At 45.5% G+C, this 56413-nt stretch overlaps 2 protein-coding genes across 21 annotated transcripts; one reads left to right on the top strand and one right to left on the bottom strand.

The window, feature by feature from the left end:
- Positions 1-4651: 4651 nt before the first annotated feature.
- map7b (microtubule-associated protein 7b) lies at positions 4652-41363 on the bottom strand. 20 transcript variants are annotated; one of them, XM_072702576.1, is made up of 21 exons: positions 41223-41363; positions 20191-20292; positions 19755-19832; positions 18457-18620; positions 17741-17855; positions 17441-17545; positions 17082-17144; positions 16266-16376; positions 14684-14770; positions 13711-13827; positions 11802-11944; positions 10633-10769; positions 9625-9911; positions 9364-9544; positions 9101-9272; positions 8786-8887; positions 7873-7923; positions 7733-7787; positions 7334-7445; positions 6393-6601; positions 4652-6300 (listed from the first exon to the last, which is right to left on the bottom strand). In XM_072702576.1, exons 1-21 carry the CDS (start codon positions 41257-41259, stop codon positions 6287-6289), a joined length of 2442 nt encoding a protein of 813 aa, XP_072558677.1. In that variant the 5' UTR covers positions 41260-41363; the 3' UTR covers positions 4652-6286. The 20 variants fall into 20 exon arrangements, with proteins under 20 accessions (XP_072558677.1, XP_072558678.1, XP_072558671.1 ...); XM_072702577.1 differs by having other exon boundaries at positions 19755-19829; XM_072702570.1 differs by lacking the exon at positions 41223-41363 and adding an exon at positions 37852-38424.
- A 5353-nt stretch (positions 41364-46716) lies between these two features.
- Positions 46717-56193, top strand: ppp1r14c (protein phosphatase 1, regulatory (inhibitor) subunit 14C). Its single transcript, XM_023806634.2, has 4 exons — positions 46717-47008; positions 52912-52995; positions 53261-53293; positions 54481-56193. Exons 1-4 carry the CDS (start codon positions 46775-46777, stop codon positions 54553-54555), a joined length of 426 nt encoding a protein of 141 aa, XP_023662402.1. The 5' UTR covers positions 46717-46774; the 3' UTR covers positions 54556-56193.
- The last annotated feature ends 220 nt before the right edge of the window (positions 56194-56413 follow it).

Genomic DNA, 56413 nt, shown 5'->3' with positions numbered 1-56413 from the left:
GTTTCCTGTTAATACAGCTGGTGGTTGCTCACACCGTATTTGCTTAGTGATATTTCATCATTTCAAATGTATGTTTAAATCTGGTAAAATGAGGGTCCAGGGGCGGATCTGGGGAGGGGGCAGTGCCCTCTTGACCACATGCATGGCTCTCCCTGTGGCCCCCCTAAATATGTATGCTGCTTGTGTCTGAAATAAATGTATTATTATTATTATTATTTACCTGACTATTTACATTATATACATTGGTAAAAAGCAAAATTAACATCAGAAAAAAAGTAATCAAGTTTGTGGGAGCAAGAAATCAGATTGAGTTACAAATTTGTAAAAACTATAAAATGTAACTGCAAAGCATTACATCAATACCACCTGTTTTCAGAAATGTACTTTGCTTGTAGATACTGGCAATCTAGTGTAAGTAACACTTGGAGGACATTAAGGTCAAATGTATCTGCCCCCCCTAACAGCACAACTGACCCCAGTCTGACCCCCCAGTTGAAATGGTCTCGATCCGTCACTAAGTCCATTCGCTTTTCAAAGCAGGTAAGAGCTTCACAGGCAGCACCAGCTCCAAGGCACGGCAGCAATTAAAGCATTTAGAGATGCCAATAATTGCTGTCCTTTTCTTTATTTGACTTCCTCTGCTGCCCCCGGGAGGATGGGCTCCCCCTTCCAATCTGGTTCCTCCGAAGGATTCTTCTTGTTACCTCTGGCTTGCTCACTGGAGGCTTTGGGCAGGGATAAAGTAAAGTGTATATCATCCACACGACACAGCCTGCCTCTGAAATCATCATTATGGAAGGTCCTACTTGCCTGACTTGAGAGGATTTCCGGAGCTTTGGTTTGCGCAGGGACATGGAATTAAATGTAAGCAGAGAAATTCCGTAATCCCAATGCATATGACAAGTAATTGAGATTACTTATTTTATGTTTGTTAATCACTAAATTAAAATAAAACTGTTTCCTAATTGATTTTTATCCTTTTAATGCCTGCCTGAGGTTTATGCATGGGTATGGTGCAGCTGTGTTTGGGTAAGGTTGTTTTATATCTGTATAATAAATGCATATGAACTGCAAGTAATTATCATAATATTTTGACCATTGTAGGGGAAAGATGTGTACATTGAGGATATGTACATTGTGCCAACATGAAAGAATGTGCAGACAGACCAATTTGTTGGCTTTCCTGTGAGTTTGCCTTATGTCACACATAGAACAAAAAAGAAAAATTAACGGACTTTACCTGTAATTTTTAATTTATGAGAATGATTTGCATTTGAAGGATGCTGTTGTATGTTCTCCCCATGGGGTTTCCTCCAGGTGCTCCCCTGTGTGCGTGTGCGTGTGCGTGTGCGTGTGCGTGTGCCCTGTGATGGGTTGGTGCCCCATTCTGGATTGTTCTGGAACCCTGAATAGAACAAGCGGTTTCAGAATATGGATGGATGGATGGATGGATGGAAGCCGTTGTCTTCCCAGCATGGAGTGGTATGAGTGGATCTGAGTGCTATTTTTTTATGTGTAAGTTTTTTTACAGTTCACATTTTAAGGGCCCTTTCACACTAGAAGTGTTTGGTTTGTAATACTGTGAAACATTTATTCATTTGTGGTAGTATACACTCACCTAAAGGATTATTAGGAACACCTGTTCAATGTCTCATTAATGCAATTATCTAATCAACCAATCACATGGCAATTGCTTCAATGCATTTAGGGGTGTGGTCCTGGTCAAGACAATCTCCTGAACTCCAAACTGAATGTCAGAATGGGAAAGAAAGGTGATTTAAGCAATTTTGAGCGTGGCATGGTTGTTGGTGCCAGACGGGCCGGTCTGAGTATTTCACAATCTGCTCAGTTACTGGGATTCTCACGCACAACCATTTCTAGGGTTTACAAAGAATGGTGTGCAAAGGGGAAAACATCCAGTATGCGGCAGTCCTGTGGGTGAAAATGCCTTGTTGAGGTCAGAGGAGAATGGGCCGACTGATTCAAGCTGATAGAAGAGCAACTTTGACTGAAATAACCACTGGTTACAACCGAGGTATGCAGCAAAGCATTTGTGAAGCCACAACACGCACAACCTTGAGGCGGATGGGCTACAACAGCAGAAGACCCCACCGGGTACCACTCATCTCCACTACAAATAGGAAAAAGAGGCTACAATTTGCACGAGCTCACCAAAATTGGACAGTTGAAGACTGGAAAAATGTTGCCTGGTCTGATGAGTCTCGATTTCTGTTGAGACATTCAAATGGTAGAGTCAGAATTTGGCGTAAACAGAATGAGAACATGGATCCATCATGCCTTGTTACCACTGTGCAGGCTGGTGGTGGTGGTGTAATGGTGTGGGGGATGTTTTCTTGGCACACTTTAGGCCCCTTAGTGCCAATTGGGCATCGTTTAAATGCCACGGCCTACCTGAGCATTGTTTCTGATCGTGTCCGTCCCTTTATGACCACCATGTACCCATCCTCTGATGGCTACTTCCAGCAGGATAATGCACCATGTCACAAAGCTCGAATCATTTCAAATTGGTTTCTTGAACATGACAATGAGTTCACTGTACTAAAATGGCCCCCACAGTCACCAGATCTCAACCCAATAGAGCATCTTTGGGATGTGGTGGAACGGGAGCTTCGTGCCCTGGATGTGCATCCCACAAATCTCCATCAACTGCAAGATGCTATCCTATCAATATGGGCCAACATTTCTAAAGAATGCTTTCAGCACCTTGTTGAATCAATGCCACGCAGAATTAAGGCAGTTCTGAAGGCGAAGGGGGTCAAACACCGTATTAGTATGGTGTTCCTAATAATCCTTTAGGTGAGTGTACACTACAAATAATGCCATGAAAAACAGGCAAAAAATAGCGTGTGCATTGGGATAATGCATTGGGTATAAGAAATGCACATTATAGATGAAATATATAAAATTAGTATTATTATTCATAATACAACAAACACTCCCCAGGTTCTGGCGGTCGGTGTTACAATATTTAAACTTCACAATGGGTATGATCATTCAATAAATTACATGAGATATTCAACACTTTATTATAAAATAGTCTTTACTTTCAGTTTTGAATACATTTGACATATTGGGTATTTTGTTCAAATTTATTTCTACTCAGTAGCTGTTTTTATGTATATATAGTTATTTTTTATTGTTTGTTTACTTCTTTTTTGTAAAAATATAAATTACAGTGGTACCTCAGTTCTCAAACTCATTAGAACTCGAATTTCTTAAGAGTCGAACCAACCAGTTTGAAAAAAAATTACCTAGAACTCGATCTGAATCTCAGAAGTCAAACCGTGAACGCCGACCTAAGATAACTTGTACGCGCGGGGAAATTAGTCACGTGGCCTGTCTCTCAGCGGAAACAAAGGGTAAAGCTTCAGTCTCAGCCTCGCATTCGCTGTGATAGCACCGTGCATGTTTACACTAACTGAATACATATATTTAGACAGTAAAAATACATTTAGACAATTATAGACAATAATAAACCATTAATACATTTAATTATAATAATATTGTCGTGCCCAGCGGGAACGGAACGGAGACAAAGGCGCAGACGTCAGGGTATCAGGGAATACAGGGTTTAATTACAGGTAAGGCAGGCAAAACGCAGACGGACAATACAATGACTGGGCTGGGGAAGCAAACTGAAACGCGGACATGGGGTTAACGAGGGGGGGTGGCACACGGAAGGAGCGGACGATCGGGGCAGGATGCATTGTTTTTTTTAACTTTACACATTGTTTGGATACATTTATTTTCTTACTTTACAAATTACTGTTTTGATAAATGTGTTTAATACAGTATATGCTCTTCTTGTTTTATCCGGTTCATTTTGTGTTTAAATGCTAAAAAACAAAAACATATTTAGGTGTAATGTTGGCTTTGCAAAAACTGTATAAATGGTCTTCATGTAACGATATAGCTTCAGTACGGTTTCATTCCTGATGAAAATTAATTTCATGTATCCAGAATAACGCAAAAGATAATGAGATAATGTTAAACGAAATTAATATCCAGAATGCTTCAGATTTTGAAATATCAATATCAAATTATCAATACATATTCTGAATCGCCTAAAGAGATATCACACCTCTGACCCCGACAGCCCCCCCCCTCCCAGCAATGGGACGTCAGGTCTTCTGGGATGTGAAGTCGTTTTTGTCCGTCGCTCCAGCAGGCAGCCAATGTCTCATAAGATTCCTGTGTTGTGCATTGATACATCAACATACATAATGTAATATAGTTGTTTTTGATATTTTCTTTTAGATTGTTCAGTTCAATGACCCAATGCCAATAACTGACCTAATCCTACTGAATAAGGTCAACACATAAAGGAAAGTTACATTTTAATGTTTATCATCCATCTGTTTTATATATCTGCTTATGCTATTCTTCAATGATCAAAAGTTAAATGCTGAGTGAGACCAAGTCATAATGAAAGTCAGCTGGTAAACCATGTATGAGCCTTGGGAGAAGAATCATAAATACTAAACAGGCTGGCCAGCCTCAGTGGAGCCAGGTTTGTCCATAGAATGATCTGATTTCCAGATTTCTGCGTAATTTTTTAAAAAAGTCGGGATTTTCATTGGCTGACTTTGAATCAAATGCAGTTTCAAATAAGCCCAGTCATGCGTCCCTGTGACACAGCAGTCATTGTTTCACAAATAATATTTATTGTTTTTTTTTGTTTTTTTTTTTACATGCCATACAGATTGAATAATGGAAAACTATTAGAGTTTTGACAGAGGTATCATTAAATCAAGCATCTATGAACATGGACTAGTGTGGAGTGGACTGTGTGAAAACAGGACACAAAATCAAATCAGGAAATCCCAAATCAGAACTAAAACCATTTAATGACTATCACAGACCTCCAAATGATCAGTAAATGCATTTGCTGGTTATTCTGTTTTCAAAGCTTTGTTATCTATTTTAACAAAATATACATCTTGGAAGTATATTTCTCTGTATATAGACATATAATATTTAACTTTTTTTTTTTTTTTTTTTACATAATAAATGATCCCTGGCTTTAATATCAAATCAAATAGAGAGCGTACCGGGGACCTAGCCCGCCAGTACAACTCAAATCGTACAAAGAAATTTCATTATTCCTGAAACAATTCTCGTTAGAATCGTGCAGAAGTGCAAAGCTTTGAGAACGAGTGCTTACAGAGTGGAACATGGAAATTAACATCCCAAAAAAAAAAACAACCCAAACCTAAAGACTCAAACTGCATGAAAGTCACATTCCAGGAATGCAGTTTTTTTTTTTAAATTCGATGTCTTCTAAGCACTTTGCTCTGAAACGAACAATTACTTTCAAAGACCGTTCAAATCTCATAGTCAAAATCTGATACGGCAAAAGATAGAGTCCATGACTAGCAGCATCGATCTGTAAGGTATTACTGACAGATGGTTAGGTGACTGGATCATCCCATTTCGAATCCACATTTTGGTATGCTCGCCTACTGCATCATCTGGCAGTCTTGCCAAAACACAAATGAGTCTCCCAACAGTTCCTAAGGTTTTTTATACTGCAAGGTGCATCTTATCTGACAAGTGAAATCACTAGTACCAGAACCTAAACAAAAGGGTATTCTGCAGTCTAGACACATGACAGCGTCTATATATTTTGCATTTTGTCCTTTAGTTGACATTTGAAATTATTAATTACTGGTTCTTTGGTTTTGGGGTTTAAGCTTTAATAACTTAGAAACTTTAATAACTAAGAAACCTTAGTGAATGGAACGAAACGGTTAAAGCCGAGAGCTTTACAAAAATAATAATAATTTCACATTAAAGCAATTAAAATAGGTTAAGTGGTGTGCAGCCTATTCTTAGTTTTCTCAGAGAAAGCAGGATGTCCTTTATCCCAAGATAGCACTCCATTCATACTGTATCTGCCCTCTTGTTTAAACGCCCGGTGTCTTTAACTTGACTTCAAACGCCGTTATTCCTACAGCAAATAGTTCTTCAAGTATTAGACGACATTACATCTGGTTTCAATGTACAGTAATTAGTATGGCCTGGATTCTAATGGCCCGTCACTCTATCGGATGCGGGTCAGTCGAGTGCAGAGCACACAAAGCAGGGTCACCCCAAGAGAGACGGAGGTCCAGCAGGAAAATGGCTTCAAGCTTCAAACTAACCCAGGCAGCTGTACCGTCCAGGGGTTCTCTTGATGTGCCAGTCTGGGAGAACAACTGCATTCTTCTTCAGGATAACCATGGCAGAGTGGCAAGCTAGTGCTGCCCACCCTGTGCCCAACCAGTCATAGCAAATCTACTGAGAGCAGAGGAGCATAATGAGTGTCTGGGTGACAGGTGTCAATTACACCATCAGCCAGGGGGTGCATGTATATGTTGGGGGGGTCTCACCTGTTGCCTGATGAACCTGGACCTCATCTGTACCAGCCAGTGGCCTCAGAGACCCGTTCTCCCTGAAGGCGACAACAGGAATCACCCCATTCTCTCCGTCCATGTCCAACCTGGTCATCTTAGTTCCGACTGACAAGTTGATGACTTCCTCAAAGACAGATGGTACAGGAATTCCATTCTCTTTTGACAGAGAGTCTCTTTCCGAGGAACTGTGGACGAAATGCACACAAAAGCAAGAAAATATCAACACTAAGCAGCTATAAAAATCCTTCTGTGAGCCTTTAGCATCTAATTCTGTTGTTGTTGACTATCAAAGAGCATTTGTTGTTACACTGTTATTCCATTGGAGTATCACAATTAGTCAAAAGTCTGGACACACCTACTGAAAATAATTTGTTTTTCAACTAGATAATGACAAACCTCGAGATTATGTAAATACTGTATTATCTATGAATTTGGAAAGAGATGGAATACCTTGACAGACGACCTGGCCCCCCAAACCCCCCAACCAAAACCCTATAGAGCTGCTTTGGGATGAGTTGGATCAAAGAGTAAGAGCAAGGTGGCCAACTTATGCCCAGAACTTCTGGAAACTGCTTCAGCACTGTTGGAGAAGCATTCCAGGTGGCTATAACTGGAAGCTGGTTGAAAAAATTTTGTCATCGAAGCAAAAAAGGGCTGTTTTGGATTGTTTGAATTTTGCGATGGTGAACACTTATTTTGGTTGTTGCAACATTTGAATTACATCGAGGTCTTTTACTATAAGGTGAATAACATAGCTTAAATGTGAGATAGAGTACCAGTCAAAAGTCTGGACACAAAGAAATCAGTTAATTGGGAGTTATGCAAATCATTTCTGTTTCTGTGTTGTTAAGCATTTGATGTGAAAATGTGAAATATGTAAAAGATGCTTTTGCTATTCATAAAAGCACCATTCTCACCATTCAGCAGCTGTAGTGAGCTCAGGCATGCTCTGGTCTCTATGCTCCAGGTCTGGTGCCCCCTCTGGGTGTGACTGAATAACTGCAGGTGCTTCAAGTTCCAGGGTGGGTCCTACATGCAGATGCAACGTGTTTAAAAACAAACAGTCTCGACGGTCCACAATGAATTTCACGACACTGCCCATAAATAAAACATTGCAACACGTTTCCAAGGTGGAGAATTGGTAAGATTATGGTATGTTTCACTAAGCAATAATGCCAAAATTATGTGCAGGGTTGTGGTGTAAGCCTCGAGACTATTGCAGGAAGCACAGGATGCAAGGAAGGGAAGCACACTGGACTGGATGCTAGTCTATCACAGTAAACCCAAAATATTTAAACTACAAAACAGGCCCATACCCATTTCACTGGTGCTCTGCTGAGAGACATCTCCATTTCTCTGAGAAGTAGATTTCTGAAATGTGAAGAGATTAAGGTGCATCAGTCTAGCCACAGGCCACAGACAAAACTGTAATTCACCAGCGCCCGACCCACAGTACCTTCTCCGGAGAATCCGACTTGCGGGTTCTCTTCATGATCTCCTCCAGTCGCTGGGGGAGATGATCGACATGCAAACCTCATGTTTATTAGCACATTTTCAAGTAAATTATCACAATGCAAAAAAATTGACAACTCCCTCAAGTAATAATCCTGTAAAAATGTAACTGTACTAATCACAAGTGATGATTACATTGTATTGGTGTAAAAAGCAGATTGTAAGCTAGTGTTCTACAGTTTCTTGGCTGGTAAATACCAGTTGTTAATTAATCCAGTCTCTGATGGCATAGAGTAGTTTCTCTCTACCCAGTCCTCAGGGAACCCTCAGATAGTCCATATTTTTGCTCATAGGAATTTTACTTACACAAAAATGTTCCAAGGGCAGAATGAAAAATGATTGGTCCAGGGAGAAAACCAATCAGATTGCAGAGGTGGTGGGTCCAAGCAACTAGAGGAGGCGGGACCAATCTTGGTCTCACCTCCTCTGAAATCTGATTGGATATGTTTCTGAACCAATAATTTTTCTTTCTGCCCCCAGAACATTTTTGTACAAAACTCCCATAAGCCATATTTTTGCTCTCTCCCAGCTCCCAGCCAATGAAGAGCACTGAATTCCTGGTTCAGTGCGCTGGGAGCTGGGAGGGAGAAAAAATGTGCACTGACTGAGGGTCCCCGAAAACTGGGTCGAGGGATCACTGACTTGACAATCACATTTGAGTTTGAGGTCAGCGATAAACTTAACAGCCCATAATACAACTTGCGTGTTGACACAATGTAAAAGCCTGCTTCCTTCAAACCATAACTAGAACTTTGGCATTTCAGCTAAACACTAAAGTATTTCTGTCACTTCTGTTCAGTTCTCTTGCTAGAGTGCTTTCTTACATCACACGACACTTGTTAATGAACCGGTCCCACCTTCTTCCTCTGCATGCGTTCAGCCTCCTCCTTCTGGAAGTGTCGCTCTCTCTCCAGCCTCTGCTCCGCAGCCACCCTCTGACGGGCCTCCTCTTCCTCTTTCTGAAAAAAAATCACACACGGGGTAATAGAGTATCTTACACACGCAGGCAGGAGATGGACACACCTGGCAGGATGTCACATGGAACAGTGACAAGTCAATGTGAGGCTGACATTTCTCAGAAGCGCTGCCCCATCCGACCTGAAACCCGGCACCTTAGCCAATGGGAGAGCAGGAAGGTGCCCTCAGCTGACAGGAAGTAGAAGCGCTCTCACTTGTTTCTGAAGACGCTCTGCTTCCTCCCTCTCCCTCTGGGCTCTCTCTTCCTCGGCGTGCTTCGCCTCCTCTTCCTCCCTCTTCTTCCTCTCTTCTTGCCGCGCGCGCTCCTCTTCCTCTCGCCTGGCCCGCTCCTCTGCCTTCCTGCGAGCCATCTCCTCCCTGCTACGCCTGTGTGGGACAAACCCACCCCCAAAACACAATAGTCAGGGCATTGTGGCAGAGGGTCTGGCCTGTGCGCGACTCCCAAGCATAAACCCACCTCTCGGCCTCTTCCTCCCGCCTACGCTCCTCTTCCTCCCGGTCCCGCTGCTCGCGGGCTTGACGCCGTTTCTCCGCCAGCAGCCGGGATGCCTCCTCAGGGTCCATGGTCCCGGCCATGGGCTTGGTGGAGGGCGAGGCTATGGGGATAGCTGGGGCAGGGGTCCCCTGCTGTGTCTCTTCTGGGGAAGGGAGGCAGTATGATCCCACTATTAGTGTTCGGCCCAGCGCTGGGGTCACCGCTAATACTGTACTAGCTTACCGATGTCAGACTCATCTCTAGGCGCCATGTCCTCTAAGGGCTCTGGGTCCATTTCAGCAGCTGGCTTTGTCACAGATACTGCTTCAGCTGCCAGTTCTGTTTCGGTCGCTGGTTCCGATCCATCCTCTGATTCTGCCACAGGTGCTGGTAGCTCTGGATTTGCTGGGAGCTTTGGCAGTGACTTGGATGGTCGCAGGTTTCCAGGGAACAGGGGCAGGCTGGGAAGGGTCCTGGAGGACTTCATCAGGGAGGGGTGCTGTGCCGGCCTGCTGGGTGCACTGGGTGCACTGGAGGGCAGACGACATGCTTATCATCAACTAACCACTGAATATTCGCTGCTTCACAGATATTTTTTTGTAATATCCAGTCGCATGTCATATGAGAAGCATATAAAATTGATACTTGCATGTTAAGTAGTCAGAAGAGAATTACAATTAGCACAAAATACATGGAGTCCCAGGTTACGAACAAGATCTGTCTTCAAGTCCAATTTGTAGGCAAGATGGAAAAATAACTCAGTACATAATAAAAAGAATTATAAAGTAATACAAGTAATTACATACAGTACTGTACTGTACCTCGAACCGATGAAGCTGCGAGATGTTTTCATGAGCGTCACAAAGCAGTCAGTGCATTCGTTTTTACGGACCATTGTATCGAACACAAATTTTTAATATAACTGACTTTATGGAAATCCATTCGAAAGTACGAGTTGTCCGTAAGTCAGATGTTCGTAACCTGGGGACTGTCTGTATAGTGAAAGCATGTGAGAGTCATACTAACACACCTGTAGTAATCTACTTAATGTTAAAGATTTCTGTGGTACGAAAATAAAATCCCAGATCAGCCCCCTAACATAAAAGATCTAAGAGTGACTGCTGAGGCCTAAACGATCTGTCCTGAGCTCTGTAGCTGCTGCCTGTTCCCATACTCACCCACACCAACATCAAATGTAAATAAGATGTAAATAACCATACGAAGCAGAGTGCCCACTGCAATTGCTCTTACCGAACTGGTGAGGGCGCTGGCACTCTATGCTTCTGGTTTCCAGGCGACCGTGACCTTTTGATGACAGCAGGTGTGGGAACAGAGAGGTTGCTCCAAGACTTCCTTACATAGTCTTTGTCCTTCGCTGGCTTAGCCACCTTAACAAAATACAAACTTTGTAGGAAGAGGACTATTTACACAACACAATGTGTACATGGGTGTTGCCATTAGAGTAACACAGTATAACGACACACCTTTAAAATATACTGGCTAGAGCCATTCATGAATACTACTCAAACAACACCATCAGTACTCAAAGAAAAACAACTATATCCACTTTTCTTGTGATTCTTTTTAGTCAAATGCAAACACAATAAAACATTTGGTGCACTACTGGAACTGGGAGCCAAGCCAGGGGCCTTAATCTGCTTTAAATTTAGTCAAGGCCTCAATGTACACAACCCACTCCAGCATGCTGAGACCAATAAGATGGGGCCCCCACATGGACCCGCCCCCTCTGCCTTGCAGCAGAGACAGGTCGGTGTGCAGAGGGTCTCAGATGCCTGGCAACCATGCCAAGGCAAGATCACATGACCTGACATTAACCAATATGATAGGCCAGTAGCCTTGGCAGGTCTATAACAATGTAATTTACACAGTCCTGAGGTTATCCCTCTGTCCAGAGTACTTCTGATTTCTGCGTCTTTGTAAAGTTGTGGTTTATACAGTCAAGTCTGGGGTAACTCGTCGATCCTAGAGGCAACTTCCAACACCTGCTGGACTTTGCTCACATTGGGTGGCGGATATTCCATTAAACTGATTACGGCTGTGATGCAGTAACTCTGGCGAAGCCTTCTGCCGTGACGTAGCCAGGATCAGGCTCAGCAAGTCGGTCATTTTAAGGTGCCGCATTCCGATAGACTTGTTTGTGCAAAGTATTACCTGGATCAGCCCTAAAGAGGCAAGCTGTCGGGTCACAGACCAGACACCAAACGGAAAGCAAAAGCGAAACTGGGATACCACTAACAGCACAGGTGACAATAAGTGAAAAAATACCTGACGGACCTGTCGAGCATGAACCTAATGGACGTGTTACTCCAACAATAAGGTGATGTCGTGGAAAGACCCCCACGGCCCCCGTGGGCAGAGCTGGAGCTCCGGGTGAAGGCGGGGAGTGGTATGGCGCTTACCGTGCCCAGCGTCCGGCGGCGCCCGGCCAAGTCCAGGCTGGGGGGCGGAGCCCTCGCCCGCTCGGCGCTGCGGCACTGCAGGGACTTGAAAGAAGTGGCGCTCATGGGGTGGCAGGAGGCTGAACGGGGACAAATGGGGATGACTGTGTGGTGTGAGTGGGCGGAGAGGGGGGCGGGGAGTGGCCGGTTCCGTGGGCCGGCAGGCGGTTAGGAATGGATGGGAGGATGGATGGAAGGGGAGACAAGGAGAAGAGGAAAGAGCCGCTATTAGATGTACTACACAGCATTGATGGTGTGAGTCTGTAGCTGTCCCTGGTGAGAGGGCCGCCAAAGCACCCAGCGGGGTCAAGGGTTCAAATCCTAAAGCTCTACAGCTTAACCAAATTAATCCAAATTACCAATAGGTTACCAAGGTGCAAAAAGGTTTGGCTCACAGTAACCGTAGCGCCTCTTTGGAAACAAATATATCGGCAGGCGTTTCAGAGGCGTAGAGCTAATGGAATAGAGGGCGGTAAATAGGCAGGCTGGGAGTCAACATCATCAGGGACAACCTCAGGCTCAAACTGCACATGTCTGGCAGGAGGGGAGCGAAAGAGGGGGTCACCCAGAGCCGGGGTCAGAAAGGATGCCGGAGGGGGCGGGGCTATGATCCGGGAGAACATGCAGCCACCACGAACACGGCAACTGCACACAAACACCCCACACACTCTCAGTCGTCACTCCAAGCTCGCTGACGGTAAGCCATGCTGCATTAAAAATATCTGCTCCAAATCTCCACAAAACCAGGTTAGCGATCAGAGAAAAAACTCCGGAAATAGGATTAACGAACAAACCCAAATGACTCATGGCAAGAGCTTGTCAATATAGGTATTTACAAAAAAATAAAAAACATGTACAAGTTCTTGCAAACATCAGATATAATATTACGATGGTATTTCTAAGGGGTCAAACACAGTACCATTAACAAAAAATGTACATTACAGCAGAACCTTCAGTACTCTTAGGATATATATATAAGAACGAAAAAGGCACTTAGTGAAAGTTTAGAATGGTCATTTGTGCTTTGCTGACATTAAACTGCCGTTTCTGTGGTAAAGGTATAATCATTCAGGCAGGAGCGTAGCTAGAAATTCTGGGCCCCCTGACAAAATGTCGCCTTGGGCGCCCCCACCCAATTTACGTGTAATTTTACGTATTCAAGTTCCCCGGTAAAGTGCTGGGGCCCCCGAATCTGCCAGAGTATTAAAGCCCCTCCTGTACCCCTGCATCCAGGTCTTTCAACAGGATGAAGTAATACTTATGGTCCTATGTGTGATTTAACTTCCTGTCAGAGTACAGTACAGGAGTAATACGAGATCCAGCCAATAGCGTGGCCTGGATTCAGGGTGCTGGATCGAGCCACGGGACGGTCACTGTGCTAAGGGACAACACAGACACAGTGTGTCCTGTGGGGCTCTCCTCAAAGAATCATTGTAGGACTGGCTGAGTGGCCGCTGCCTGTCACAGACTGGAGCCCCTAGATCAGGATTCCCCAGTTCCGGTCCTGGAGGGCCAGAATCCAACACAGTTCGCAGAGTTCCCTGCTCAAACACACCTTAATCCGTTACCAACCAATCAATTACCAGATTTAGCAGGTGTCCGAGTAGAGAAACCCGCAAACTGCGTTTGAAACTAGCCCTCCAGTACTGGAACTGGGGAACGCTGCTCTAGATGATGTCGGTTTACCCCAAACATTCATTCTCAGTGTTCGGTCAGGCTTTGAAGGGCACGACAAACGGCACCATGAGATTAACAGTAAAGCCACGTGAGGAATTTACCAGACACAGACGGCAAAAAGGTATCCATCCTAAAGGTCCGCTGTTTCTGCCGTACCACTTGCTGTCTCTAAGGGTACGAGGGAGGTGTGTACCTGCTTCACCTGACAGGGACACGGCGCTGCGGCTCCTCGCCAGGTAGGAGTGCGTCGGGGTCAGCAGCCGGTTCACCATGGTGCTCTCCCACACGCTCAGCGGTAAGCGCCGAGTGGCTAGAGGGGAGAGACACGCACACACACACACACACACACACACACACACACACACACACACACACAACACACCAGCAGGCACAGAGGAGGCGGGGTTAGAGTGAGTACTGCGAGCGGGACACTCCCATGCGTCTAAACACTGGCAGGGGGTGGCAGCAGGGAATGCACGGGTCCTGTAAGATGGTAAAACGGGTCGGCATAAAAAATAACAGGCCTTCCAAGGACGGCCCAAAGCCGGGAGCGACGTGGAGGTCACATGACAAGCAGTCGGTGAGTCACATGCAGTGAATGGCTGGCGGCACACATATTAGAGGAGGGCACTCAGAAAGCTGGACTGGGAGCCACAAGACGCCAGCATTTGGACCCCCTCTCCCACCTGAATCTTTTAAAGTGAACCCCCATGTCTAAGTGGCCCTGCACGGGCCAGCTGGCCATGGCAATGAGTGATGATGAAGTGGCCCGCATAAACGCTATCGGGGTGGTTCTGCTGGAAAACCTTGTGGGTGTCGACCCAAGGGTGCGGATCAGCTGACCAATCAGGAATGAGCAACCAGGTGATGATGATGGTTAACATGGAGCATCTCCAGATATCACAATGGGCTTGGGCGTGAAGGCACCCCTTTGAAGAAACTGAGCTGGAAAGTGCTTGTTCTGCTCCAAACGCCGTTGTATCCCAATAGAATAATGACCTCCCTCGACAGTGAGAACTCCAGTTCGTCCCTACTTGGGTTTTACTGAACTAGGGCTCAGAGATCAATTTCATCGCTTGGATCTGAAGCTGAGACAGACAGTTTCCAGCCAGTTCCTCCAGAGCAGGGAGGCAAAGCACCAAAAACGACACGACTTCCAGATACACCTGCGGCTCTGTCCCCGGCAGTCCGGCCTCTGACGGGCTGTGGTTTGGACTGAGGTCTATTTAAGAGGGAAGTCCTTTTCTGTAAAGCTGGGATAACAAACCATGTTATTTCAGAAGTCCTACAGAGCCCTTCACCCATTTAATGACACACAATCCATCACGTCGCAAACAAGCCAATCAAACAAGCTGAAACAGAAGCCATCAAAAACAGGGCAGGTCAATTAACCAATCAAGTCTTCCGACATTAAAACAATCTAAATGACATGATATGGCTACATAGTTCAAACTGTCTGACCGGAGCTCACGTGTGGAGCAGCAGGCAGGATTTAGACCCACTGTTGCTCATATTCTTATAAAAAGATGAGCATGAATATTCTGAACACCCATATTTTTCCAGGGTGAAACCTTGTTCTTACTCAAGAACAGAGAAGGCTAGATAGTGGGCGATGTGAAATCAGAACGGACAAAAGTGAATAACATGAGTAATGACATTTCTCTGCTACTGTGACAAGGAGGACAAACAAAAGTTAAATAGGGTGAATAAGCCTGGATTCATTTTTCCCAGTACAAACCAGTAGGTCCTGATAGGGGCATTGACTGTAAATGACAGCATGACCATCTGGAGTAAAACTAACCAAATTTAGCGGAGGAGATTCAAAAGACATGATGAAGAACCGCTATTAAAAAATTACAAGAAAATGTACAAAACAAACTTTATTAAACTGGGACAAAACTAACAGCATCCTCAGGTTCATGTGACACAGCTAGCTGGGGGTAAGAACTTCTAATTCTGGAAATGATAATCATGAAAAACTGCAGTCTTCAGACTCAGGACTCCAGGTTATATGTGACAACTAGGGAATGAAAGGGAGATTAATGACTGGACATGTGCTCTTTATACTCTATGTTTTCTTTGTTTACTGAACGCTGTTCTTCTAAGGATGCGTCAGAAAACATTCTTCCGTAACACTTGTCATAATGGCCGTGCGATGACGCGGCACTTATGCAATCCTAGGTGCTTCCTCACGGTTACTTCAGCTCGGACAAAGCCTCCAAGCTTGACATAGGTGAAAAGCAGCAATGGAAAAAGTCCTTGAGGGTATGTTCTGGTACGGCCAGACAGTGGAAAAACAACACTGGAGACACGCATCATTTTAATGGGCCACGAAACAGAGAGCATCCTATTCCCCCATGTGCTCTGGCGTCATTCTGCCCAGCTGCCTTCTGCCTTTGGGGAGCCCATCTGACTGCACCAGCACAAAGTTCATTTATAACTCCAGTCGAAATAGCTTTAATCACCCAGATCCTATAGGTCGCTAACTCTCTTCTTTACATTAAATATTTAAAACCTGAGGGTTTTGACTCAATGCAGGTTGCGTCATCTATTATTAACAGTATTTTCTCTAACCTGTGTAAAATACGTCTAATATGTAATGAAATGCTGGGATTACGAGGCAATTTGGTTCTGGGGCAGCATTCAGCCCAAATGGAGCCAGGAAACAGAGCAATGCCGGCCTCTGCCTGGTTCTTTTGGGCCCAGAGGGTGGAGGCGGTGGGATGGGCAGGTGGGGGGGCAGCATACCTTTGTCTGGAGTGTTTATAAGCGTGGCTGAAGATGATGACAAGCGCTTGGTAATCACCGGCTCTGGCCGCTTGGAGAGGTTGACTGTGGAAACCGACCTCCTGTCCACATCTACAACAAACGGAGATAAGGATGCATGGTGGGGATGGACGGGGCAGAGGCGCAAACCAAGACTACACAGCTAGCCGTGCTTCTACGGGATGCAGGCAGGGGGCGCTGTCCATGGCTGATCGACAGAGTTTACCTCACGTAACTCTCCTACCCAACATGTATGACTGGCCTCACAATACACAGCAATCAGATCTCCTGCCATTGGGAATGGACCGTTTGCAACTGATTTCTCATTGAATTATTAGCAGCTAGGGGCAAATTAAATTGGAACATTCTCAAAAGTGTCAGTCATGTCATTCGAGATAAACGATGCCTTACAAAAATCTTCCGTTGGCAGGTGTCACTTTACGGAAGTGCGCTGTAACCCAATATCTATTCCTGAACTTTCCATAGAGTATCAAGCCCCCTGGCCAGCCCGCCCTTAGAAGCCTACCAGCGAACTACTCTATTACAGGTTTATGGCCCATACAACCAGCCTATGCAATGACTCCGTTAGCCACGCTAATGCTACCGACGGCCACGCAGCCGTAGGGCCGATACACTTGTGTCACTGCACGCTAATGTTAGTTAGTGCTACATGGCAGCATGGCGACTCTGCACTTCACTACTGATAGCGTGGGCCTGCAGAACAGCCTGCTACTGCTACGAGTCGGTATTCAAGCTGTGATCCGATACCACCGGGTCCGCGGACCGAAGCGAAAGCACCTGGGAAGTGACGTTCTAGGCCCTCTAGATCGAGAGGAAATAGGATAGCAGACTCAAAAAGGCCTGGACAGGGGGGAACACAAAGAGAGGGGCGGACGAAGCGAAATGGTGAGAAACTCCCAGAAACAAAGGCAAGAAAAAAAGATCAAATGAATGAATGCATCAAAAACATACCACGCCAAAATGTAAGGGATACAAGCAGACAGAGAGGAACTGGGGAGGATTGGAGATGGAATTGAGAGGAAAACCTTTCCTGTTCTGACTGCCTCTTATGGGCTGCGGCGTCACGGACAACGAAGCACTCAAGGTCGCAACCTTAGCATCGTCACGGACTGGAAACAGGAAAGATGGAGGGGTACCTCTGATATCAGACACTAGGTCTGGCTGCTTAGGTGTGTGTGAAGTAAAAGAGAGAACAGGAAACTGAAGTGTGTAGGAGCTGCAGGGCATAGACTTCCTGGAGGCTGAGACAGGCAGTGAGAGAGACAGGAAGAGAGTCAGAGACAGAGAGAGAGAGAGAGAGAGAGATAGAAACAGAGTCAGAAACACAGAGTCAGCAAGAAAGGGAGACAGACAGACAGATAAAAACAGAGAGAGAAAGACAGCGGAATGGCTGTGTGATGAAACGGCTCATGTACTAAGAGGTGGGCAGCTGTTACCGCTGGTGTGGCTGGTGGTGCCGCGGAGGGTCCCGCCCCAGGACCAGCGGTTCGGCTTCGGCTTGGCCTTCTGGCTGCGCTCAAGGGTCCGCTGTATCACCGCTTCGTGCCGAGCCTGAAACACCCCCACGTCCCAGGAGTTTTACCGTCAGCAGATACAGTGACACCAAAGCCTCTATCCTGCCTCCTGACAGCTCCCATCAAAATGCTGACATCACCACGAGGATCTGCGGAAAATGCCCGCCACCATTTATTTTCACTCTGCCATTAGGCCAGACACCATGTTAGGTGCCACTTACATTAGCATCAGCCTAAAAAGTGAAAATGAATGGCATCTAAAATTAATGGCATCTAAAAGTCTAGCATGGGAAATAGGTGGATGTAATAACAGCACAAGTCCTACTCATTAAAAACTTAATTGGTTTTTCACCACTCATCAATCAGGGAGAATTCCCCAGGGCCACCGCAACACCCCAGACGCCCGTAACTCTGGTCACGTCCTGCTGCGTTTGGGAGATCAAGCGGACGCCCAATCAGAGAGCGATTTTGTGTCATGTGACTCTGATTAATCACCCAGGGTCCAGGTGGTTACATGTCGGTGGCGAGAGCTCAGTCATCAGAACGAAAGGTGTAAATGAGCTGCCTTTCCCCAGGATCTTGTACTCCTCTAGGGGGCGCTCTGTCACGTGGAGACCGGCCCTCTCCCGATCTCTCACCTTCTCTTCCTCCAGCTTCTGCTTGCGCTTCTCCTCCACGGCGGCCCTGCGCTGCTCCTCCCGGGCCCTCTGCTCCTCCAGCCGCTTCCGCCTTTCCTCCAGTTGCCTCTCGTAGAACTGCCGGGCACGCTCTTCCCGCTGCAGCCAGGCCGTCTCCCGCAGGGCTGGGCAAGGGTGGCACGCATCACTGCACACGCTACAGAGCCACCGACAGCACCGCGTCTCCTCCCACAGCCTGCGCTAAAGCCCCCCACAGCGCCCCCTACTGGCCGCAGTTTCGCGCAGTGCCTTTAATCTGCTTTACTGTGGCACTTCCCAATTCCATCCCACTGGATGACAAGCATATCACACTAATGTACACAGGCCTGTAAAGGGTACTCAGATGCCTAGTTCTGAGCACTCCTGGATTCCACACCCCCCCCCCCCCCTTTAAAGTCTGCTCCCCCCTTAAGTAGTTATCCCCCGGCCGGGTTGTATAACATTTGCTGGGTTATGCGTACAATAGCTTACATAACTGCTCAACTTTGACTGGTGTCAGACACACAAGCCACACAACAGCACTATGGCCAAAGTCCAGCCGCACAGCTCAGGGTTGCTGGCTATATCTACACTGCTAGGATTGACGCCCCCCAATTAACCTAGAGGCTACTGGCATTGCAGCTCTTTGGATCAGTCTAGGCAAGAAACTCCAACAGAGACATTTCACTCTCACTCTGCTGGCTGCTCCTCTCAAAATCACCCTTCAGAGTCATTCTTAGATTTTACAACTTTTATTAAGTCTTAACTGGCCATCGGACACTACACTTTTTCATCAACTGCTGCAAGGACAGTTTCACATTTAGCTTGTAAGTGAGAGTTTATTAACCCTACCTCACAATGCATAAAACATCTGTGCTGAGACAGGAAAGCTCCTGAACCATCGACAACTCCACTGCAGTGAAGGGAAGGGTACAGGACCAATAGCATGCTGGCCCTGCAGTGATGGGCATGACTCAGGACCAATAGCATGCCTGCACTGCAGTGAAGGGGATGACCCAGGACCAATAGCATGCCTGCACTGCAGTGGAAGGAGGGGCAAGGGCCCAATAAAACACCGCCATGGCCCGCAAGGCCTAAAGCCACCTGCATCACACTTTAATCATGAAGCCAGTCTTAGGTCAGATTACAGCCAGTAGAGCTGCTTTGGAAGCAGACAGACAATCTCCTCTAAGTGCACAGGTTTTGTCAGTTTACTGCACACTCCAATCAGGCTTTGGATTCACAGTCATGTGACAGACAGAGCAGGGTGACGCTCGTACCAAACTGCTTCTCATGTTCTTCTCTCCGCTCCCGGGCCAGCCGAAGACGCTCGTCAGTCTTCAATGACAAGGGCTCTGCTATGAGGGACAGAGCTCTGGGTCAGCATATATACAGAGACCTGAACACACACACACACACACACACACACACACACACACACACACACACACACACACCTGTACTAATATCTTTGTGGGGACTCTCTGTCATTTCTATGGGCAAAACCCTAATTGCAATTATGACAACCTTAACCCCTACCCAGCCCTATCCTTAACCAAAAGGAACCAAACAAAATGCAAGACTTTTGGCTGTTTTAGATTTTTGACTGCATTGACAGATTTTTATCAAATTGAAAATCCCATTGTGGGGACATTTGGTCCCCATAGACACCATAGAGCAGGGTGGTTGCGGTGGGGGAGCCAGGGCCAACCCAACCTGATTTGTTCCCAGCGCTGCCGCTGACGTTCTGTCCCACTCCAGCAGAAGTAGGGCGACCGGAGGCCTTCTTCTCCCCAGATCTGGGGTGAGCTTCTGTGCCTACAAAAAACAGGAGAGGGACAAATGCTTAATCTTTTTTTTTCGTGCATGGCTATTGAAGTATAAGCAGCAAATAAGTTTTCCCCAGTTTATTTAATCAAACAAAAAGTGTTTATCGAACAGAACAGCAGCAAAGACCATGGAGGATGATGACCCCACATTATGAACCGTCATAGCCAACCACCTTTACAGGACTCGATGGCGTCCGACTCTCACAGGGCCAGATTACCGGGCCTTTTCATGAATCCACCTAGGTGTAGAGCAATGGCCAGCCCCGGGGCTTTTGGCAGACGACGGGTGAGAAAGCTCACTGCCAAAACCTCCACGTGACAACCCATTAAACGTGCCTCCTGATAATAATGTGTGAAAACCACCAGAATGTGGCAGCACCGGTGGGACAAGGGCGAGATCTTGGGGATCGCCTGCTTTGATGTCAAAGATAATGGGGAAAATTAAGCCCAGAAGGCTTCCCTGAGGAGTTCTGCGGGGCGGCTGTCAGAGGGATGGCGCCCAGCTGCCCCTCCTCTGATGCTAGCGAGCGGACCACACCTCTGTCGAAGCTCCACTCAAAACATTTGGCCCGGAGTCAGACTCTAAGAACAAGCTCGGGATTGACTTTGTGACACCCTCTCCCATAAATCCAGGCAAAATGCACCCACTTCCACTTCTGTTGCTTAAGGGAACAAGAAATAAGATCCGGAACAAGCCTGTGGGAGTCACGGTCGTAACAAGGAGAACGCACCCTTCCACAGGTAGCGACTAGCCGACCTGTAAATTAGACCATAAACAAGAACCACATCACAACTGAGCTCACATTAATAATGGGCAAAACTAGCAAGCAGGCAGCTGGCAAACTGTTAGTGACGCCCTCCAGGATCGGGTAGCGCTGGGCAAACATATCACGTCTCAGTCTGACTTGTGACTCAGCAATTATTCTGCATCACGGAGCACTTTTACGTAACTGCCCTGTGCTGTAGGGCTGTAGCTGTAAGCAGGATCAGACAGCAAGTCACCGTGGCCTCCACTGCTGTTTAAATGCTACACCAAGCGCTGAAAGCTTTACTGACTATCTATGAGGATTAATATACCAAACATTCCTGGAGGATGGACCATTAATCAATTATACCAGACTGATCGTTTGAACATAAATCAAAGTGATGGAAAACACCTGCAGTCTCAGCTGTGTCACACCTATGAAAGTCAGGGCACCTCTACACAATGATCACTTTGATGGGGTTTCTCCAAGGAGACACTGCCTGGTCTGCACAAGCTCAATAAATAATAGTTATAGGAATAATAATAATACTAACACCATTATTCTTCTTCTTATTATTATTAATAATAAATTTTTAAAACAGTATGCTTATTTTTACTATAATTATTATTACTACTACATTGATATAACACCTTTCACAAATCCAAGGTTGCTTTAAAAGAAGAAAAAAGGAAACATTGAAGCAGTTGTGGAAGAAGAGAAATGTCCTCAAGTCAGATTTGAAAGTAGAAAATGAAGAGTTGACACAGAGAGATTGAGGAAGACAATTCAGGAGCTTGAGGGCAACGGCACTGAAAGAGCTGCCATTCATAGTGAGAAGCCTGGTGTGAGGGACAAGGAGGGGGTTACAGCTGGAGGACCAGAGAGAGAGAGAGAGAGAGAGAGAGTAAGAAAGAGGTCAGGAGATGACGGAGGTATGGGGGGTGCGAGGCCATGTAGTGCTCTGAAGGTGAGTAGCAAGATTTTTAATTTCCTACGTGACAGAACTGGCAATCGGTGTAGCTGTAATAGAGAGGGAGAGATGTGAGCAGGAGGCTTGTTAAGGGTGAGGAGACTAGCAGCAGAGCTCTGAATAAACTGAGGCTTTTGTAAAGATGTAGCAAGAAGCCACATGAGAAGGGAACTGCAGTAGTCAATGCAGGACATGATCAAAGAATGAGCCAGAGCATGATATAAGGCGATTCAATGGGGGACTGTTAGCTTCCATAATTGAATATCTTCTGTATAGCAGATAAAGTGAAGGCTGACCAAGGGCCAGCACATAAAAATAAAAAAAATATATATAAAATATAGTTACAATTTTTTTTAAAAATGAAAAAGGTGTATTTGAATTCTGTCTTGTATAGAAAGGTAACAGAGAAGTTCCAGCCTAGACGGTCACATGGTACATAGATCCGCCCCTGCAATGCCATGATTGGCCATTAGTAGCACGGACTGCACCACATGCAGATAAGGAGGTTCGAAGGTAGAGGCATCGCCCAAAAGTGAAGCTAAATTCTCTGCAGAATAGATGTGCCCAGTCGATGACAAATTTCAGGACAACTTATCTGGCCTGACTGCTAGAGGCAAAGCTCATGTGGGAGTTGCAGGTTTTAGAGTCTGTAAACCAAGCATCAGAGCAAACAAGACCACCCTACAAGCCAGAAAACACAGGGAAATGAAAAGGACACACACATGGAACACAAAGACTCACAATCATAACAGGGCTCCACTACTAGCTTTATATAAAACTTGACCTTAGTTACAAATTCCATCACTCAGCATCAGCATCACTCAGACATTTGTTATAACATCCCAATTAGCAAAGCAATATATATTTTAGATTCTGAGGCTGTGCTCACATTTAATAGCAAAACCTTTTGTGTTTTCATACTGCAAGGGCATTGCTGAAATTTAATTAGTTACGGAATAGTTAGTTCCAAGCAGGAGTCACATTATTGCAGGTCAGGTCAGGTTGGGGAGCGTGCACTGGTACAGCACCACACGACGAAAATCACCCGGGATCGCCGGTTGGGGACCCTCTTAGGGCGACACAAAGGCCAGACCCACCCTCTGGAAATAGCCGTCTATCTGCCGCAGCCAGGTGTTACGTGGGTGTCCCCTTGGCCTGGTCCAGCTGCTCGGGTTCTCAGCAATGAGGATCCTGTGAGCCGGATCACCCTCAGGGAAATGCGCCACATGGCCGTAGAGTCATAACTGATGCTCCCTCACAATGCAGGTAATGTGCCTTATTCAAGACTCCCTAAGCAACCAATCGTTCAGCATAAAATCACACCTGTGGTACCCAAGAATTCTCCGAAGAAACACAGTACCGAAGGAGTCCAGTTTTCGTCTCAGCTCACTGGGTAGCGTCCATGTCTCACAGCCATACAGCAAGACAGGGAGATTTGGATCTTCGTCCTCTTGCAAAGATATTGGGAGCGCCACACACCTCGTGACCTCATGACCCCCCATGCTCTCCCAGGCCATCTGCTGACTTCATAGGAAGAGTCACCAGAGACATGAATGTTGATGCCGAGGTAAGTGAACTTCTCAACACGGTCGACGTTCTCTCTGCAGACAAAAACACCACTGATGGCTGTGCCCAAGAGGTCATTAAAGGCCCGGACCTTGGTTTTTATTCAGGACATTTGCAAGCCCAGACACTCAGACTCCTCTCGAAAGCCCCGATCAGAGCCCCCACTCACTCCACGAGCAGTATTGTTGTCAATGAATCTTTCTTCGCCAACAGACGCCTCACAGCCGCTAAACCCCGCAACCCTGCCCCGTCCAAGCATTGAAGAGTAGGAGCAAGATCACACCCCTGACGAACCCCAGAATCAACTGGGAAGAACACAGAGGTTCTGCCTCCACTCTGCACAGCACTCGCAGTACCAGTGTACAGGCCAACCACGACCTTCGGCAACTTCGGGGGGATCCCGCGAAATCAAACTTCGAGCGAACAAAACAGTGCATTAAAAATAAACATCTTAGAAATGAGAGTTTAAAGACCTTGGGAGAGTGTTCCAGTGACAGTGTGAGCACTGGTTTGGGGTTACTGCTGACGCTGACAGAGGATAAGTGCAGTGCTGTCACTCTACGCCAGTCAGAGGCACACGCCCACCCACCAGGGCCTTTCATCCACATACCTCACATGTCACTTCCTGCACTGGAAGGTAAAACCCACACAGCCACTCCTATTCCTGGGTAAACTGTGGGTACATCTATAAATACGGCTAGCCACATCCTCATCGGACCCGGCCCTGTACCTCTGTGTCTCACGCGGGATCCAGCCCCGGGTCCGAGTTGACCTGGATGTGCTTGATGAGGTACCTGTCCCAGAAAACCTAGCAAGTCTGTCCCAGTTAAACCATACGGCCGTGATCACATGCTCTGTAACGCGCACATGCCTATTAACTGCTTGATCATCACAGTCGGTTAGGCTTTGGAAGTATCTATTTTGCATGCTGTCATACCATGGTATATACTATTTTGGTGCTTTTTGCCCAAAGCAAAATACTGCGGAAATACTTCTATCACACCTACATTTAGGAACCAGAGGCTCTCCTTGCAAGCTTGAAAACAAAAAAACTCACACTAATGCCTAAGGCTGGATGGTATATAGAATTTTTACGCTATATTGACATATTTTCAAAAATGATGTAGGCAATACTGTTTATATCTATATATTTTTCTTTTGTGATAAAATTAGGCTTCTATTAAAGATTTTTAATAGAGACCTATAGTATTCCTTCCTGGCTGTAAATTGTCCGAGAGCTTCGGTCGTGACGCTGCACAGAATCCCAGAATTAACAGCTAAAATCGAACCATTGGGGTAGAAGCGTCTCACAGGGAAGCTGATGGAGGGGAAAGGTGAGGAGTCATCATTACTTAGTTCATTTTCTTTTAAAAAACACTGCTGAACACTTTCAATGTTCTTTCTTTATACAGACTTAGATAGTTTTCTTGTTTTTAAACATTCACCATTTCTTTTCAGAGGAAAGTCATACAATGAGATAAAGAGCAACACAGATAGTCATAACTTATTTTTGTCTTGGACTGTTTGGAATAAAGAAAATGTCTGTACTGAATAGCTGTATATTTGCAAAGGGGAAATGAAGACCCGTGTTTGCAGTTCATTTTGACCACTCTGTTTTATTGAAAGTGTTTGTGATATCTCACATGTGGCTTTGACTTATAACTAAAGCTTTACCCCACTTCATAATAAATACCGAGATATATATCATGTATCGCTGTTCTGAATAAAAATACGATGATATGGTATTTGACTCATATCGCCCAGCCATACTAAAGTTGACCAGATGAAACAACCCGATCTCACGAATTTTCGTGCAGCCATCACGACATAAAATCTATTTAAACGTGCTGTGATCACGTTTTCGGCTTTTTTTACGTGCTGGGGTAACGTTTCCCCTCCCTATGTGTTTTAATGGGCAGTGCCTAACACCGCCACTATGAGCGCTAACTGGTGACTAAGGGACGGGAAAGTCATGCATGGCCAGAATCATATTTTGTTTTTTGTGATCTGATAACGCTTTCCATAACGTGTGACGCGACCTTGCAAAACAGCGCTTGGATTTTACTTCTGTTAATAATTCCTTTTGAATAATGTCCGGGATTTCCCTCCATACACTAACTCATTCATGCAACAGAAGTAAAATCCAAGCGCTGTTTTGCAAGGTCGCGTCACACGTTATGGAAAGCGTTATCAGATCACAAAAAACAAAATATGATTCTGGCCATGCATGACTTTCCCGTCCCTTAGTCACCAGTTAGCGCTCATAGTGGCAGTGTTAGGCACTGCCCATTAAAACACATAGGGAGGGGAAACGTTACCCCAGCACGTAAAAAAAAGCCGAAAACGTGATCACAGCACGTTTAAATAGATGTCGTGATGGCTGCACGAAAATTCGTGAGATCGGGTTGGATGAAATCAGTGCAGTATTTCTGGGTTCAGGTGCTGTGTGCCACAGTGCCCTACAGATTCCCTCCCACGCTACCATAGCCAGTACCGGTCCAATCAGAACGAGCCAAACCTCTCCCCAGGTACCACAGGAGTACCACTCTGTCTGTATTTCACATGACCCTGTACTGTGGCACCACCCCCCACGCCAGCGAGGCCAGTCGCCAGGGAAATGCAGGTATGGCAGAGACACACATGCGTACTGGTATCAGACAGCAGCTGTACTACAGACCGAACATCTAGAATTTGAGCTGAAAACTACCTTTCAGTACCAGAATGGGCCTGTGGGGTTATCACCATATATATCCATAGCAGCCACAGAATGAGAACTTAAACTTAACACAAGAATAAGTGCAACTGAATGGAGACTTTTATAGGGAAAGATCAGGGGAGCTGAAATACAGAGTTTCATCTGCCTTTTCAAGCATGAAGGGGTCCCCTTTGGTACAGAGAACCATTCCACTACATTTTCTGAACTTCCTCTGTGGTTTCCTCAGCTTAAAAAGCTTAAAAAGGTCTGATTAAAATTTCCGTGTCACTAAAGCGATCAAACTTGGCATCAGTCCGCATAACCAGTATCCAGAATATTTCTGGCCAGTCTTGATCATTCGCATGATTTTTCATTTTCAGAAGCATAGTACTTCAAGAGTTTTGTTTTGATATATAAATAGAGAAAAACAGATTTTCTGTCTTTAATCTATTTTCAGTCTGTATAGATAAACTTAAATAATAAATTAGTATTTAATGAAATTCAACTGTTTATTTCCCACTTATTACTGTAAAGTCCCCCAATAGCAAAAGCACTTATGAATCCCCTTTCATAAATACCCTATTTAGCATGTCAAGCAGGGTACAGCACATACTACAGAAGACTTCAGAAAGGCACAGAACAGTACAAGCACTCTGTGGGAAGCGTAGTGCCATTTGAAGGTGCTAATGAAAGTGCAAAAGGCTGATTCTGCCACCTTCAGGAAATCAAGGTACCGGCTTTAGGAAACACTAAAGTGCCAAACCCAAAGTTCTAACTAAACAAGCAGGCCAGAACCCTTCATATGCACCACCCGCTTCAGCTCTGCCGGGAAGTAGGGACAATGGCAGCTCTCTGCCCCACAACAATGGGCATCTCTGTGCTCCATTCACCATCCTTTAGAGATCAGGGCTGAGATCACACAGCGCGGGAAAACAGAACTTCCCCTATCTCAGATAACTGCATGGCAGCACCGCACCTGTAACGGAGCACCTAGAGGTCACATGGCATCCGTAACAGGACATCTCAGCGTACAGCACAGCATACAGCACAGCGGACTGCACAGCATACAACACAGTGTACAGCACAGCGTACAGCACAGCGCACTGCACAGCATACAACACAGTGTACAGCACAGCGCACAGCACAGGTGTCATGCTGAGAAGCTTCCAGCACTCAGTGTCACACGCAGGCTAAGTAAACTACCAGTCAGGCTACACAGGCAATGTCAACACACACAGGGAGACTTTGGAGCCCATAAACAGGATCACAAAGGCCCCTTCTGAGCTTTGCTGGCAAACCCCACAGTGTTGACACAGCATACTGACCTCCTATTCAACTGCACAAACGCACCCAAACGCAAACAACAGCTAGAAAAAAAACACGGCCAGCCAGAGAAGCTGCTCGCTGAGCAGCACGATTTGAAACACCAGTGTAAACATCTACGGTCTTTGGATGTTAAACCACTGCTTGACTGAGGACATTTCGCTTATCCAGTAAAGTACAGTATTTTTTTTTACCATAGTTATTTTATGCAAAGTTAAGTTAATCTAAGAAGTTCCTTAGTCTTATTCTGTTTAATGTTCCAAATAGTTGGTGATTATTAAAAGTTTTCTCCATTTTTACTTATGCCCCCCCCCCCCCCCCAATAAAAAGAAAGTACAACAAAACCAGAGGTACTAACAGACTCAAAAATCAATGGCTGAAGCAAACTGTCCAAACCGAATATGGAGAATCGCTACACCACCAATGTTAGTTCAAGCGAGCAGAAGCCCGGTGGACAGCGAAGCTGAAGCGCCCAGCTGTGAAGCAGGACCTCGATGCTGCGCCCAAAGGGCTAGAGGCAGCGCAGACAGGCACCTATACTGATGCGCTGCTTCAAGGCTGGTATCTCACGCTCTCAGTACAGGTGATATTTCTGCCAACTGTGCCACCCAGTGCCCGTCACAGCCTGAAGCACCTGCTCAGCAATAAAATTGGAAAATAGAATTTTACAAGAATTTGGTTAAACATGTCTTATGTTTGTAAATAGTTCATATAAGATCTCTTTTCTAGCAGTTTCTTGTATGCCCGGCAATAAAATGGCGTCCAGGGTATACCCCTGTCCTGCTGGGATAGTCCCCAGGCCTTCTGTAAGGAGTGGGAACAGTGGATTTGGCATGAGAAGTTACAGAAGCAAAAAAACCTAGTAGTGGAAACTGACGCTATCATGGGGGTACAAGCCCCTCCCCCCTCCTACAAGACAAGCCACTAAGCCTTAATCAGCATTTCTTCCTGTTGTTACAAGTTTGTTTGAGGGGTTTTTTTTTTGTTAAATGATACAAAAGTAGCAAACCATGGTAGCTTCCATCCATCCATCCATTTTCTTATCCTATTCAGGGTCAGGTGGGGTCCGGAGCCTATCCCAGCGGCTACAGGCGCAAGGCAGGGAACAACCCAGGATGGGGCTTCAACCCACCGCAGGGCCCATGCTAGCTTCTCATTTGAAAACACAATATGTGATCATACTATCTTTTAAAAACAATGCCTGTCTGAACTGGCTTCCAATAAAAATAAGACCTTAGCAGATGTCTAGTGCAGTGTTTCTCCAAGGTAGGGATACAGTCCACATTGGGAGCTGGGAGGGAGCAAAACTGTAGACTGTCTGTGGGCCCCTGAGGACCGGGCTGGGAAACACTGCTCTAGGAACCTTCTCAGGGTGTCCCGCACACTAACGCATTCAGCGGACAAATCCTCCAAAACAGCTTGTGTAAGATTCCCTCACGTGGGACAGCCTTGATCCCCAAAAAGCTGCACAAACACACTCAAATTAATTTTTAAAGAGATTAGATCACTCAGGTGACGAGATGCCCGCCCAGAAGACGGCCCGCTCTGCTGGACAGAGAGGGCAGAGCTTAGCCTGGACTGGGCGCCCGCGTGAGGCCCGGCCTGGCAGGCTGCCCTTTCGGATTAAGGTGGTTAAGGCCGATTTTATGGGAACATCCCCCATTTCCCCCATGACATCACAGGCGCCTCACATTCCCCGTACCCCCCCACAGCGGGTGGCCTGCAAGCAGGTCATAGCACAGATCTCATAGCACGGGGCCGTGGTCTGGGAGCAGTGTGTCTGCGGCCTCTTTGGGGGTAAATCAGGCAGTGCAGGACGAGAGTACAAGAACATAATTCACAGGAGGAAGCCAGGCAAGGAATTTGGACCAGAATGCAGAGCTCAGAATCTGCCAGCTGCTGTTCAGAAACACCAAAAAAACGCAGCATTGTCTTCTGAGGCGTCCTTTGGCTGCCTGGATTATTGCACATCAACAGACCAGCTTAAAGTTCAAATCTGCCACAGATGACCTTTGTCCTCTGACTCCAGCATGATCCTGGAGCGACATCCCTCTGACAGAACCCCCACACTCTCTGTAGCTACATCAGGCCTCATCAACTCCCTCACATGGCACATCACACAAGAGGAATCAGTAAAAGTTTCTTTCAAAAACCTCAGAAAGTCCTCCAGTGACCTCAAACCCAAGACTGCAGCAATATCTACATCAAGAGCAATAGCTGTTCAGTACACATATCACACTGCCGCTGGAAGGAAACGCCTCAATCCTCATCAAGTGCTTTGAGCATTTCGTAATGTCAACTCACAGAAAATGAAACCTTGCCAGCCTGTACAGTACAAATCGGTGAGACCTGGTCCTCCTCTGCTTCATTCATCCTTCCCAGAATGCACAGGGACCGCAGAAAATGGCGATCTGTATCTCCAGCTCTGCAGGGCCTTACAGGCCCACATCTCGGTGGCTCAGGGAGGCTGAAACTCTCTGGCTGGACTCAGTGAGTAGCATAGGGCTCCCAGTGTCCAACAGCTGAGGCTTGTGGGTGCGTGGCTGAAAGGTTGCGCCCCAGCGTGAGCCCCAACATCCAGGGCCACCATACCGCTGAACTAGGGATGCAAATTATCGAGTAATTCATTAATCAATAGTTGTTTCATCTTATCGATCGATGATCGATTAATTGCTAAGCGGCAATTTTTCTGAGAAGCTGAATTTCCCTCTGAATAGGTTCCATCTACTGTATACGTAACATAGAATGCTATCTTCTATATATGAAATGAAGAAAAAATGCAAATCATATTCCTTAATCAAAGGTTTATTCTGAGCTCACTTGAGGGCAGGGAATAACATAGGCTGAGAAACACTCGCTGTTTGTAGCACGGCTGAATGTGACATTTAGGTGGTAATTCAACGAAGTTGTGGAATTGTTGTACTTCAAAATACTTCCACATATTGTGCATTTGGCGTCGTTGTCGTCATTGACCAACTTGAAGTGGCTCCATACTGCACTCCGTTTTGCCCTCTTCATCCTCTGTGTACCGTTTCTCTTTTATCTGTTGTTTTATCTGTTGTTTGCTTGTGTTCCCGCGTGTGCGTCAAGTACGTCTGGCGTCAAGTGCGCCCCACGAGGACTGGCAAGGAATTATGGGTTCAAAATACAATTAATTGCAATTAATTAATTTTAATCGAGTAATTTCTTATCGACAATTAATTGATAATCGATTAATTGCTTACATCCCTACGCTGAACCAGTAGTGGCAGAGAATTATTGAAGTAAAAGGAGGCAGGATATTGAAGGGTGCCTCTACCAAGTGCCTCATGTCACCCTCTCCTCAGAAAATCCACCTGCAACTGAGTCTCTAACATGCTACAGAGTCCCTTTACCTCACTTCCTTTCAAGGCTTCTGCCTTGATCCATCCATCCATCTTCCAACCATTTATCCTGGTCAGGGTTCACAGGAATGGATGGATGGATGCATGGATGTCTAGATGGATGCATGGATAGATGCATGGATGGCTAGATGGATGCATAGATGCACGCATGGATGGACTGATGGATGCATAGATGCACGCATGGATGGACTGATGGATGCATAGATGGACGCATGGATGGACTGATGGATGCATAGATGCACGCATGGATGGACTGATGGATGCATAGATGGACGCATGGATGGACTGATGGATGCATAGATGCATGCATGGATGGACTGATGGATGCATAGATGGACGCATGGATGGACTGATGCCTCGGCTTTTGTAGGTGACCTACAAAATCCCCTTCATATCAGCCACAGACATTCTCCCATAAAATAACTTCCACAATGAGGCAAGGTCACATTGGACAAGGCTGCACTGTTTGTTAAATGAACTGAACTCTGTGCTGACCTCATAATCCCAAGCTTCACCAATTTACAACCTACATCTAGCCTGGGGAAATGCCACCTTAATCATGAACTATACACTTAACCATACACAAAAAAACACATAAGCAAAGCATGTGGACTGTCCACAAGGGTTCAGTGCATCCTGGTTGCTGCTATGATAGCAGACATTAATCTCAATAGTCTAATAACTTGATTTATCAAGCTTCTGAAAAAAATGCATACAAAGATCTTTTTAGTAGACATTGCAGTTCTGTGTGGGATCATTCCACTCCCTATATTATGCATTTAACTGTTCATTATGGTTCATTTCTTTAAATAGCAAGCTTTTGGTTCTTCAGGTGGTCTGCAGGAGTAGGGGCAGTCACATGTCCTACTTAGAGCAGATCACTGAGCTGGTTTGCGAAGGAGTCCCTGGGAAGAGGCTGATGATGCAATCGTGGTAGAAACCTCACTAAAAATACTCAGCCTGTACTTTTCTGCCTCCTGATGTTATCCACTCACTGTATACTATAACATGTTACAGCATTACTCGCCATGGTTCATCTTCCAGCTACCAGTGTGAAGACAAAGCAGCCTGATCCGTTTAGATCCGGTCTTTATCATATATGTAAAGGAATCCCTCTCTAAGGCTGACATGCACCTTAAGTGTGAAAGGAAAGTCTAAAGGGATTCTGGGTAAATATGGGCACCCAAAGACACGTCTATGAAATCTGGGAACGTGGTGGAGAGATTTTGAGTAATACATAAAAACATCCATCTTTTAACCGTCCACTGAGATACAGATAAGGTATAGGATGGCAAGGTTTAGGTAGAGTGATGGTGTGTCTACACCGTGCCTGTTACCAAAAGGATGCCAGTTCAAATGCTGAATGTGCGTGGGGTTTGAGTCGGTAGAGTGATTTTGCTGATTTTACCATCACACACAGTCACACACACATACGCGTGCACAGACATGCACACGCACGCAGACACAAACTTTATCTGCTAGAGGAGCTTCTAACAATTACAGCATTACAATAAGTTTTCCAGGACATTTATAGCATAAAAATTGGGTACAGAGATTTACTAAATATAACTAGAATAAAAAAGTAAAACATTTACTGCTGTTTTACCCTTGCCCATGCTGAGAATTTCTTTTAACCTGAAATATATTATTAAAAATAAATCTGTATACAGTTACAAAAGAGTCACTTTGCAAGTTGACATGGCTAATGAATCTACTGTACAGAAAAATAGCGCAAACTGGCCTCATTCCACACAAGGACATTAAACTCATTTAAATAAAAAAAAAAATTCAGACAAATGTGGAGAGTTCTCTCAGCGGAGCATTATCTTAACTTTAGCTTAACTGGCAAACAATACACGCCTTTTGGGAACTGTAGTTTGATACTGCTCATGAATAACAATTAAATAGGAATACATCACCGCACCCTGTCTCAGTCTCAGGTAAGAGTGACTAGCATCGCAGCTAACAGCATGCTAACCAAGGATGTGACACCAAAATGCACAGCTAAGAACAAAGTATAATCTGGATGGGATACACATAAGTTGTAAGGTATGAAAAGCAGTATAAAATGGATAGGATACTAGACCATCATAGAGCAGAGAAGAGTACAACCAGACCATCTAGGGTGCACATGCACACAATTACACACCAAGGACAATTTGATGATGTCACATCCATAAACAGCCAGACGTTGTGATACCTCCAAATGCCCAATCGTAGCATGCTTTCAAGCGGCGCCAAAGCTTCTGATTGAACTGCAGATTAATTTTACAGGCCACGGGCAAAGCACAGCCTGCAGCAGCTGCGTACTCAGCTACACAGACTCAGGCTTCAGTACTGCAGCACAATTCCGAGGATATCACCCAAAAGAGGACAGGCCATTGAGGGCGACTGACAAAAGCCTTAAACTCTGAGAATTATCTGCTTGAACAACAGTGAAAGGCTGATGCTCTGGAGCTTCAGGTCCACGTCAGCACGGCATAAACTAACCTCTTTCAAAAACACAGAGACACATGGGGGGAAAATGCCTGCAGGCAACAGGGGACGTATTGAGGACGCAGGGGAAGTTCACATGGAAAGTGCAGCCCACAAACACTCTCACTGTTTGTCATAATGAGCCTTTGGACCCATGCCTGATGCAACGCCGGACTTTGTCAGAGCCAGATACTGACACAGAAGAGAGGCAAAATCTAGGGACACCAGTTTCTGACCAGGCTCTCCTATATCAGCTTTACCAATAAGCTTAAAGTTTAGCTATCGCTATTCCTGTTCGAAAGTCCGCATTTTTTTTATCCGACCAACTCTCTGCTCAAACGTAAAGCTGCACTCTCACAGTCCCTCCAGAACGTCCTGGGTCTGCCCCAGGGCCACTGGCCAGGAGAATGTCCCCGAGAACAGCTTCCTTGGCAGGCAACTGTGTGGCACTTGTATAAGATTCGGAATTCGGAATCCAGAATCATTTAATTATCGGCAAGTACTTTTACGAACGAGGAATTTACTTTGAGGTGCAGTGCAAAACAGACAAGGACTTCCCAGTCGCCCAAACCACCACAGCTGATGACCTCTGTTTCTCTGAACTCCCTACCCCGTCAAGTGCCGTGAGCCCAGCAACCCAGCAGTGAAACCTCATTTGAGCCACTTGTACTCATAACCTTGTTCTTTTAGTCAATACCCACAGCTCATGTACTAAGGTGAGGACAGGGACATGAACGGCTCACCATAAGTCTTATCTTACGACGACCACCGACCTTCCAGGGCCTGGAAAACTGCTTACATCAAACCGATCCACCTGTCAATCTCAGGTTCCCTCTTCCCACAGCCCCTTTCCGACACACTCAGCCGCCATGAACTTTTCTTGACATTACCTGCAGGGCCTGCATGTGTAAACGCAAACATCCGAATCAGTCACAGTAGAGTTCAAATGGACTTTACCCTGCTAGCTCCCTAGTGCAAAACCCTGGTAATTTCCCACTGAACCCTATGAGTGAATGGAGCAGGAAATTGTCCGGAGAGTTCACCTCTAGCTAGTGGGCATGTTGATGAGATTTCCATCATGCTACTGACATGAAAATACAAACATCGGACGGCAAAGAAGAAGGGTCTTTTATACATATATACGATACACGCAGAATTGATTTCAGAGCAAGAACAATCATCACTGAGGATAAGTTGATAGCCTTGACTGCCATTTTCGATGTGCTGTAAACAAAAAACTGCCATTTCCAAGGCGCACTTCTTGCATTATGTCCTGCCTCCTGCATGCTTTACCCAAACGACACCCCCCATCAAACCCAACTGGAGCATTTCTAGTACGTATGACTGCATCTGACACCGACAATCTCCGGTTGCCTGCCACATGGGTGAAAGATCAGCTCTGGAAAATGCCCAGGGCCAATTTTTTTCTGACAATATCCGGAGTTCATGTGTGAAAACATTTCTTGACTCACGAACAAGATCTCGAGGTACCTAAACTCCTTCAGGAAGGGCAGACTCTCCCTCTCACCAGAAAGGAGAAATACCCTCTTTTCTGAGAGAGCCCCACGGCTCGGGATTTGAAGGCGCTAAATTGTATCCCCACCACTTAACCTGCAGCATGAAATCTCTCACGTGTGTGTTGGAGGTCCTTCTCGGGTAAGACCAAAAGTATGACATCATCAGCAAACAGCATGTCACTTACAGCCCTCCACACCGGACGCCCTTCAAGACAAGGCTGTGTTATGGTACCCCATCCATGAAAATCATGAACAGAATATTTTATATTCTCTGTATTGTATGGGTTTGCTTAGACCCAAATGCCTTTTTATGGAAGCTTGTATAACAGATGGTTACTTAACCTCACTACAGTGCAAAGCAGCTCAGGCAGAAGGCGATGACATTAGCGTCCCTGAGCCTGTACCCTTCACATGGGGCTCATTAACAACAGCCTACACTTTCTCCTGTGCTGACCAGAGCACTTCAAACCTTCAGGGAAACCCTGAAAGCCTTTGCAGTTAACCCAACTCTGGAGTATCACCATTACAGTGAACGTGAGATGATTTATGGAGAGCAGTGCTGCGTGTGCGTGGGGTGAGAGTGCAGACGGGAGTGTCGGACTCCACACACCTGCATTCCAATCCCAGAAACGGGCCCAGAAAGTGCTGCGTTTGCGCAGACGGGCCACATCACCAGCAGACCCAGGTGTGCAGCCGGGACCTGCTGCTTGGAGTCTGCAGGCTTCTGCTTCCACTCCCTGGAGCCATGGGCTTAAAACCCCAAAGGAATTCACCAAGATAGCCTGTTCAGGCACTGGAAATAGCACACACACACACACACACACACACACACACACACACCCACACACACACACTGTACTCTGCTCAGACTCTGTGGTCACATACCACCATGACAAAGCAGCCCACAAGCATGCAAATGAGGCCATCGCCCCACTGCCATGTTTACATACCCTGCCCCGCCCCGCCCAGCCGCCCCACTGCGCTTCCCGTCTGCTGCTGACGTAGAGACGCCACGCCCATGTCGACCCGTCTAACTGGCGCGACAGCTACTCCATACGCCCATGTCGACCCGTCTAACTGGTGCGACAGCCACCCCATACGCCCATGTTCCCAGTGGCAGCCTCCAGGGCAGCCAATCGATCTCACTGCTTTCCACAACCCAGCGACAGCCTGTAACATCCACAGCAAAGCACACCGGACAGAACAGGTCCTAATCCAAAACACAGGGGTGTATTCAGGGGTGGGGCCCCAGCTCAGGGCGCCTCCTCCCCTGTCACTCACCCATTCAAAACATATCATTGGCTAAGGATAAGGTTGGCCTGTTTGTATAAATTATGATCCCACCTTAAAAAATCCTAGAGTCACCCCTGATTAGAACTTTTGGGAATCAAATTGCGACAGACCGTGTATAGAGAGTGCAGGACAGCTGAGCTGTATGACAGCAAGGCCTCCCGCGAGCAGGTCAGTGCAAAGCAGAAACCAAACACCCCCCCCCCCCCCCCAATCTGCACTCAGTCCTGTAACACGACACACCAATACCAGCCATAAATACGCACCAGATAAATTACAGCTCTTTAATCATGATTCCGTTCGCCAACAACCCAGAGCAAAAGACAGGTTTACTCGGCAAGCCAACCCATATTCAAGAGATTCCCGTGAAACTATACCCGAGTGAAACTCCGCAATGAAAAGTGCACCCACACCTAGACACACTAAGGAAGGGAATCAGGACCGCGAACGTACAGACATTCGAACGGTGGAATGTCCAGCTTTACAGCCCCAGCTGAAGCAGAAGGGATGACCGAGCTCAGAAGGGGCCATGTTCGATTCCTAACCCTAACCCTGATTTAGCTGCCCTGATGGTGCTTATACAGGAGCAGGGCCACTGGCCCCTGCTGAGAGCTGACTGGCCCCCAGAGTGGTCACTTCCCGTCACTCACTGATTCAACACATTTCATTGGCTAAAATGGCCGGCCAGTGTTATGCCCCACCTCAAAAAAAAAAAAAAACTTAGAACGGCACCTGCTGCCAGAGGAAGCTGTGACACTTTGAGTTAATTAGGGAAAGTTTACAATCCACCATATTAAGTCGGAAATAAATGTGATTTCCTCTCATCCTGTCAAGCAAGGGACGCCAAAGGTCCGGTGCCCCCAGCCCTCAGCACCGACTGGGCGAGCAGCCTCCAGATCTCCAATGGACTTTCTCTCCTTCCCAGCTTTACTCATGCACCGGAAACATTAATACTTAATAGCAGGAGGCTTTAGAATGATCAAATACAGGGTTACATGTAAACAGATGACACTCCTGCGAGGGTCAGCCATCAAAAGCACATTTCGGAAGGAAAAGAAACCGCACTGCTTGGCAAACAGCGTCTCCCTACCCGTCCCACACCTGAAAATAAATGCTGACGATGCGCAGAAACACAGGATCCAAATCAACACAGATGGGTCAGGGTGAGACAGAACGGTGCTGCGTAAAGCACCTCAATACCCAGCCTCAACACAGCTTCTTCAGCACCGGGGAAGGACCAGGTGATGCAGAGAGACGCACGACAGTGTTCATGGGGTAAAAAGTACTGAACGCTTTTGCCTGTTTCTCAGTCAGATAAAGTTTCTCCACGAAAACAGTGCGCAGTGTAAAGTTTCACCGTGTAAATATCCCAATCTGTAAATACCCTGCCATACTCACACACAAACCTGTCACACAAAAGCACCGCAGAACGACAGTTCAGCCCCGTTCATCATCCGCACTCACGCTGTACTCATTTACATAATGGAACACTGTGGAGTGACATTATCTCTATGCTCTAGCTGGGCATATGACCCCTACTCCCCCCCCCCCCCAGGGAACTTGGCAAATACAGGGCTTCCTACCTGGCAGCCTGTGGGGGGCGCTGCTCTTTTGCTGCTCATCCTCCTCGCTGATGGTGAAGAGTGCCGAGATAGCTGCCCCGCTGCCCCCCCGCCGCAGCCGGGCTGGCCGTGCGGAGCTTAGCATGCCCCCCTGGCTCTGCATAAAGCCCAATCCTCTACCGTGCGCTTTTCACGCTCATGTGCGCCTCTCCAGGTGACACCCACAGGGGGGGCTGCTTCGCGGCCCTCATCCAACCACACGACCCGAAACAAAGCCCCGGGGTTCTGACCCGGCAGGCAGCCAGAGCTCCTAGGTCCTGATCCTGAAGGGTCCGGAACCCCAAAGACCTGATCCAGTAGGAAGCAAAGCCCTAAAATCCTGATTCAGTAGATCCCGGAGTCCCTAAGCCCTGATCCTCTTGGGACCAGAGCTCAAACCCAGCTCAGATCCAGAACGGGACGGATAGCGGGGATGCTGTTGACGTACCGTGTTTCTCCTTGCTTCTATTCCTCTCTCTCTCTCTCTCTCTCTCTCACACACACACTATCTCTCTCTCACTCGCTCTCTCAGTCCTCACGCCTGACCACTGCAGTTCCCTCCACCACCCCCCCCCCCAACCCAACCCCCCAGGCCTGTGCTGGCAGCCAGCCGCAAGGATCTGAAATATTCAGCATGGAAACAAAAGGAACGAGAAGCTGATCCGTTCTCGCAAACGGTTGCCGGGACGACGGTGGGATGCCGTGGGTGACACGCCAGCGGCTCGCCCGGCCCAGTGTGACCGTGCTGGAATGCTCGACAGTGTCACCATCACTGCCGGCTGGAAAGCAGGAAGTGGTCCAGAGAGATGGGCCAGTGCTGTGCTCTCATTGGCTGCTCAGGATATACAGTACCGCCCATGCCACGCCCACTACACACCACAGAACTGAAGTACAACACAAGTTAAAGTGCATGTTCTGTGAGTACAACTGACTCCACGCTGCGAAAAAAAATCTCAGTGGGTGCGTGCTGTGAGGCAGCGTTCATCAGCATCTACGTTAGATAGGATCCATAATGCACATGGAAATGCTATTGGAGAAATGCTAATGAAGCCAGTCACATGGGAGATGCGGCACACCCCCGATAGTCTCACACGGCCAGACTGATTTTCAAACACATCCACCAGAGTCAAATACGCAGAACCACAGATGGAAAGCAAAAGCAAAATAAAACTTGATTCTGAACCTTATTTGAACTGACCAGCATTCAAATAACACTTTCACTTGGTTCAGTCTGTGACTATTTAATATTAGCAAGTAATATTTCATCAAAAAGATTAACCTGACTCTCACAAGGCTCAGAACTACATTGCTCATATTTACTGACCATTCATAATGATTATTAACAGCATTATCAAAGTGATTGTCTCACATGAGTAGCAAATCTTAACTGATAATAATTCATAACTAAACTCCTAACATTTACTGTGTGCTAGAGTAGCATCTGGGGACCTACTGTTTAGCATGACATTTGTTGTAGAGTAACTAAAGCCCATCGTGGCCCCCGAGCACAACTGTACCCGGCTGCTGAATACCCCACCCCAGGACCTCCTCAGTCTGTTTAAAGGCTTCCTTCTACCATTATCTTATATTCTATATTTCTTTAAAAAAAAAAACCCAGGTTGCTGCATAAGTGTCACATGTTTAAAAATGCATACACTGACTGAATTCATTCTACTTCCAATCAGATATTTGAAGACATGGTCAAAAAGACCCCCCATGTGATGATCTATGAGTCCCGTAATCTAGTTGAGGATTGCTATCATGATGACACACCCTAGTACTGGGGGGAAAAAATGATGATGTCATCGGCATTAGATTCAGATGAACTGACAAAATGGGGCCCTAATACTGAAATCCTGTCTCATGGTGACAGGACAAAGACCAGGGAGCAGAGCTGCGTTTAGACAAAGATAGATGGACGGACCTCACTAAAGCCCAACATGTCTGTTCCAGCTAGGGTTGCCACCTCAGTCCCCTAAAATCCAGGACACCTAATCAATGACCAAAAATACTGCACATAGCGATACCATTCCAAAGGTTTGCTTAGTTCTGTTTCATAGGGAAAATGATAGGGTCATCCCATGTCCCGGAATGAGATTTCCAGGACAGACAACCAAAATCAAGGGTGATACTGGGAAATCCTGGACGGTTTCAGCATTTCTCTAAAAGACTCAGAGGATGTTCGATTTGAAATAACATGAATTGAACCATAGTGGTAGCATTAGTCCTCTGAGCAGGATCCTACATAAAAGCGAAGGGGTCACAGTACTATCTCAGAGATTATAAGGCACAGATCGTGAAGCATAAATCACGCATGCGCGGGCACACTAAAGGGCCACAGAACGAAACATTCATCTGCAATTTATTTGTAACTTTGGAAGAAACTGAAGCAATCAGCTATACATGGGTGGTACATGCACTTAAATATCTGGTTGCTGAAATACTAAAATTAGCTCGCGATATATATGCAGATGTCACATAGGTGATGCTCGCATTTAAAAATTAAGCGATGCTCATTATGTCCGTGTGACAGGGCTGCCAACTTGAATAATCATGTGACCAGCATAAGTGCATTAAATGTGCTATTGGAAAGGTACAGTACAGGTTTGTGTTCGGCTTAATAACTCTTTAGCCTTTTATCACGCTGTCTATAATCAAGACCGGATTGGCCACAATTTGCAACGACCCTGAGGTATAACCGTGCTAGTAGATGGAAATAGCCCCCAACATGCAAGTAAATCCATTAAGTGAAACAACAATATCGCATCCTCTGCACCTGCCGCAAAATGTCATCCTAAGTGAAACATGTCAGACATCGGAAATAAAGCGCTGATGTTAGTCTAACTGCGCTGCGTTGGAGATCGACGCAATCGACATCTGAAAGGAGTCAACTTAACCTCTCCACTAAAATTCTCTCTATATACAGTTTAGTTAAGTTTATTTCGTGTCAGCGATTGCGACTTTGTCCTCCAAAAACAAATATTTAATCCAAGGTCCGACACAGCCATGAAGAGAAAAACAACGTCCACCTGTAGAGTTTAGTCAGTAGAGTAATAAGGTGATCGCTTCAATTAACATCGGCTAATAACAGGTCTACTTTACAGTTCACCTATGCTGAAATTGTTACAAATATTATTTTCAATTTACAATATAATGTCTGTAATGTGGAGGTTCCGCGTCTGATATCGGATAGTTAATCCCTATTTTGTGGCTGGGTGGTTTTAAAACGATCTCCTGTGTGATATGTCGGACAAACTTGATTCCTGCGCCGGTTTTCTTCGCCCGATCGAGGTATTGCGGCAGTCTCGGGTAAAATAGATGCCCGTAGCGACTTTTCTTTAGTTGTTACTCACCTTGAGAGTCGCTCGGAGATGCCTGCGGCTCCGCCATTGCTGCTGACGTCAGCCCGGGGGATCCGCCGCGGCACGAGCTGCTGGCGCGCTGCAGACCTACCTGGCGGACAGGTGAGCGGCAGCGGCGGTCTAGCCCCGGGATTGGCGTCTGTCAGGATCATTTCCGTGTATGCCTATGTTTAAGTGATTTCATTCTTGAATATGAATGCAATATATATTTTTGCTACTAAATAATATATATTTAATTAGAATTATGTAAATCTGCATAAATATTCCGATTGTGTATACTAAATATATTCATAATGCTTTAGAAGAAATCCAACTTTAGTTTTAAGTAGACCGAGTAGTTAGAGTTAAGAACTTTTTCGCTAAGCTTTTAGAAGGGTACAGAGCGACATCTAGCGGAATCGACCATATGACACTCAAAATATTAAATGTACCTCAGCAAGTTCGCTTCTGGATCGTCTCTTCGCTTGTGTCCACTAGATGGCAAATTTTTCCTTTGTTTATAACTAAGTGTAAACTGGATTCTAGTTATTTTAGTGTTATAGGAGCCGTATAGTATAAAGTATATCTAACTGTGACGGAAGGGCTGAACATTAAACATTAAAAGTGAAAAAGATCAGTATTTTTCAATTACAGTTTAAGTACATTTTGGTTGAGGTAGAATTATCAAGGAAAATCATGTTGTCTTAATTCAGCCATTAAGGATCACCCATCAATGAAAACTCTTTTGTCGGTGTTTACTGCTACTCAAACGACGCGTTCGCATGGGGCCCCCTGTTGGCCACAAACAGCCATTATACTAAATATTAAATAAGTGCGTTCCTCATTTCGGAGATGCCAAAGCAGCACGTTCTGTCAACCAGCTAGGTAGCTACAGTTTTCTGACTCAGTTTACTATTTGTTTAGTTTTCAAAACATCTGTGGAAGAATAAAAAAAAAAGCCGCCCCTAAGTGCATTCTGTGGATGTAGTGCTCACTCGTGCACTGTTCCAATTCATGGCAGAGCTTCATCCTTCACTCTTGTGGCAAGCAGTGCAGCAGCATGTAGATGACTGCAGTGGGGCTCGTGGGAGCACATCTGGCAGCTGGAAGCCCAGGGGATCCACTTCTTGCAACTGAGATCCCTGAATCCCCCTACACTCATGTCTGCTGGGTTTGTGTGACTCACAGTTTTAGCGGGATGACAACATGTTCCTGCCTAAACCATGCATCAATGGATGCAGCACTGTGACGGTCAGCACAGGTAGGGAATACAGTGCTTTGTTGTGGATTAAAATCCCATTTTAATCAGTCAAATTTTAGGCTTATACACAATAAAAGACTATTAACTTGACATGTATGCTGCTTCTCTGCACTAATGCATGTGACTTTCACGGTTGGGCACAAAGCATAATCTGCGAAGGCCGGTATGTTATCTGATCCTTCGCTCTCTGCGTCCACACACACACACACACACGTAAACAAAGGAACCCGCATGACATTGAGGCTCTTTTTGTTTGATTTTTATTTATGTCCAAATGTCAAGTTCACAAAACGAGAGAGACAGGGCTCTTTAATAAGCCAACTGAGGGTTTAAAGGCTGTGTGTCAAGACAGAAGTCATTCCAGGTCTGATCCAACAGCAAGGACAGGAACTCCTGTACACAGGTCAACTCACGCCAGCTTTTAGGGAACCGGACCGAGCAGGTCCCAAACCCCACCAGGGGAACTCCTGTTGTACAGTCACACAGGGTGCATAAGCGGAAATACTCCGGTGAAACCAAGTGTATGATAAAGTATAAAGTCGCTTTGGATCGTTTGCTAAGCAACCAAACATTTATGTTTTGTATGATACCCTGCGGTGCAACAGTGTCATGCTAGATGTAGCGTTCAAGAGTGCCAAGAGTAGGAGATGTCATAAGACCCACACTCATGAGCCCTGGACCTACCTGTCATTTGGCTGTGATGACAGAATACTATATTAACAGGCAGAATGATTTATATAGAGTGACATTAGTATTATAGAGGACACTCGGCTTGGCATGAACTACTGCAAATTCAATCTGACTAAGCTGATCTCTCTGGGGCCGGCGGGGGTAGAACTAGGTCAAAAACGAACAGTTGACCCAAGAGTATATAATGAGAAAACAGGTTCATCATGTATACACAGGGCACATGCCACTCTCTCCCTAAAACACTGACGTTGCTAAATTTAGCCATAGATGAAGAGAGAAGCTTGAATTAGGTCGCTGCCATTTCATTATTATCAAGTTATGCAATAAGTATTGCTCCTACCAATAGGCCAAACAATTCATTTTATTAGACTTCACATTGTCGTGGTTGGAGGTTGCTTTGTGTTTCACGGAAAGATCAGCTGCATAACATTTACGTTGAATTTTATTTATTAAAGGGGCGATTTCCTCCAAAGCGAGGTATAACGACATAGCTATCAGACAGCCCCCGAGGTATAAGTGCAGTTAGGCTGAGCTTCCAGCAAATGACCATTAACAAATGAGTCGGCATTGAGGCAAGAGCAGTAAAACACCTACAAAAGTAGGCAGATCCTAGTAAGAGAGCCATTCCAATCAAAGAAAAAGAGCAGAACTAAGGGCATACAAGAGACAAGCTGGGGTTCAGAGCAGGACAATGGTCACGGGGCTAGTTGAGGTATTCCTGGCACCGAGGCGTTTCTCGAAGATGTGGGGGGAATGTGATGACTGGATGTGGAGCTCATCCAAGGAAGGAGGAGGGTACACACCTTAGATGGGACAGGGAACACCTTAGATGGGATATTAGCCCATCCTAGGACACACATTCACATACTGTGGACAACGCAGCTGACCACTGTGGGAGAAAACAAATATCCAGGGACAATCTGGAGAATCCCTTCTCCTGACAAAGCAGGGTTTGGAAATTAAACCGATGACCGTGGTGGTGTGAGGCCACAGTGAGTCCCACTGAGCCAACATGCCACCCTACTGCCAAATATAAATGTTCTCAGACTTGTGATAATGAATTAAATTACATGGTGGTAGATTTCAATCTGCTTTTTTTCCCTCTCTCTCTCAGTAGGGATGAAATCATTCAAAATGTTTCAGTAGGTTGCATAATTTAACAGCTAGTTCATATTTAGTGTAACTTGCTTCAGTATCTGCTCTACGTGGATCCTTGCAGCCTACTGTTTACTGCCTTATGTACAGAGGGTCTGTCGCTCCTACAAAACATGCCCCCAGTAATAATCAATAATCCCTCCTTGCAGAATCCTGGAGTAATAAAAGACTGTTATTGTCACACAGAAAAATTAATTATATGGTGAGGTGAATTGTGTCATTCAGTTATTTGTTAATTTTAATTTGGATTAACAGCTGTGTTTGCTTCAAATACAGAAACATCCGATACAGGCTATGAAGGACAGTGAGATTGCAGAGAATGCTGAATTATCATATTATTGCACAACATCAGCATTCATTTCTCATGTATAGCTTGGTGCCTTGTTACCTTCGAAAGATCATAATATTCTCAAACCTAATCTAGAAATAACCATTTGAAATTCATACTGGTGGATTTTAAGGTTGCCTAGTTTTGAAGCCATTAATACAACCGACCTGAAACTCCAGTTCCACACCCCTCTGTTCAGCAAAAAGCCATGACAAGACAGCACGGGTTCCCCTGGCAGACTTTTGTCAGAAGTGTTAGGGAAGGCAATAGTTTTCAAAACCCCAAATCTTTTTGTTGGGAAAACATGACTGTGTTTTACACTCAAAACAGTCGGTTCAGTCTGTGACAGTGGAGGATCCTATACTCCCTCTATCTTCTCACTGCCTGGTCTGGGTTGCCGGGAAGACTTTAGTTATCCAACACAAACAGTTATACTACTGATTCTCAGCCCTGGTCCTAGAGACTCACAATAGGTTTTATCCCAGGAAATTTTACTCATCAAATAATGATCTACAGGCAAGTTGCAGTAGTGCTACTGAGGATCTTTTCTGCCTGCTGACATCAGGCAGTACAATCCCTCTCCCATCCCCCCCCCCCCCCCCCAGCGTGCCAGCCCCCACCCCCAGCCATAACACGTCAGGACAGCATTTTTAAAAACAGGTAATGGCACCATTATGTATGACAGTGTAGGCTACATCACACATATAGCCCCTACTAATGTATTTCTTCATTTATCTATCGGTTTTTTCACAACCTTGTTTGGACTGTGTATACCGTCTTTTTCTTGAGTTTTCTGTTTGTATTTGTGTACTTTATGTTCCTTTGTTGCTATATGCAAACATATTTATGTTACTGGAACAAAGTTAACCATCCATCTTCTGTAACCGCATATCCTATTCAGGGTCATAGGAGGCTCAAGAGCCTATAGGCACAATGCAGAGAACAATCCAGATGGGCCACCAACCCATCACAGGGCACACACAACTCTGGGCAATTTAGTACAGTAACTCCAATTTACCTTAGGACTGTGGGGGTTGGGAACTAGAGTATCAGGAGGACACCCCCTGGGAACAATGAAGTACCCGTCTATCTGTCTGTCTATACAAACAAATCCACTCTTACATTAGAAAAGTTATTTATATATTTCAGTGATATCATTCCCTGATATTTAAAAAAAACTGATCGTTGATAAACTAAAGTTTATCAACATCAACTATTTTTATTTACATTGAAAGCACTGTCTAAGTATTATTATGTATCATAAGAGTCATGCAACCTTCTCGGTTAATAATAATAGTTAGTCAATTAATTAATTAATTAATTAATTATTCTTCCCCTCCATGAACTACAGGAGGTTTTTTCTCACAATGTCGTCTTTCTTTGTTCCACACTGACTTTTAAATTTACGTAACACTAACCAGCATTCTTAATAATTTTTACTTTTAGTTATTAATCGTTATGTTATTAATCGTTATGTTATGTTATCTTTGCACTCTGATAACTACTGTATGTCAGACAAGGCAATCTGAGAAAATCAGATGAATAATGTATCAAAATTTAATAAAAAGAAACATCGCAAAAAACCTCTGCAGGTAGGCCTATGTATGCAATGGCCATACTTTTTTTTTTTAGCGTGCGGAAGGGGATCAAAGAGTGACCAGAACTGCAATATATCTGAATCTGTATCACATAATATCGCCTTTGCTACCCTTTGTCTTTCTTACTGAATCCCCGTGTAAAGTAATTCTTCTGTTTATTTTTTTTCCCAAATCAACATAGGCATTGAGGTAATTCTTGCACTTTAAAGCAATATTCAGTGTTAAGCATATATTTGTAATTACATCCCATGATATTCCGGCATTTTCTCCCCTTGTTTCTGATCTCCCTCACCTGGAGTCCTTTTTCTATTTGCTCCTCATCTCCCTCCCCAGAAATCCATTCTCTCCTTGTCCCCGACCTCCCTCACCGGGCTGCCCAGCGCCGAAAGCGTTAAGCACCCTAACAGATTTGTAAAAGAAGGCACCTCCCTCCCCATGACCCAGCGCCAAGACGGTGATGCGCTTTAAATAGCAGGTGTTTGAAATTGTGATCATTTCCAGTCCCCCAGTAGCACATTGAGGACGCCGCACGATGTCCGCCACGGGCACGGAGACCAGCGGCTCGCTGCCGGCCGCTGCGGGGAGGGTTTTCTTTCAGGCAGCCCCCGCAGGAGGATGCACCGTAACGGGGCCAGTAACACAGGACGACCCCGTTCAGAAGAAACATGGGAAAGTGACCGTGAAGTATGATCGGAAGGAGCTGAGAAAAAGGCTGGTTTTGGAAGAGTGGATCATCGAGCAGCTCAGTGAGTTATATGACTGTGAGGTGAGTGCTTAGTGCTAAATGACACACATCTGTGATTGCAATCGCTGTCTTATGAATGGTTAGTGAACCCGGTAAGGTGCCCATGGGAAAATCTAACCAGCGAGCAGTCATTTGCATTGCTCGGCTATAAGGTATTCTCCTCTGTCTCTCAGACCGATTGCCATAAGGTTATGTTTAAAATAAATAAATAAAAATAAAATTAAACTAACTGCTTGCAAACATCTCTCTAACCTGTATACACTTTAAAAATATTTTTATTATTTTGAGCGTAGTTATATTGCAGGCAATGTTATTGTAGCAATCACTACTGTTGGTTCCAGGATTTCTGGACAATGTTCGCATCGATTCGGCGACAGCTGGATCAGGAATGAGGTTCGCAGGCGATCGGAACCAGAATGTCTGAGGGTCCTCTTGACGCTTGCATTTGGAATGAGCTTTTTACCAGTCCCTGCCGTTACCCGCAAAACCTACCTGTATGCCTTTGTCTGCAAGATTGTATCACTAATATTACTGTTTTGTTTCATCATGTATTTTTTTTTTAAATATTTGTTATACCCTAGTAAGAGGCATACTTTAACATGAAATTGACGGATTCTAATGTCTTTCGTGTGCAAAATTCTCTGACGAGGAATCTAGATATTCTGGATTGTTTTGTTAGGCAGTAACTTGCCTTTTGTTCGCCTGTAGTGTTGACTACAGGGGATTTCTGAGCAATCCGATGACACCACTGCAGAGGTGTGTGTGTGTGCATGCGCGCCTGTGTCTGTGTGTGTGCCGCTGTGAATCTGGCATGTGGACATGCATGGAAACTGAGCTGAGGAACTGAAATGCTCACTTCTCTTCAAAGTCGTGTTTGAGTGAGAAGGGGTACGGATGTGGTGAGGCAAGGCTTAGGTGTTAAGCACTAGCAGCTTATTAGCCAAGATCCCCTAGAGGATTGTGGGCTCCATTGAAAAATACAGATAGCTGGAGATGGATCAAATGAAAGCAAGTTCAATGGCTGGATACCTTCTTCCAGTAGTAAGGTGCATCTGCTCACTGGCCAGGATGGATGGGTGTAGAAAATCTTGCATTTACATTGCTTGAGTCACCTTTCATTTATGGGTGACCTTATACCAGAATCATAATGAGTTGTCACCAAGTACTTTAACATACAAGCAATTTACTTTTTGGTGTCCTGCAAGATGAGTATGGGCAATCAACACATAAATTTCATACATAGAATAAACAATCCGTGATTACAATGTGTTTTGCACCATCATGTAGACCGTAGGGTATGTCAGCAAATGACTAACAGACTGGTTGTTCCTCATTGCACAGCCAGGTGTTGAGTTTGTGCCCCTTTCAAATGTTACAGCTGTTTGAGATGCAGCGGGAAGTCCTCGTTGTTAATGCTAATTAGCATGTCGCTCCCTCGCTTGACATTGTCGTGCCGTATAAGAAGCTGAGACGAGCTATAGGCTGTAAATGGTGAGGTGGCGACGGCCTTTCCCCCCCATGCAGGGCGCTCTAATTGGCTGGAAGAGTGTTTGGCCCTCAGGGCGAGAGTGGTAGTCATTATGCGTCATGTTGCGAGCTTCAGTCTTAGGATCCACAAAAGATTCTGCCTTTTGTTGTTTTGAATGATTCTGCCCAAAATCTGTGCGATGGTGACTTGTTTGCATGATAATAGGAGCCCCGGTGGGAGGGTCCCTTTGGCTGTGAGGACGACCTTTTAAAATACCTGTGACCTTGGTTATTTGTGCAGCAGTTAAGGGGCTCGACCAGAGCAGTGTTTTGGCTGGAGAAGCGTGTAGCTGTGTGATTCCCGGGTGTCGATCATGGATTTGGTCCAGCATAGCTGTCAGCCGGGGGTGTTGGGCCTGCCGAGGCTGCGTGGCTCCATGGCTTTAAGGTCAGACCTCATATCAGTTTCACATGAATCTGATAGCAGTGGTAGAAGCGGGGGGGGGAGGGGAGAGAGTATGATACTGGGGGGGGGGGGGTAGTTTATTGACACACCAAGAGCTGCTTCGATCCACTGTCTTCTGAGCTGGACTGTGAGGTTGTCTAGTCTCAGGATGGGGTCTCGTTTGTCACCTGTCCAGAGGAGCTCATGGAGTAAGATGTCAGAAATGATGCAAGATTATTACTTATCTCCTTGGAGACCTTGGTCTTCATAGGGTATGAAATGATGAGATGAGATGTGGGATCATAAAGTGTTACCTGTGTTGTTGCAGAAGGTAGTCACTTCTCTGGGAGAGTGCAAAAATAATTATGGGGTGGTATATTAGAGGCTGGTCTGGGAGGAATGTCTGCACATTGGGGGAATCCTGTATGTACTGTGCATAGGTCTTTGTTTACCCTCTCAATGGGGTGTGGTCTGCACCGGTGTAGTAGTCAGGGTGAGATTCCACGCTCTTGTGAGACAGGATAGCAGCTGTAGGTGAAGCCCTTCTTTGCTGTGCCATCCTGTGTGTGAGTCATTGTATTTGGGTTAGATGGTCCATGTGAAGTGCCCCCCTCCCCCCCCAAAAGTGGCTTAGCCTGGGAAGTGAGAAGTTTCATTTCACCAAGATGATCTGGAGATTTGACCCTGTTTTGATACACTATCATTCAAGGCAAAGATTTGCTGTATTTCAGCATTACAATGTGTATGGAAGTCTGACGTATCAGATTATTGCAATCCAGGTGACAAGAAGCATCACAAATACACACTCGTTAGTAGAAGGACACTTCTTAATGTACTGATGATGCTTTGAGTGTGGGAACCAGACACGCAAAACTGGAACTGTTTTCCAGAAATGTGAATGTCCACTAATACTAATTTCATGTGTGTAGAGATTTGTCAATGTTCCAATTTTTAGATTCCTGGACGAGATTAAGAAATCCAGTAATAAAGTTTGAGAGTTCAGAGCCTGTGGGCTACCTGCCCCGTGTTACACTATACCCTTCAAGAGCTGTCAGTCAGCCACTCTTACGTAACTTCATCTGTAGCTAATCTAAAGCTGTTTTCCGTGTCCCTGTCACCCGCCTGGCCATCTTAAGTGATGGCCATTCCAGCAGGCAGTGTTTATCATTTAGAAGTGCCACAGTCACTGCTCTGGATCCAGCCAGGAGTGGCATTCGCATGGGATCTCTGTGCATCCGTTTATCTCTCTGCTATCCAGCAGCAAGTCCGAGGGAGCATAAGGCACAGAGCAGAGGGACACATTGGCTGAGATTTCGGTCCCTCAGAGCCAAGCACAGCCCTGCACACTGTAGTCACTTTCACGCTTTCATTGGGTCCGGACACTTTCCAGAGTTGCCCTTTCATACATGTGGCACACAGCCGGAAATTTTCCATGTTGGATGCGTTCATGCCTACTATAAATACTCCAGTTGGTTTAGACGAGGGGTAGAGCATACAGGAGCCAGGACATGACGCAATAAGTATGCTGGATATCGCAGGGTTTTGTTTACAGCACATCAAAGATGGCGACAGAAGTTACTGACGGAAGTTCCCGAATCTTGTCATCTCCGGTTAGCCATGTTCCTTGGGGTCGTCTTTGTCTAAATGACCCTTCTTCGCTTTTCATCATCACGCCAGTCACATGATATAGACGTCATTGACACGCATGCTTGCTCGCTGTGAGTTCTCCAGGCACTTTCCTGCACCGTGCACACGTAGGGGTCAATGGGAAATTACCCGGATTTTACTCTTGGGAGATAGCAGGGTAAAGTCAGTTATGTCCAGTGTGACCCTTTCGGACGTTTGCCTTCACATATACAGCCCCTCCCGGTAATGTCTCAGTTCATGGTGCTAGTGCATGTTTGGAAGGGGGTTATGTTTGGAGGAAACTTGGATGACAGACAGGAAATATAACTTCCACAAACACAGCAGGGGTGTGATTCAGACCCCCCTTCCTTTACTTGCATTTTCATGCTTTCAGAAAGATCACCTGACTTCATAAAAAATACTTCACCTACGACTAATTGTTGCAAGTCTGTCTATAACGTTTTGCTAAATCATTTGGAAACATGTCTAAGGAAACTGCTACATCAAAAACGAACTGGATTCCATTTTGTGGATGGCTGGGCATTAGTGGGACTCGCTAAGACATTTCTTAATGTGAGTGACCTATATTTTCCAGCAGTGATGGAACTAATTCTGCCGTAGTCCTTGACAGACCTGCTTGTCCAAAATAGCCGGACTTATCACATGTGCCGTAGTGGAAATAGTTGCTAAGCGAACAGTGTCAGGTGGCAGAGCTGTGATCATCCAATCCATACCAAGCATGTCAAACCTCAATGGCACATGTATCGAAATCAGTTTGGGTGGTTTCAATATGCAAGTCATTGACCTGCTGTATTTTCAAAGTGTGGGGTGTTGCCGTATAGGTCCACACTGACCAGTTATGAAATTAGAAAATTGAACTAAGGCTCTTAATGTGGCTGCCTCCCCATTATTTAGATAAATTTGATTATTTACGGTCAGCACGCCCAAAAATTCCATCTTCACCCTGCAGACGCACTGGTCTGTGAGCTGGCCATGATCTTTTAGGAACTTGACACTCCTGTGCATCAAGGACTGTCTATGATCTTTGAGCACGTTGGCCAATATTGGATAAGACACCGATATCACAAGACTCAACAAATAGGTTAAGATTTGTGTGGATTTCGGAAGGGAAAATTCCTTTGTCTGGCGGTCGTGTTGGTTTGTCGTTTCCTGAATGATTTATTTGTAGAAGTTATATTACTAAGGGGCAATATAAAGACCCTGCTAAACTGACTGTTATAATATGTGAACTTAAGAATTATGCACCTTGCTAATATGGTAAAACTGCATCTTGAATACCCCCTGACCCATACGGTGAGCACCTTTTTAAATAATTTTGCTTTCTTGTACTAGCCCGCATCTTCTTTCTGCCGAGAACAAGTTAGAGATTCCTATCAGCAATGTGTAAAGTAGCCTCTTAAAAACACGACGATTGCTGTCGGTGTCAAATCTTGGTTCAAAAGTAAATCGAGTGATGGCTGGCCGTCTTGCATGTGGTGCTGATTTAACTTAAGGATTCAAAGATGAAGATGCATCAGGACCTGCCAAGGTTCCGTGTTGCCCTGCGGTCACCTTCTTGAGTGAGAATCACAGCTGTGGTTGTGGACCTGCTCAGGGTTCTTTGCTTGGTACCATATGACCAGATGTTTGGACAGTAGCAGAATTGCCCCCTTGCTGGACAGGTGCTGCCGTACACAGACCTGACAGGCATGTAACCTGTTCGTAATTGCTTTCTATTCACAAATCGTGTTTGGATTGCAGAGATGTATGGAAAGGGCTCCGGTTGATAGGAATGAGATGGGATGATGCAAGAATGCCAGGAATTGAGACTGCCCTGGGACCTTCTGCGATGGGGAGGCCAGTCACTCCAGGTGTGAAGAATAGCTGAGTGCTCTTTCTTTGAAGCCATTCAGGGTTCTGAAACTGCTCCCCCTTCTGGTGACCTACAGCATTGGCAGTCAGAGGGGATCTGCTCTTGTTTTCATTCAGACTGTTTTTAGAACTGTATGTTCACCACCTTCTGAAGCAGAGCTCCTGCTTTGCTCCTCCCACAAGACTGCAGAGGATGACATCACTCAAAGCCCGGGGCAAGAAGTATCTTTATAAAGATTAAAATAGGCTAAATCACATCATTCAGCTGCATTAATGATCATCAGGGGCTGCAGGTTTAGCCTGCTGTGAAAGGTCAGAGCCGAGCTATAAAACTCTGGTTATGAAGGTCTTCCAGAGACTGCAGACATTGTCCTTACATTGAAGGTTCATGAACCAAGTCCATCTAACCTGCATGGAACTCGGACTTTGTTAAAGACCTTTCCTCAAAACCCTACGTGTGAACTATTAATGAGTTTCTTGAACAATGTTTGATTAAATGATTCTTTTCCCTCAGGAGGAAGAGATGCCTGAGGTTGAAATAGACATTGATGACTTGCTAGAGGTTAACAATGAGGATGAAAGGGCTTTGAAACTTCAGGTAAGTTCTGGGTCATACATGATATGTGGTTGAACATGACTAGAAGCTGGTACGACTGAACAAAGCTCGCAGTATACACTGAAACAAAGTTCTTTGCCCCTGTCCTGTCATGCGTTTATTCATGTCCGGAGGTGGCGGTTGCTATGAATCCTTAAACATTTAAGAAAAATGTTGAAGTAACCAGAAGCAGCATAATTTACACTGAACAAAATGTCACGATGTTCTTAAGAATGACATTTTATGCCTACATTTTGCCCTTCATTAGGAATCTCTGATAGACTGCTATAAACCAACAGAGGTGAGTAAACCTTTCAAATATTTATTAGTGGGGTTACTGTGTTAAATTAAATAAGAGTCCAAAATTCAGTTAAATAAGCAATGAAGACTTGCAGCTCTTGAAACCTTGTGTGCACAGGTTCTGCTGTGTGGAGGTTTCTGGGCGTTTTCTTGCATGTAAACTTGACATTAGTAAGTTCACACAAGGGTTTTCATGTATGTCGTGTATATTCACTATTTGAGAGGTCAGTTTAGGGGCTTCATTGCACATCATTTGTCCTGGTTGCCTTTAGTGAGCTGAAAACTCCTGGTAAATGTGTGAATGCTGCTTCCCAGCCAGATGAGGGTTTCACCTGCATGGCTGACAAATACCCTCATCAGCAAAATGAGCTGGAATTCGAGCCGCAGAGAGGATGTGCTGCCCTACATGCATGATGGAAAGACCTTGTATGACTGTGACTAAAAGTGTGCATGAGTGTAAAAGATGATCTCTACACTGTGGTCTATGTATGCTATAGGAAGAACTTGCTCCGTGATAAACATGCCGGTCAGCGGTCTGTCACTAAACTGCGCAGTAGCCTTTTCCAACTAAAAGTGGTAGATCCAGGCACTAGAAGACTCCAAAGTTGAGCTTGAGTAGAGGTCAACCCATATGATGGACCCTTTGCCAAAGTAATGATGATCCAGAATCATCCCGTTTGGCATGGTGTGTCTTGTATTTGTAGCTTCATGTGTAGGTCTCTAGCAGGTTGGGTTTAATTAAAATTAAAAGTAGAATGATTGTATGGCTTTGGAGGCCGTCTACCATTTCCATGGCAACGGCAGCCCGACGCTCACAGGTAAACTCTGCTGACTAATTGGAAACCTCATTAAAGCAGAAGTGATTCAGGGGCTTCACTGAGTAGTACGAGATGTCTGCATTATTTGTATTTTATATGTTTTGCTCTTAGGCAGGAGGGAGGGCCAGAAGATAGTTCACTCATGACCTCTGTCATAACTTTTCAAAAAATTAGGTTAGGAGTTAAAATTGTACAAACTACTATGATCTGCAGATATACTTGTTTCTGTCCCACTTCTATGGTTTTTCTGGTGCTATGTACTATTGCTCAAATTTCCTTTTGTCGTGCTAACTGCTCTTGTCTCATCCCTTTGGTCTCCTGCATCTGCTGACCTGCTGGGTGGCCTTTCCATCCCATCCACATTTCACAGGAGTTCGTGAAGGAGCTGCTGGGCCGGATCAGGGGCATGCGGAAGCTGAGCGCCCCCCAGAGGAAGGGCCTATAATGGCGGCCACAAAGCCGGAGGCAGGATCTCGCCAACACTATGTGGACTCAATACTAGATCCTTATTTTTATTTTGCCATTTTCAAGAACTGTTTGTAAAAAGCACACTTCACATGGAGGATATTTTTTTTGGGGGGGGAAGGGAGGGGAGGGTTCTGTTAAATTTGTTACACAGCAGATATGCTGAGGCCCACGTTCAGGCCGTGACTGCCTCCTCACCGAAAACTGACCTTGAGCATGACGCGTGCGGCATGGCGCAAAGCAGGCGACTGTGCAAGGCATTCTGGGGATTCCTGTTTATCGCATTAACACGACTTGTCATTCTGCATGTCACGGTTTAACCCTTTGTGCAGCTAGGTTTAGAGCAGGGGTGGCCAATCTTATCCGCAAAGGGCCGGTGTGTGTGCGGGTTTTTCGCTGCAACTCCCTAATTGGATTACTAATTATAGGACTGATTGGCTGAACAGTCCTCACACCTGGGTTTGAACAGCTGACCTCCAGGTTATCCCAAAAACCTGCATCCACACCGGCCCTTTGCGGATAAGGTTGGCCACCCCTGGTTTAGAGAATGGTGGGTGGTCTATTCAAATTCACAGACCTCTGCCCAGGTACATACTGCCATGGCCAATATTTACAAAGACTCGGTTTTTCTGCTTATGATTTGGACCTTTCTCAATTTTTATTTTTCTTATTTTGTTTTCCTTGGCAGCAGGATAGTTGTCCTTCAGCGAAACGCTGAAAGAAGATGTGATGTTTTCAGTAGGTTTTCCGATGTCTTGCCGCCTGAGTACAGCAGAACACCACGTAGCGTTTAAGACCAAAGGTGTTGGGCACATGCAGCTACTGCCCCCTGCTGGACCTGAGAGGACGGCAGGCCGAATCCTGTCGTGGCGCTCCACGGAGTAAACATAGCCGATTGGAACCCCAAGCCCTCAGTTTAGACCCTCGCCCATACTGTACGAGTTCTGCTGAAGAAGTACTGAGTATGAAGCACTGAAGGCTGTATATTGTATGACCCCCCCCCCCCCCCCCCCCCCACACACACACACACACACACACACACACACACATTGTTTAAACCGGTTTATGTAAACTTGTCTTTTTCAGGATCCAGGAAAAATATGGTGCTTTTGGTGCTTCGTTTTTTTTTTTTTCTTTCTATTTTTAAGCCACCCCCCCCCCACCGTTCAATTGTTTTATTACAATGCCAGTGATTTTGTGTTTTTCATTTGAGGAGTATTGATCACTGGTGAACCTACCTGCCTGTTGCCGCCACCCTGAACCAGGGCAAAGCTTTACGATAGTTTGTTAGGCGTTTTAGTGTCTCTCTGAATTTCGAGTTCGTCTGACCATTATTTTACATATTTGCGAGTTTCATTTTTAAGTGTTGTTGTGATATATTTTAGTTACTTTGCTGACAATAAAAAAAAAAAATAGGATGGTATCTGTCCTGCATATGAATCCACTTTATTCTCCAAAATCTTATTGAAACTGATGTTCGTTTGTGTTTACAGCAATGTTGCAGTTATGTCCCAGGGTGGTCTCTGAGGAACCTACTGTAATTTAGTACCTCTGGTTTATTAATAAACAGTTGTACATCTTTCAGAGGAAATATGAATAAACATTTCTGTGTTTTGAAGTGAAGTTCAGATTCCTGGAACGCAGGAAATAAGTTGGCAGCAGGATGGGAATGATTGGTTACGGGACCCAATGATCAGTCTTACCTCTATCTGGTTGTTCTCCCGCCTGGGTACAGGTAAGTGCCTTTCTAACGGGTACAAAGCAAGAACTCGTGCGCATGCTGACTGCCTCGGAGTTCAGACTAAATACCATGCTCGTTCTCTCTCTTATCCATAACT

Source organism: Paramormyrops kingsleyae, chromosome 19, assembly GCF_048594095.1.
Source record: "Paramormyrops kingsleyae isolate MSU_618 chromosome 19, PKINGS_0.4, whole genome shotgun sequence".
Taxonomy (NCBI): Eukaryota; Metazoa; Chordata; class Actinopteri; order Osteoglossiformes; family Mormyridae; genus Paramormyrops; species Paramormyrops kingsleyae.
This window is presented reverse-complemented; position numbering and strand designations above follow the sequence as displayed.

What these genes read in the sequence shown, in the direction of transcription:
- map7b (XM_072702570.1), bottom strand. Translation starts at nt 37,993, where the DNA reads ATGCAGAGCCAGGGGGGCATGCTAAGCTCCGCACGGCCAGCCCGGCTG. An exon ending in CAGCGCTGGGAACAAATCAG is followed by an intron (nt 19,833 to 20,190) that starts GTTGGGTTGGCC and finishes TGTCCCTCATAG; the next exon opens with CAGAGCCCTTGTCATTGAAG. An exon ending in TATAAACACTCCAGACAAAG is followed by an intron (nt 14,771 to 16,265) that starts GTATGCTGCCCC and finishes TTGTTATCCCAG; the next exon opens with CTTTACAGAAAAGGACTTCC.
- ppp1r14c (XM_023806634.2), top strand. Translation starts at nt 46,775, where the DNA reads ATGTCCGCCACGGGCACGGAGACCAGCGGCTCGCTGCCGGCCGCTGCG. An exon ending in GTGAGTTATATGACTGTGAG is followed by an intron (nt 47,009 to 52,911) that starts GTGAGTGCTTAG and finishes CTTTTCCCTCAG; the next exon opens with GAGGAAGAGATGCCTGAGGT. An exon ending in AAAGGGCTTTGAAACTTCAG is followed by an intron (nt 52,996 to 53,260) that starts GTAAGTTCTGGG and finishes GCCCTTCATTAG; the next exon opens with GAATCTCTGATAGACTGCTA.